The sequence below is a fragment of the Salvia miltiorrhiza genome, chromosome 4 (genome assembly GCF_028751815.1).
Source record: "Salvia miltiorrhiza cultivar Shanhuang (shh) chromosome 4, IMPLAD_Smil_shh, whole genome shotgun sequence".
Taxonomy (NCBI): Eukaryota; Viridiplantae; Streptophyta; class Magnoliopsida; order Lamiales; family Lamiaceae; genus Salvia; species Salvia miltiorrhiza.
In genome coordinates this window covers 42,038,124-42,109,372 of record NC_080390.1, presented here as the reverse complement: position 1 = coordinate 42,109,372, position 71,249 = coordinate 42,038,124, and the positions used below count along the sequence as shown (strand labels likewise).

The 71,249-nt window shown below is 36.8% G+C and overlaps 5 protein-coding genes, 1 long non-coding RNA gene and 1 other non-coding gene across 11 annotated transcripts; 5 read left to right on the top strand and 2 right to left on the bottom strand.

The window, feature by feature from the left end:
- Positions 1-21,862: 21,862 nt before the first annotated feature.
- On the top strand, positions 21,863-23,258 carry LOC131021780 (uncharacterized). Its single transcript, XR_009101067.1, has 2 exons — positions 21,863-22,193; positions 23,055-23,258. It is a non-coding gene; the product is annotated as an uncharacterized LOC131021780 (long non-coding RNA).
- An 11,500-nt stretch (positions 23,259-34,758) lies between these two features.
- On the top strand, positions 34,759-38,875 carry LOC131021779 (TGACG-sequence-specific DNA-binding protein TGA-1A-like). Of its 4 annotated transcripts, XM_057951066.1 has the most exons (11): positions 34,759-35,035; positions 35,141-35,220; positions 35,441-35,547; positions 36,282-36,446; positions 36,543-36,617; positions 37,019-37,078; positions 37,204-37,281; positions 37,360-37,423; positions 37,788-38,062; positions 38,142-38,366; positions 38,450-38,875. In XM_057951066.1, the coding sequence occupies exons 4-11, from the start codon at positions 36,288-36,290 to the stop codon at positions 38,600-38,602; spliced, it is 1,089 nt and encodes a 362-aa protein (XP_057807049.1). In that variant the 5' UTR covers positions 34,759-35,035; positions 35,141-35,220; positions 35,441-35,547; positions 36,282-36,287; the 3' UTR covers positions 38,603-38,875. The 4 variants fall into 4 exon arrangements, with proteins under 4 accessions (XP_057807049.1, XP_057807048.1, XP_057807050.1 ...); XM_057951067.1 differs by lacking the exon at positions 35,441-35,547 and having other exon boundaries at positions 34,761-35,035; XM_057951064.1 differs by having other exon boundaries at positions 34,762-35,220.
- A 2,246-nt stretch (positions 38,876-41,121) lies between these two features.
- On the bottom strand, positions 41,122-44,252 carry LOC131021776 (alanine--glyoxylate aminotransferase 2 homolog 1, mitochondrial-like). 2 transcript variants are annotated; one of them, XM_057951062.1, is made up of 9 exons: positions 43,859-44,252; positions 43,247-43,477; positions 42,856-43,026; positions 42,350-42,493; positions 42,105-42,284; positions 41,784-42,009; positions 41,599-41,712; positions 41,429-41,515; positions 41,122-41,319 (listed from the first exon to the last, which is right to left on the bottom strand). In XM_057951062.1, the coding sequence occupies exons 1-9, from the start codon at positions 44,069-44,071 to the stop codon at positions 41,276-41,278; spliced, it is 1,410 nt and encodes a 469-aa protein (XP_057807045.1). In that variant the 5' UTR covers positions 44,072-44,252; the 3' UTR covers positions 41,122-41,275. The 2 variants fall into 2 exon arrangements, with proteins under 2 accessions (XP_057807045.1, XP_057807044.1); XM_057951061.1 differs by having other exon boundaries at positions 41,122-41,515.
- Positions 44,253-45,113: 861 nt separating this feature from the next.
- On the top strand, positions 45,114-45,185 carry TRNAW-CCA (transfer RNA tryptophan (anticodon CCA)). Its single transcript has one exon. It is a non-coding gene; the product is annotated as a tRNA-Trp (tRNA).
- Positions 45,186-46,081: 896 nt separating this feature from the next.
- LOC131021775 (cytochrome P450 71AU50-like) lies at positions 46,082-48,101 on the top strand. The gene is made up of 2 exons (XM_057951060.1): positions 46,082-47,220; positions 47,293-48,101. Exons 1-2 carry the CDS (start codon positions 46,348-46,350, stop codon positions 47,905-47,907), a joined length of 1,488 nt encoding a protein of 495 aa, XP_057807043.1. The 5' UTR covers positions 46,082-46,347; the 3' UTR covers positions 47,908-48,101.
- Positions 48,102-50,398: 2,297 nt separating this feature from the next.
- LOC131021774 (protein ACTIVITY OF BC1 COMPLEX KINASE 8, chloroplastic-like) lies at positions 50,399-56,808 on the bottom strand. Its single transcript, XM_057951059.1, has 21 exons — positions 55,981-56,808; positions 55,613-55,748; positions 54,790-54,956; positions 54,188-54,308; positions 53,989-54,089; positions 53,787-53,885; positions 53,482-53,592; positions 53,316-53,395; positions 53,149-53,218; positions 52,998-53,071; positions 52,816-52,885; positions 52,617-52,705; positions 52,375-52,499; positions 52,019-52,099; positions 51,871-51,931; positions 51,717-51,771; positions 51,532-51,630; positions 51,367-51,456; positions 51,192-51,251; positions 50,827-50,950; positions 50,399-50,699 (listed from the first exon to the last, which is right to left on the bottom strand). The coding sequence occupies exons 1-20, from the start codon at positions 56,461-56,463 to the stop codon at positions 50,834-50,836; spliced, it is 2,289 nt and encodes a 762-aa protein (XP_057807042.1). The 5' UTR covers positions 56,464-56,808; the 3' UTR covers positions 50,399-50,699; positions 50,827-50,833.
- Positions 56,809-62,917: 6,109 nt separating this feature from the next.
- LOC131021773 (cytochrome P450 71AU50-like) lies at positions 62,918-64,623 on the top strand. Its single transcript, XM_057951058.1, has 2 exons — positions 62,918-63,824; positions 63,898-64,623. Exons 1-2 carry the CDS (start codon positions 62,970-62,972, stop codon positions 64,510-64,512), a joined length of 1,470 nt encoding a protein of 489 aa, XP_057807041.1. The 5' UTR covers positions 62,918-62,969; the 3' UTR covers positions 64,513-64,623.
- Positions 64,624-71,249: the final 6,626 nt, after the last annotated feature.

Below are 71,249 nucleotides of genomic sequence, written 5' to 3'. Positions count from 1 at the left end.
CGGCTTTATTCCGCCGCAGCTTGCCAATCTTCATAATCTGGTGGCTCTTGGTTTGGCCTCTTGACGCCTCACCGGTCCCATTCCGCCGCAGCTAGGTATGCTGCCCAACCTCCAGACCTTGCTTTGCAGCAGAACCAGCTGGAGGGACCCATCCTCCCTCAGCTCGCCAAGGTGCTGCGGATCGGCGTCACATTGGAGAGATCACAGAATCGCCGCTGAGCGTGTTTCCGGCGAGCTTGGCGAAGAAGAAAGGTGTGGGTCCCATAAACAACCGTTAGGGCAGAGGTTGTAATTGAACCAAATTTTAGACTTTAGAGGTTTAGTTGAACCAAAGTCTAGTTTAGGGAGCCAGACGTGAAAATGGTGTCAATGTTAGGGGTGGAATTCGTAGCAGAATAAATTTGCGCTCCCTTCGAAATTCGTAGCAGAATAAATTTTCTCTCTCCAGATAAATATTAGTTATATGATACATTAAATCAAGATCTACAAATCAATTTAAGATCTCATCATATATAAGAGATCTCACTGGAACTATTCCCCATATATATATATGTGTGTGTGTGTGTGTGTGTGTGTGTGTGTGTGTATTCGTGTGCAGTTAATTGCACAACGAATACAATAACTTTACACGCGAGTGCAGTGTTGTCAATTTTTATTTTAAATTACGATTTTCACTAATCCAATCCATATATATATATATATATATATATATATATATATATATGGTTAAGTTCCATAGAGAACTTATAAGTAGATAATGGAGAACCATTGAACATGTCAGTAATGCGGGTTGAACATACCAATAATTTTATTGAACGTTTGGGGTTCGTTCGAACCCTGGATATGTTCAACACAAATTACCATTGAACGTTAACGAACGAACGCTAACCGTTAGATTATATAAGATCAACACATGAGATGGCGCGCTCCACTGAGACCCCTTATTTTTCGTGAGACAATGAGGACAATGAATAAGACAATATACTGATGAACAAGGGCCACAAGGCAGTATATACTGATGAATAACGAAATTTAAAAAATTGGTGAATAAGGCGATATATACCGATGAACAATGCAATATATATTGATGAATAACGGAATTTAAAATATTTCGCTCTCTCCAGGATTCGAACCCTGAGAAAAAAAATTCTCCCTCTAAATACAATATCATCCATAGAATTAATGATTCAACGCACGAGATCGTGTTTCAGGTCTCCCTAAAAATAGGAGGTCTCATTGGAGCGCTCCCATATATATATATATAGGGGGGGGGGGGCGGTTATTCAATAAACCACCCTTATTTTAAGAATTACGAATCAGCAAAAACGCATGAATTTTATGTATAACACGCATGAATAAACTGTATAAAGGCATGAATTGCGAAAAATAATTTTTTGCTACCTTTGGGATTCGAACTCAGGACCATGAATTTATCCAACAAGGTGATGAATCAACCGTAGATCTTGATGATCTAAGGGCTGAAAATGGTTCCTAATTTATATTTTAAGAAGCGTTCTTATTTTAGTCTTCCTATATATATATATTGCAATAAATAGGGGGTAAGCTATGGTGAGTAAGAATATATCTAAAAAGGAAAAAAAAAAAAGAAAAAAAAGAGAGAGAGAAGGGCATGTACCCTCTTCACCTTGCATAGTTGCATCCAAAATCATGGGAAGAATCCAAACAAATGCATTTTCATGTATAATACGGGAATGAATCTTTTCAATTCGTGATCACACTTTCTTTAGCCACCCTTAGTGGGAAAACCACTTTAAAATCATCTCCACTTTGTTTTTTTGTTTATTATTCGATTAATAACACACACATAGGTCAATGCGATGCTACATCTAGCATATATGTATTATATGAAATCTATACAATACTAAAAAAAAATCAAGAATTTAATTTAAAATTAATTTTAAAATTAAATGGTAATCTTGTAGTTATAATAAAATTGAAGGTTTATTACATTCCACTTTTTCTTTTTATTTCCCTTTTCTTTATCTTCTTATTTTTTCTTTATTTCTTTCTAAAATTGTGAAATTTGACTAGTTATAAAATATTTAATATGCACATTAAATTAAAAATCATGATAAAAGCTTTAATTTGATATATTTTATGTAAATATTTGATCTAAAATATAGAATTATATTTTTATTTAAAGATTAAACTTTTTAAAAATTCTATCTCTCCTCTTTTTTTTTTTGTTAATAAATCTATTTTTTTATGTTTTTTTTTTTCTTTTTTAACTTATTTTTTTTAACTTTCATAATATCAATTTTTATTATTGTAAATTCGTCATTGTTTTTTTATTTTTTCACTATTCAACTCAAATGCATTCAATTAAAATTAATTCTTTTTAATATATTTATAAGTATTATAATTTAGTTGGTATCAATTTTATATAAATATAAAACATAAAAAAAAAAATTCTCGTGCATTGCATGGGATGCAAATGCTAGTTTTGATTTAAATATAAAATCAACGATAGATAAAGAGTAGTATACATCGTGAGGAACCACACAATACAAACATGGAAGATACATAGTTAGCAAATTAATGCCACACGTTCAAGTTAAACCTCTGCCATCTTTTATTTTTATTTTACGTTTTAGGTTAAGGTGCAAATGCACCCTTAATGTAGATATCTTTAGAGCGTATATCTTCCTATATTCGACATTGGATCAAATAACACCCTGATATCTCAAATCGGGGCAATCAAACTGTTAGGTCCCGGAAGGTCTCGAATAGATGTATGGGGGGGGGGAGAATACACCTATAGGCTATTTTAAAACTTAAGGCAAATCAACACAACCTTTAACAGTAAAAGAGTTCAGAAAAACTTCGGTTGGTGACTGATACTGATTCTCTCTTCAGTAAAGAGTCATCAGTTAAGTTCAAGACTTTAACTGATATGCGTTAGGCTTCAGTCAGGTTTGTAAAACAGATGAATGTTATGAATCTTACTGACTATCCGAAGATTTATCAGTTAGACTAATAACATTGGCAGTGGAAAAACTTTACTTAAGAAATAGCCTTTGTGATTAAAGACGTTGTCAAGATTTAGTTTCACTTTGCAGTTAATCAGTTTCAGTTGATAAAGAGTTTACGCACAGATAAGAAAGTAAAGACTGAAAGCGAGAAATGACAAAGAGATTTTTACGTGGTTTAGAATCCAATTCCTACATCCACGGTCAGTTGATCACACTGACAAACACTCTGGGCATGTGCTTACGGGTGCACAACAAACTTAGAACTGAAACCACACGTTTCAGCACCAACACACTGGGTTGGATTTCTCAAACACACTTAGCGCGCACTGGGCACTAAGATTTCTCTGGAGTCAAAATATTGGTCTGAACTCCACACAACTTCAAACACTCTTTCACTCAGTTGAAAGGAGGTTCGAAAACTACCAACTAGATCACAGAGAACAAGCTCTCTATAATCAGTAACTTAGGCTTTGGATAAACAATATATGCCTAAGGTTCTAAGAGAATATATGTAATCAACAATGAACTGATTTTGGCTTTGTGATTCTCTTATTCGATTCAAACTTTGAAAAGCTTTGATTGGCTGAGTTGCAAATTCAGCAGCGTTTCAGCTTGTGTATTTGAATCGATGAAGATCAAAGTGATTCTCGAGCTCTATTTATAAGAGAGGTCTTGAATAGATCCGTTGGCGGAGATGGTCTTCAAGAATTCATCCGTTGGAGAATAATTCGAATTTTGCTGAGGCTTCAATTTTCGAGGATCCTTGTTTGGTGAGAAACGACTACTCAGGTACAAGAGGTAAGGCGCATCTGAAAAGGTAATCACCAAAAAGAAATGCTCTGCAGAGAAAGAACAATCCTCTGAATCTCTGCATTTAATGCGGCTATACTTGGGAATGCGCGGCTTCCTTTTAACTTTGGAGCTTCAATCCAAGGAAAAATGTTAACTGATACTTGACTTTAGTATCAGTCCGTTGAATCCACGTGGCCTGCATTAATGAATCAGTCGTAACTGATCTTTTAGTTGAGAACGCGATCAGTCAAACATCAGTGCTTCACTCAGCCTTTATTCGCAATATCAGTCGAGTTCTTTAGTACTTCGTTCTTCATTCTTCATTTCTCCGGTCTTCAGTCTTTAGACTTCAGAACACTAGCTAAACTAGAAAGGAACTCTAACACTTGAGTTCACAAAGTTCTAGTCTATTACAAATAAAACTTATGGATTTTGGTATCATCAAAACTAGGGCTAAGATATTTCATTAAGTTCCCAACATAAACCCTTCCCTCAAAAGCCATTTCTAGGTCGTTAGTTATTTAATTTATTAATTTTTATTCTTCTGAATGTAGGTCTCACATTTTGGAGAGAAGTCCAATAGCAGGAGCCCACGTGTCCCTTCCATCTCCCCCTCCAAACACCTCATCGTTGCCTTCATCAAATGGCAGGTGATATGCAAGATGGTTGCATTGAGCTGCTGCGCCGCCTGCTCTTTCAGCGCCCGCGCCTTCTCGAGCTCCGCCACCGCCTGCTGCCAAATTCTCCTGGCGTTGGCGAATTCATGCTCCGCTGGCTCCCTCTGCCGCTTCGCCTGCTTCCGCGCCTTCTCCGCGTGAGCCCTCTCCGCCATGGCCGCCCAGAGCTATTCATCTACCTCCTCCTTCAGTGATACGCTCAACATGTTGTCCGACGCCATGCAAGAGCTTTTAATTAGACCGAAAACGATAGCCCCTTCATGAACACTTGCCTCGCCAGCAGGAAAATGTGTGCCGCCGCTGCCTTGATTCATTCGTTGTCTCCCTCCACTATTCCATGGAAGATGTAGCCAATCGGGATAAATAAGTCGATCACGGCGCTGACCAGCACGTAGGCCATTAAGATCATGTTCTTCTCCTCGAACACCGGCAGGTCCGGGAGAGCGGAGGTGGGAAAAGGCAACTCTGGAGATGAAGTGCATGTAGAATATGGAGAAGAAAATGAGCCCTAATTTCTCGGCGCTCACCATCTTGCTAGCGGAGATGACGATGATGATAGCAAGGGCGTTGAGCTGCCGGGGAGTGAAGAAGCTCGGACGCGTAAAGGCCTCTGGCACCTAGACTTCTCCTTTGAGGAGAGTTATGTCTCATGTGGGACCAACGCCGCCCGACAATACTGTGTATAAAAATAATGATAATTAAAAAAAATCACTAATAGTCGTGAAACAACGTTTGAGGGCAGGGTTTAATTGCCCCAATTTTGGGACATCGAGGGTTTATTTGATCCAATATCGAGTATGGGGGGGAGGGGGAGAGGTATACGCTCTAACCCTTACTTTTTACTATTAACCCTTACATTAGGGGCATATCGGCAACTTAACCCTTACTTTTTACTATTAACTTTATTGAAATTATCAAAAAAATATCATCAGTCCTTATTGAATCAACGTTGTTGGAGGCCAATTATTGGAGGTCGGAGGACGAGGAAGGACTAAAATTGCAAAAAGAGGAAGAAGAAAAATGATTGCTAAAAGATGATACTCCCTCCGCCCGTTTATTATTTTTTTCGTTCGTTCACAAAGAGTGTGTGTTTTCATTTTTTAGAAACACTACCCTTATATTTTAAACCTCATTCATACTCAATAATCATAAAATACACATCCCTGACTTTTACAGTCTGGTGGTTTCAACCCCAAAATTCTATATTTTGTTGCTAAAATCACGTATTCCAATTATTTTATTAAAACCCGTACCCCCCACTCCACCACACACTCTTTATGGACGGAAGGTATTTAACTAGAGAGAAAGAAGAAAAAGCTAATATTATTAGGATGTTTTTATATGATATAATATTTTTAATATCTATATATATAATGATAAGAAAAATATATAAATAATGAAGCCCCTAATAACATTTTTGGAAGCCCCTATTTGAGAGTGTGATCAAGTGATAATGTGTATAAATTAAAATGAAGAAAGTATTAATCTTAAGAGTTGGCCTCCTATACACTCCAATATATGAAAAAAAAAAAAATAGGTGGGGTCGAGGCAAAGACGCGGGTAAGGGTGGGCTGGGCGCAGGCAGGACGCGAACTTGAAAAATAATTATTGTTATGATGAAAAGTCATAATCAACCTGAAGAAATGTAGTGTTTCGAAATATTACCTTTCTTAATATCATTGATTATTTTTCCGTACGATAATGTATATTTGACAAAATAATGATTATGATGAGCCCATGTTTGTGATCGTTTTTAGTGTCTGTTTAGGTCTAGGTTGTGTTGTTTTTCCTTTATTTTTGTCCGTGTCTTATGCCTGAGAGGGCATATTTCTGGGGAGAGCCCGTTCTTTGGGCACATGGTGTAGGTTGGGCATAATGCTGTTGCATCTCGAGAGAGAGGTATGGATATGAAGCAAAGGAGTTCTAGGGCACAAAGCAATCGGAATTGAAGACTCAAAAGTCTGAAGTGAAGGTGGCCAAGTGGACTGACTCTTTGCCCATAAGTACCGCTTGGGATCCAGCTACATCGAAAGCAGGATGAGGGCAAGACAGCACAACAGACAGACGAGGTAGGATCGACGTGTGGACGCTTGATATAGGCAGTAGGTGTTAACATCCAAGAAGAGGCCGTTAGGGTTAAACCACTACCCTATCCACAAGGAAATAAATCTTCAAGAGATTAGGCCTAGAGATTTGGATGTATCGCGAAGATCTTCTCTCCAGCTGACTCCACCATGGGCTGGACCTTCTCTAGCCCTAATCGCATCTATTAATACCCGACGGCTCTGCGCCCTAGGGTAATCCATTCAGTGTCGATTGCTGTGCTTAGTTTAGATCTGATTGGAGTAAGCATTCTACGCCCGAATGTGGGCTGACTAATTTACTTTTCCGTATATGTTTTGTGCGAAACTGTTGGCGGTAGGTACTATTTTACTTTAAGCAATTTCTATTTCAGTTGTAGTGTGATTTTCTTTATGTCTTTTGCCTTTGTTATTTTGTTTATGTCTAGCTAAATTTATAATTTGATTTGGGCAAGATGAATCAAGCATGAACACTTAAAACTCGAAAAGTCTTAATGGGCTTAAGAACTGCATGAGTATGTTCCTGATACACTAGGTTTTGATTCGATACAATTTAGGCAACTTAGTTAATTAACTTATCACTAATCAATCAAGCGGTTTTGACCACAAGTAACCTTTGGGCACAAGGTGAAAGGAATTTCGACCTCTGAAGTATACAACTGGTGTTGGAGTCCCTCTATAAGTGGATTAATTCTATGTAATGGTCGAATTGGGTCTTTCTAATTCCTAATGCATTTTAGGCGTAACCCTTTCAAGCGAGTGGCCAACGTATGAACAGCTTTTTACCAGAATAGATAAATCCATTAACTAATAATTTCTAGACTTACGCAATGATAGGAAAGATTGGGCATGAGGCTGTAGCGTGCGTGACGCGTGACAATTGGGGGCGTTACTGTCATATGCCTATAACCGATTGATGTACGAATGTGGTTGATGCGTCTTCGACTTTTGGCCCATTTGGCCCTATTTTTCTCTTTCTTTTGTTTTGTTTGAGTCTCTAGGGGAGAAAACAGGTATTCAGGAGGAAGAAGGCTCGGTCAAGGGCATATGCACGAAATGTGGTCAGAATGGGCATTACCGGAGCAAAACTATCCAAACTTCCAGAAGTGAAACTTATCAGGAAGAGAGCTCGGCGAAGTACCCCTCAGAACCATTCGAGGCGCGGGAATCTCCGAAGTGTACCACCTGGTATGAGTCCAACCGAAGAAAGAAGCTAGTATGACCATTCCCGTCTACAGCAGTCAGCAGCTGGAGCTATATATGGAAAGATGTGTGGAGGAGATTGCCCGAAAGATTCTGGCGAATTCTAGCAATGGAAGGATCTGGAATAATGTGGAATCAACCCCAAATCCGCTGGAGATCCATTAACTATCAAATCAAATCAAGGATCAAGCTAAATATGGAAGAAAATAATCTGCCAGATTTGGTCTGCCGGCTAGGGTTTACCGAACTGCTATATAAACCTCAGCATGTGTGGCTGGCAGAGGGCAGTTTTACAGAGAGTTACAGGGCAGTTTTGGGGTCTTACGAATTTTAGAGAGAAAATTTACATTCTAGAGTTTAGGATTACTCTTCTAGACTTAGATTTTAGTTAGTTCACCAAGAAAACAATTTACTTTGTCGTTTTACATTTTTCGCACCAAACACTTTATTTGTTTTTCGTATTTCAATTCCGTTGTGACGAACAAAGCCAAGGTTGTTGCCTTAGGTATTTTTATATCAAGTATTTCAAATTTCCTTTCATTCATGTGTTTATTTTATTTCGCATTTACATTTTTCAATATGTGTGAGTAGTCCCCATGGTGAGGTTTAAGGGGTGGAAATAATTGTTGTCAATATGTAAACATTCGTGAGGTATTTGTTCTTTCGGTTGAGTCTCGTGGTTCCAGACGGATCTGTGCCAAACCATGGACAGTAGGGGCCTAACGGGTGATCTCCGTTCGGTAAAAAGCTGTTCGTGTTAAGCAAAGGCCAGGGCATACCAGGGCGTGACAACTGGTATACCCACGACCGAGTAGCTGAGCAGCGTCAACAAAAGGCGTTGTAGATCCGGAAGGTGAGGAAAGGATTGATGGGATACACTGTCCTTCCTCAGTCTTGGGCTTCTCTAGAGACTATCCATCAACTGTGACGAGGCATAAAGCCATGGTTATCAAACGAGGAAAGCAATCTTGGCGCCGTAGCATGTCTATGACTGGTCGGCTGACAAAGCCGGAAATAGTTGAGTCCAGGAGGCATGTGTCACTAAAAGCGCGGAGTTGGGGACCTCGGGAGAGAAGGTTGGTGAGGGTCATACTTGGTGAGTAACGGGTATGACTACTATCTAAGGAGGAGTGAAGCACTGCCTTGTGACCGGGGATTGTGTGACCTTCGGACCAAGTGATCGCAATGGACTCAACCATCCTAAGTGTGAAGTATAGCCTCTTGAAACGCCCCAATGTCTTTGGGCCACGCCTTGAGTCTATACGGATCATTGATGGATCATCAGTATGCCTATGACCGAAATAAATATTGACAACAGTTATGACCTAACCGTAAACCTTACCCCTGTTATATTTGATCTTTGTTTAAGTTTACTTGTGCAGATAAACAAGTTGAGACCGTGACAACTCAATTTGTGCACCCGAAGAGTAAAGTAGTTCCTCACTCTCCGTGGGATCGACCCTATACTTGCTGCTAAAACTGTTCTTTGGTTGCGAGCAATAGGAGCGTGTACTGTCCGTCTAGGGCATACACAAAGTATTTTGATCGTACCGCACGACGGGTGCGTGTCAGTGGTCAATATATTTGAAGCTATGACCGAGTGAAGTTTATGTTTAAGGAGTCAAGTCCAAGTCAGATTTGTTTTGTCATTTGACCAAGTTACGTTTGTTATTTCAATTCACTTTATTTATGTGTTTTACCCACGAGAGTGTTGAGACCGAGAAACCCAAAAATCAAAACCCTTTTTAGTGACACTTTGACAAAGGAGATTACTTAGTTCCCTGTGGATTCGTCGCTGGACTTAATGCTAGCTAGTATAGCTCAGGGCAGAGGACTTTATTTGCGTGAAGCTAAACGACGACTTCATCAGATTATTTGACAAAATACAAGTTCTCGCAAGTAAAAATTACTTTTCTTCATATTAATAATTAATTTTCTAACAACAATAATTACTTGACCAAATAATTAAAAGTATAAGTTCTCATGAATAAAAATAAAGACTATTGTGAACTGATGTTAATTTTGAAACATTACTTTTCTACGTATCAATAATTACGTTTTATCATACCAATAATTACTTTTTCTCATGACAATAATTACTTGATCAAACAACTAAAAGTACATTTCGCATAAAGAAAAATAACAATTATCATAAACAAATGTAACAATTTTGAAACAAATGTAATTAAGGTCACAAACTCTCTCTGAACTACCATTGACAAGTGCTTACACCCATTCACCAACGATCCCTACTCCATAATCTACTCACCGATGTCAAGCAATGCTAAGGTTGGCGTGTAGGAAGTTTCATAGAAGACTAGATACAAGCCATACACCTCAAGATCCATAACCTCTTCGTTCTCAACATCAATCAAGACCAACTTCTCATCGCCAATTGCAGCCAAAACATCATCATCATTCAAATTCTTCAAGGGGAAGAAAAGTGCTCAAGCACAATAATCTTGTTCCTCATCATAACTCACTTCAACACCACCGGAATCCTTGTCTAAGGCGACCGCAAAACCTACATTAGGAACTCCAACCTCGTTCAGCACATCATCGCCGACAGTGACTACAGCGAGCGAGCCTTCTCCGATATGCCCATTGTCCTAGCAGTAAACAACCTTGTCATCGACGTCGCCATTTTCTCCGCCCAAATCAAAATTCTTAGCTCCAACATCCACTGTTACAACAAGGCCACCAGACCGGGATGATGGGGCGCTTCTGGATCTAGTACGAGGGAGATACTGAGAGTGGGAAATGGTAGGGTTGAGGGAGGGGGAGAGAGAGAGAGAGAGAGAGAAGTGTATGAGGGAGAGGGGGAGGGGGAGAGAGGGAGAAAAAATGGAGAGGCTGAAAATTAGGGTTTAGAGGTGGGGAGGGGTGCAGGTCTGGGTATTGGGTCGGGTCGTGGTGGGTTGACCCGTCTGATACATACATTTGAGTGTACGAGAGAATTTGTTTAATCTTAAATATATATATATATATATGTGTGTGTGTGTGTGTGTGTGTGTGTGTGTGTGTGTGTGAACACATGTATAGGCACACTGACGAAGTTGAACTTCGGGTTTTAATCAAAGTTGTCATTTCAGCTAACGTGCAAATAAATTTATAATACCTTCCCGAAGACATGCGTAGTGCCAGTGATAAGCTAGGGTTGATTCCACAGGGAGTTGGTGTAGTTGCGTCTCTTGTCACGGTCACAAAAAGAGATAGGGAAAGATGGATATATCGTCCTGGTCACGAGAGACTTTACAGAGTCTCAAGGGACAGTATCACGGGCGAGAGGGAAAAGAAAATAAAAACTAAAACACTAAAAGAAATAATCAAATTAAAAGGGGAACCTGGGCAAGGCAATGAATCAATAAATATAAACTCGATCAGTCATCGGCTAAGATATTCACTACTATGTATGTCTACTAGTTATAGCTTACGAATGGCTTGTGCCCCATTCTCACTTGTCACGTGCACTTCCATTGTGCAAGAAAATCTACCCTTACTTGTGTTCAAGGTAAGGGACCCATCTTCATCTAACCATGCATTAGGACATCTCAGAGCAAGCAATCAAACCAAGAAGTATTGAGCCCTAGGATAAACCTGATATTGAACTTAGGCTGACCGTAGTCTATTTCAATCTTCCGTGCCCACAATACTCTCAAGACGCAAAATTATCGTACACACCCTATAACCTTGATTTATTAGTAATCTAATCTACTCAATTAATTAGTGATCAGGTAACTAATCAAGATGAATTAGACCATATTTGAATCAAGCCAAGCACTTCAGAAACATACACAAGCAGATTCTCACGCCCAAGACAACCTCACGATTTATGAGTTTATATTCATATCATCACGGTCAACCCAGATTAATAAACTTAACTAGATGTAAAATAAAGTACAAGCATAAAAGTAAATGAAGACATTAAATAAATAAAATGAAAACTTACTATTGAATGGAAATAAAAACAAGACAAACATCAACGCCGCCGACAACAAACATACGATAAACTAAACTAGCGTCTTGCCCCGAAAGGCTTAACAAAAATGAAAAACTATAGCTAAAGATAGGTGTGGTTCTCCTCTGGTGTGCTTTTTTTGTCTTTTGTGTGTCTCCAAATTCGTGTGTATGCAGCTGGTACTTATAGGAGAGAGTTGGAGTAGGTTGCAAGCTTTGGGCTGTGTAGAGTCCTTTACTTAGTAAACTGTCCAGGTTCATCTGGCCCAGACTCCAGCTTTGCATGAACTCTGCCTGAAGCTTATCTCGCCCAGATCCGTCTTTATCAGAAAAAGTTTCAAGTATATCATCTTCCAGCTCTTAAAGGATAAACGTTCACCCTTATCCATTCTTGATTCGGACTATCTGCCATGTCAGCATCTTCACCAAACACGTCTTTCCCAGAGTCCTTCATTGCGTGGACTTTTGCATGCATATCTTGTCCAGATTCTTCCCTTATCACAAGCGGATCTTATCTTCCATGTCATCATCTTATCCGTCACGTCATCATCTTGGCCAACATCTTGCCTAGAGTACTTCCTTGCGTGGACTCTTCCATGTTTATCTTCTCTATCTGCCACGTCATTATCTTGCCCAAGATGTCAGTCAATCTTCTTGTTCATCTCCCTTCTTTCTGTCTTAACCTTGATGTTTCTCATGATGAAAACTTGATTCTGAACGGTAGTTAGGCTGACTCTTGGTCAACGACAAATAGCCTAAGCTGCGAGAGTCTCCCAGAAATTAGCTCCATCTTGCCCAACACCAGCAAAGCTACTGCTTTGAGCGTTACTGTCTGTTCTGATTTATAACATCTGGTCAAGAGGTTGGCATATGTATGTCTTTACATTGAAGTTTATCCACACCGCGACACTCCAATTAACATGAACATACACCAGCTCATTCCCAGATCCCAAATAAGTGCTTCATTGTGCCCATTCCAGCCTGTTCGAGCCCTGCCTCATCAGTGTGTTCTCCCAGACACAAAACAACACAAAAGAAAGAAAAATGACTCGGTCTAGGCCTAGACACGACACAAAAAAAGCAAAAAAATTAGGCTCGTCAAACACATGTATGATGTATATACATAGAGATTACATGTGACATTAGGAGGACCCATACTATGATACTCCCTCCGTCCCTCAAACATCTTTCTCTCTTTCTATTTTGGACCGTCCCCAAAACATCTTCCTAACCTACTTCTAGAAATAATTGCATTCACTATTACTCTTACAATCTTCACTTTTTGTGGAACACATTCTCCACTCATCAAATACACAATTAACTTTTATTAAAATTCGTGCTACCCTCCCTTAGGAAGATATTTAAGGGACAGAGAGAGTATTTAAAAAAAAAAAGAGCACTTCCGTGAAGAGCCAATTGGCTCAGTAAAGGAATCATATTTTTTTGTTTGAATGGCCATGGCCCAACCTACATCGACTCATCCGATTTCCACATGAAATATGTAAATATGTAAGAAATGAGGGAATATTTTTTACCATCTGCGAACAATAAGGCACTCCCTAAATCGTTAATTTATATTAATTCCAAAAAAAAAAAACAATGGATTGAAAGAACAAAATTAAGACTTTCTGTAGAGTTTGAGGTTTTTAAAGAGTAAACAAAATGTTTAGATTTTTTTCTCAGCATAGCTCCAAAATTTGAAACATAAACTATACTTATTCCCAAATACTATGTGTTAATAGCTCTAAAGAACAATTTTGCTCAAGAAAAAATTAATAGTAGCTATAAAAATGTATTAATTCTAACTACTTTTTATATAGATAGACTAGTTTATATTTAAAGAAATAATAATAAAGGGAATGGTTCCAAAGAGATCCCTCATATATGGTTAGATCTTAGATTGTTTTGTAGGTATTCATTTAATATATCTTATGATTGATATTTATCACCATATACTGACTTATTCATTAATCTCACATCTCACGAAATATAGCAATGTTACTAGAACCTAACTCTAATAATAAAAATACAAATGAAAAATTAGAAAACTAAAACATAAAAAAAAAAAAAATTACCCCTACCAGTCGGATGCACCCTTCTTCTTCAGCTTTGAAAATAACCAAGGATCATTTCACAATCTGCATCGAACCCTTTCCCCACCTACCTTCAAGCTTTCAAATGAGATCCTCTGTCCCATAATTTACTGTGTCTCATTGTGTCTCACTCTCAATTTGTTATAAATTTTAATTACTTTTTCTTCAATATTAATTTATTATATTTTAATATGATTTTAAGATAACTAACAAGGAACACTCATCCAATTAAGGTTTATAATTATTTATTTAAATTAATAATAAGTTATTTCGGTTAATTAATTCAAAATTATGGTATATTTTTTATAAAAAAAAAATCTTTTTTAGTGATAGATATTAATTAGAGTTTATTATATAATAATATTTTTAATTTTTCTATTAAATAATTATAAAATAGAGAAATTAATAGTGGAACACGGTAGGACAATATGGAATAGAGGATCCCATCTGCTAGCTATCACAATCCAAAGAGAAACAAGGCAACATGCTATAACACAAATCAGGCACATATCTAACACGTTTCAAGGTGAAAACATATCCCGAATAAAACTTAAGACGCACATCACTAAGACCAACAACACGACAATTTTCTATATTAGCCATAGACACACAACCATTACTAATATTCTTAAATTTTGAAAACTAAATCTTAAACAATGACATAAATGGAGCAACCAGAATTTACATGTCATTCACTTTAACACAGACAATTAGAATGTACAAGTTTCAACATGTGATTATCACATGCTCCAGTCGCTGTAAATAAATCACACATATTATCACTATAAGAAACCAAGTTAGCATGCCCATTTTTCTTATCACTATCAGACCACAATCTGAACTAGAATTGGAACTAGAACTAGAGCAAGTATAATATTTAGCAAAAGGGTTAATCACCTATAAATACACAAACTATAACCAAATTTTGATGTTTAACCAAATCTATTTTTTGGTCAAAAAATACATAAACTTTTAATTTTTTGGAATATGACTTGACTCCAAAGGTTTATTGCCCAATAACTTGATTGTCTGAAAGCTAATGGGTAATTCAAAGATACCATTGGAAACATCTTGATAATAACTCTTTAATGATACATATATTGTTGGATTTTGGTCACCGAAAGTGGTCGGAAAAAATATAGAGTTTCATGACATCAATTTCCATGTCACTTTTTTTTTTACCACTTTTGGTTATTAAAACACAACAATATAAGTATCATTAGAAATATAATGTCAAGAGCATTCCAACGATACATTCGTATTGCCTATCGGAATTCAGACAATCAAGGGCTCAGATCGAATTCCAAAAAGATAAAAGTTTATACATATTTTTTCATCAAAAAATAAATTTAGTTAAAAACCAAAATTTGGGTATAGTTCATGTTTTTATAGACAATTAACCCTTAGCAAAATGATTAGGTTTACCATAATTATATATAACACTCTTGGCCCCCGACTTATGAGGATTTTTTTTTCCTTTTTCTTCTTGTCATTTTCTTGATTACTAGCATATGATGAGCCCATATTTGTGCTCGTTTTTCTTATCTGTCTAGGTCTAGATCGAGTCATTTTTCTCTGTTTTTGTTAGAGTCTTGTGTCTGGGAGGGCATAGTTTTGGGAAGAGCATGTTCTTTCGGCATAAGGTGCAGGTGAGGCATAATGTTGCTGCATTCTACCGAAAGAGGCACATAAATGATGCGGAGGTGTCCGGGGCACACAACAACCTGATTTGAAGACCAAAAGTCCGAGAAGAAGTCGGTTGGGTAAATCGGTCATTTGCCCAGAAGTACCGTGCGAGATCCAGTATGCATCAGAAGGAGGACGAGGACAGGAAGCGGCGCAACAGACGAACATAGTAGGATCACGGTGTAGACGCTTGATATGGGCAGATGGTGGCAGTACCCAAGAAAAGACCGACAGGGTTAAACCTATACCTTGTCCAGAAAAGGAAAGAAATCTTCAGAGATTAGGTCTAAAGATTTGGGTGCATCTCCACATGTTTAAGATCCAGCCGCCACACCATGGGCTGGGCCTTCTGTAGTCCTAATCGCCTCTATTAATACTCGAAGGGTCTCACGCCTGGAGGGTAATCCATTCAAAGACCGACTGCTGCGTCTTAGTTTTATTATGTGAAGGAAGAAATTGCTGCTTTGCCCAGGTTGTGGGCGTAAATACTCTAGTTTTAGCTTATGTTTTGTGCGGCACTTTTGGCCGTGAGTACTTATTTACTTTAAGTCATTTCAATCCAATTTTCCTTTATGTCTTTTGCTTTGTTTATTTCATTTATATCTATCTAAGTTTATATTTTGATTTGGGCAAGATAAAATGACATAAATACTTAAAACTCGAGAGGTATAAATGGTCATAATAACTGCATGAGTATGTTCCCGATACACTAGGTTTGATTCAAAAGGTTTGTGCGACTTGATTAATTAACTGATCGCTAATCGATTAAGGGCGTCTTGACCGCAAGTAACCTTTGTGCGCAAGGCGAAAGAAATTTCGACCTCCGAAGAGTACAACTGGTGTTGAAGTCGTGACTAGTGGATTAATTTCACGTAAGGGTGAAATTGGGTCTTTCTAAATCTGAATGTATCTTGGGCATAATACTCTCAAGCGAGAGGCCAACGTAGGGAGTGCTTATGACCATAATAGTTAATCTCATTAACTGATAATTTATGGGGGTTATAAACTAAAGGGATAGATTGGGCATAGGGCTGTTGCGTGCCTGACGTGTGACAGTTGGGGGCGTAGCTGTCTTGTACCTATAACCGATTGATGTATGTGTGTAGTAAATATATTTGAACCGAGGACCGAGTGAAACGTTCATGTTTAGTGAGTCAAATCCAAGTTAAAATCATTTTGTTATTTGATCAAGTTACTCTTTTATCTCAGTGCAGTTTGTTTACATGTTTTGCCCACAAGACTGTCGAGACCAAGATAACCAGAAAATCAAACTCTTTTAGTGACATCTTTTGCAGAAGAGATTACACTCGAGTTCCCTGTGGATTCGACCATGGACTTACTGCTAGCTAGTATAGTTGTCAGCACAGGGCTTTATTTGTGCGACGACGGCTTCATCACATACTTTTGAGACCTATATTGGTTTTTATCTCCTTCACGCATAACCCTCATCTCATATTCTCTCCAAACATTATGCCTTAAGTATTGTTCCTTGCTTTTCAACACATTCACAATAATATCATAAGTCACATTATCTCTAACATATCATAGTTACTTGATTTTCATGTATTATCTCTACCACAACCCACATGTTCAGAATCTTTAGGCATGTCATTGTCGACGCACTCGTTAGCCCGAAGCGAACGAGCTCTTCAAGCTCTGAGAGAAGAGAAGCTGCAACAACAGATTCCTGATAACAATTATTTTTCTATGATTTTTAATGGTCTTATAATGTCAATTTTATAGGGAATCGAGTGTATGATAGTTATTTTGTGCTTAAATTATTTTATATTATGAAATGTGATATTTGCTTCTACTTAGGTGAATTTACATAAATATTGAAGTTGAATTAGGAAAAATGGTTTGAATGAAAGTTATATCATCTCAATACAAATTCGTGGGCGCAAATGGATCGTATATCGAATTTTAAACGAGGAAGATATGACTGAAACAAGAAAAACACGCGCAATAGTAAATAGTGGTCTCCGAGTTCAAGAAAAAATAGTAACTCGGCGACCTGTGGGGTTGGTCTCTGAGTTGAGCCGTGTTTTATTCCAGACCATTTTTCTCTGTATTTTCGAGTTTTGTACTATATTTTTTCCTTGTACCTATATATAGATCCCTTTGTATTAGACACCGTTTTCATTCTCTAGTTTTAGAATTTATTGTTTTCTCACTTTTTATAGCTTAGATTTATTTTATGCAATGATTGAAGATTCAAGACCTGTTCATCTTGAATCCTTTTTCGGTTTTATTAGTTTATTTAATTCAATTACTTTTCTTTTAATCTTTTTTTTGTTTATTTAATTATGTATGACTAGTTTTCTTTTCTGATTCTAGAATTTGTATAATTGATTGAATTTGTGTGTTTGATTCATGGATACCAGTTTGCCTTCCATGCTTATGATTCATGGTGCTTATTTTTTTTGTGAATTATTTGACTAATAGTTTGCATGTTTAGCTGTTCAGTTTATGTCTTGAATGTGATCATTGTTTAGCCGATTCAGGAATGCATCATATAATTTTACGTTGAGTCTTGAATGCATTATGTCGGTTATAGGAAGCTATTCTTTATGTGACTTTGAAATTAATTTATTCTCTTGACTCTTAAGTCTTGAATGTGATAGAGAATTTATTGATCCACTTTCTTACTTGATTCGTTAGAAAATATTATGAATATTTATGTAATCTTCATCAGAGTTGGATTAAATTGGTATTTGAATCAATAGGTTAAATATAGGTTTAATTAATGTAATTACATTCCCATGAGTCAGTATTTCATCATTATATTTTATATCTATGATTTTATTTACTTTGTCATGTGTCTAGTTTTAGATTATTCATTATCCTTTATTTATTTTCTTGAATATTGAGTGAATGTTTGTGTTGGATTATTAATTGTATTTTCGTCATATCAGTTCATGTGAATACGATACTCAATTTACTATTTATGCTATAATAGCACCGTGTTAGTTGCGATATTTTATTGTCTTACCATTTTCCGTTGTCTTTTAAAAGCATGCACTTTTCATTTTTGAGCATTGCCTTACCATAATCCCTTTATTTTTTATCCCTACTTCCCATATTTATTTACAAAAAAATTATCATGACCCACCATTATTTTTTGTTAAAGTAACGTAATAAGAACTATATAAAGTAGGACTCATTCGCCACTCACAGTACACCATCTAACATTTTTTTAAATCCATCCACAATTAATGCGGCATGTTTTTTTAGAGATGTAGGGAGTGTATTATTATTTTTGTGACTATAATTAATCTTCCTTAAGTAAAATAATTATTTTAATATTAATCTAAAAAATAATAATAATTTTTAAATATAATTTCCTTAAATTTATTTATTTTTTTGTAGAATTTCAGGAGGGGCCCTGCACTCCCTTCCCTCCGTCCCTGATTGGACCTTGGTATCTTTCACACAAAATTCCATGAGCACCATGAGATTATTAAACTATTCTCATTATCTTATCAACTTATCTTTTTCTACAGTAGACAACCATTAATGTAATATTATACTTATTAAACTTTGATTCTTGGCATTTCTTGAACGAATGTGCACAAGACTTAGGTGCAGATTAATTAATGTGTGTTTTATATGCAGCCATGTTTGTATGCATGCATGCATACGTGAGTTCTTACGTATGAAATCATAACCGTTTATGTTATTTATTTGATTTGAAGGAAGAAACAAAAAGAATTGAAGGCGTGAGGAAGATTCGAGAAATTAAGTCATTAGCAAATAGCAAGCAATGCATCCACTCCGAGCTAATAAAATAGTATTTTATTCAGGGAAATTGTGTAGCTAGTTAGAGCAATTCCACCAGGCACGAGCCGGGTTCTAGTGAGTCGTATAGCACGCCCTTAATAAAAAAGAAAATAAAATATATTTATATATAAAATCTGATCTTAAGATCAACAGTTATTTTTGAAGTTTTCCACTTTTTTAATTAAGAGCCGGTTCAACCAATAGTCCTCTTCCTTTTTCTTTCTCTTCTTTATTTCCTATTTTTTCCTAGTTTATCCTCAATCATTTTAGGGTTAATAGCCGTAAAATACACGAACTATTTTGAGATTTGCATATTGCACATGACCTTCAAAATTAGCCCCAGAATACATGACTTTTCAATTTAATCGCAATTTGCACCCGCGTTGACTAACACTTTGATCGGTGGTGACGTGGCCGTCGGATTTTGTTGACGTGGACGATTTTCCGATATAGTAAAACGACGTCGTTTTGTCAAGCTCTTTTAAATTAAAAAAAATAAAAAAATGGAAAAATCCTTTTGTTCCATTGAAAGGGGAACCGCCAGCCACCTTCTTCCCCAGCCAACCCTGAAAGGCGCGGCCTTAATTTCCGACGCCGAGCAACTCCATCGCCACTACTGCTCCGGCTGCTGTACTACGACCACCGCGCTCCTCCAATCGCGCCGCCAAGATTCACTACCCTCTCTTACTTCACAATTTTAAGATTTTCGGGCTAGGGCACATCAGATCTGTGTTTGCTACTATCACCATCGGACCCCCAAATCCGAATTGCAGGGGGGAGGGAGGGAGGATGCTGCCTCGACGTCGGAGTTGCAGGCGGGGGGGAGAAGGGGTTAGGGTTTCTTCCGATGGAGAGGCAGATGCTCGAAGGGGCGTTGGAGATTTCTTTGATTTTGATGTTTGATTTCTTCGATTCAAAGGGACGGTGGTGGTGGTTATTTGGAGATCTGGAGATCTGTGGCGGTGGTTATGGTGGAGGTGAGGCGGCGCGACATTTCTTCGATTCAAAGGGACGGTGGTGGTGGTTATTTGGAAATCTGGAGATCTGGAGATCTGTGGCGGTGGTTATGGTGGAGGTGAGGCGGCGCGACAACTTCTCCGGCGCCATCCCCCTCTTCCTCTCGCCCCGCCTGGCCGTCGTCGATCTCGCCGCCATCCCCCTCTTCCTGAGGAGGTGAGGCGGCGCGATTTGGTAAGTTTTGGTTTTTGATGGTTATGGTGGAGGTGAGGGAAAACAGTGCTTGCGGTGGTGGTGGTTATGGTGGAGATGGCTCGCCGGATTCTGGAATTGGTGACGACGGCGTGGCGGACCGCCTAGACCAGGAAGAAGGTCGCCGGAAAAGCAAGGATTTTTAAATTTTTTTTTTGAAAATATCAAAACAACGTCATTTTTCCCACGTGGCTTGCCAGCGTGTAAAAAAAAGCCACGTGGCTGTCCATGTCATCGTCGGTCAAACTTAAGAGTTGCCGGAATTTTCGCCGTGTGCAAATTGCGATTAAAAGTCATGTATTCTGGGGCTAATTTTGAAGGTGATGTGCAATATGCAAATCTCAAAATAGTTCGTGTATTTTCCGGGTATTAACCCATCATTTTACACTATAATTCACTCATTTGACATTTTTCTCTTCATTTGTTCCTCTTCTTCATTTTTTTTATAATTTCTTCATCTCTTTTTCATCTTCTAAAAAATAGATCGTGAATGGAACAATTGGTTCAACAAACAAGCATATTCACAAGAGATCCCAACTTCTCTCATGGAATTTTCGCCGTTTTCTCAAGGATCCAACACCTTCAACGCGGCGAATTTTGAGAGCATCAACTTGAACGAAACTTAGTTCGTTCAAGATGATGAAGTGACCAAGATTCCTTTCCTTCCGAAGACGACGAAGCTACACGTCTGCAACATCTCCCCAGAGACCGAGTTTGCTCACTTTAGGTTGAGGCGACGCTCAATGTGGTCAAGGGAGCCAACCAAAACGCAATCGTGCATTGGGGAGAAATCACCAAGAAATACGTTGATTCTGACACTATTCCACGCGACAACAAACATATAAAGTCGCACTTTCAACGTGTCAAAATGACATCAAGATTTGAGAGGCCATCTACAAGAAATGTTGAGCAAATTGGGGAAGCAGCGCATGAGTGATGACCAAATCACTCAACAAGGTCAAGCTCTTTATCAACCCTATAACAAGGCTCAATTCAAACACCTGGGGCTTAGCGTATTCTCTGCCAATCTCAACGATTTGCCTCCATCAGCGACGACATCCATTCTTCAAAGCGCTCAAAGAATTCAGAGGGGGTACACGATGACGTCCTTCTGTTTGATCATCACGACTAGGCCTACAGGCCAAAAGGCAATGAAGCGCTGGAAGTAGGGATGTCAATCCAACCCGAAACCCGTGGGCCGACCCGAATAACCCGACAAAATTAGAGGGTTAGGGCTACAAAATCGCAACCAGATAACAAATCGGGCTAGCCCGTTCGGGCTGGCGGGTTGAAGCGGGCCAGCCCGTCGGGTTGTCGGGCCAGCCCGTCGGGTTACTCGATTTAAAAAAAATAAATCAAAATTAAAAATACTAAAATTTTAGGGTTTGAAATTTTGAATTGCTTTAAAGTTGAAATTGAATTGCTTCAGTTCAGCCTTGACGCGCGCCTCCACTCTTCCATTCTTCCTTCAGCTACCTCCGATCCCGCACCAGTCACCACCTCCAGCCACGCCGCCGCGCCGCGCCTCCCCCCTCCGGCGCATCCAATCCAATCTGTCTCCCACCAGGCAACCACGTCGCTTCCCACCTGAGCCCAGCGCCATCGCGCCCCAACTCCTCTCCATCTCCCACCGCCGCGCCTCTTCCCACCTGAACTGAGCGGCTATCGCCGCCGTCAGCTGCTTCTAGTCCGCCGCAATTGCCTCTCACTCCCTCTACTCCGGTGAGTAATTTTTCAAGTATTTTTAGTTTCATTTTAATATAGTAATTTACTAGTAATTTTTTTCTGCAACTGCCACTCACCCGAACTTGTTGAATGTTGGTTGCTTCATTTTATTTATTTTAAATTTAAAATTTTAAGTTTTTGTTCATAAATTTTGGGCTTGCTGCATTGTTGTATTTATGTTCTTCAATATTGATTGTAGTCTCTGGCGCGGTCGTGTTGGTATTGTGGGTCCATTGTTGAGGAATTGCAGGTGTGGTGTGGAGGTTTGTTGAATGAGGAGAAGAGAGGGAGGAGTTTATGTATATAGGGAAGAACCGAAGAAATATGGGGGTTTGGGGGTTTGTTGAACTTCCTGTTTTCCTTCTTAATCCAAATACAAAAACACATCTCTTTATGCCTCAAAACTTGGACTCGATTGATTTCGCCACATAATCAATCTTCACATTACAAGAAATTTAAATAAATGAAAATTGGTGCACTAATTTCAATAGAATATAGGGATCTTGACACATATACTGAAATGAAGTGTTAATGTGTTGCAAAAGTCGAAGTCATATCCTCACTTACATCATTCTGCAAGATTTCATATTGTATTTATGAAAGATTGTCAATGTTTAGGAAATTTGAAAACTTACCAGATTCAATAGCAAATCTCTTATGTAATCAATATGGATACCATAAAGCTATGTCATGGATTTCTTTAGTGGAGCTTCTGCGTGTCTGCATGTATTTACTATTATTTAGTATATGTATATAAAATTTAGATCACATGAGAACATTTATATAATTTTTCATTATAAATGCTTGTTTTTGTTGCCCAAAATATGTTTTTATGCTTTTTCCAATGTGTTGATATAGGTGTTAAAGATGGAGGACTCATCTCCAAGTGTTGATATGGAGAGTGGTGAAGAAGATGTCAAAATTCTTGAAGATGGAAAGCCTAAGAATATCTTATATTTTTGTATTTCATGCTTTGTTATATAATTTATATCTATGTATATTTTGTACATTATATATTAGATCATTAAGAATAATAAAATACAAATGATAATTTTATTTTTACACCTTTAAAACCTCCAACCCGATGGGCTAGCCCGAAACCCGAATGTTTAGGGTTAGGGTTGAAGATTTACAACCCGAAAAAACCTCCAACCCGATTAGCCCGCACCCGATTAACCCGGAACCCGATAGGGCTAGCCCGAAAACCCGATGGGCTGGCCCGATTGACATCCCTAGCTGGAAGGGGAAAGACAAAAGGGTCAAATCGTCAGTGCAAGGAGAAAAGTGAGAAGAATACTTCAAAGCCATGGATAGAGTTGTGTTGTGTCCAAAAAAATCACGTATAACGGAAAGCAATAAGAACACAGAGATTTACGTGGTTCGATCGTAAGATCTACGTCCACGGGTTTTTGGGGGGTTTTTCACTATGTTTTGGGGAGAGATTACATTGTACAGAGAGAGATCGTTTGGGACCGATCGGATGCCCTAAATAATGAAAATACATGCCTTATTTATAGGCAAAATACTATGAAACCTACTTATAAAATGACTCTATCTAGACTTATAATAGGACTCTAATTCTTCATATTTATCTTGTTCTTCTTTGTGTTGATCTTCTCTTTATTTGATAGCTTTCGAGATAAGGCCAAATCCCGGAAAATAAGGGCTGCATATTTTTGTCCCATCAAGTTGCAAATTCTATCTAAAATTTCAGCCAAACGCAACGCGAACTAACCTACACTCAAATCATTGGAATGGACAAATTAAAAATAGGCCCAGAAGAATTGGCTATGCACAAAGCAATAGTTGCGGAAATTTGCAAATATTGAAGATGAAATTGATAAATTTTTTATTTATTATAATTTTATTTTAATTATTACTTCCTCCATTCTTTAAGAGTGTGCATGCATGATTGTTAGTAAGAGTGAGTATTTAATTTACTTTACTGAGCAGTACTACATATAAGCCATAAATTGATAAAAGGAAAGAAGATACGGCAATATTATTATTTTTTGTTCGTTTGACAAGAAAAATTGTGGCTGCTAAATATTTGACGCAATCTTGATAAATTTTGCTTTTGTTTAAAAGCTCTGTCGGAACAACTAAAATCACAATATATATAGAAATATTTTGTACGATGAGCTTAATCTTAACTTTTTGGGTGAAATTCCTGAGGAGTAAATCAAATAATACTTAAAATCTAGGGAGTGTATATTACTATATAGATTGTTTAGAATGATTTAGCTAGGAAACATAGTGACCTCATTGATTGATCTCCACTTAACAAAAAAGATACACCTAATAACAACAATACTTTTGGGGGTCAATCAAATAATATTTGTTCTCCCAAAAAGATTTTGAGCCTAATATCCATCATTTTAAATCGAAACAAAACAGTGTTAAAAAACAGTGACAAACACTACTAATGTACATTCCATTTGGGGCAAATATGCAATAAGATCTTGTGGATGTCATTCAAGTATCCCAAAAAGCAAATAAAAAGAATGTTGTAAGTCTACAAGAAGTTTCTATCCTTTGGTATCCTCTTTTTACCTAGTGCACAAGTGCGTGTGTGTGCGTACGTGCGAGAGAAAGTGTAAAAGCAAAAAAGGGCAACTTGCTTGAAAATGTTGAGCACTTTGGATGAATTGGTGGACATTTAAACACCATAAAAGAATCCTCTCCACTCATTAAACTTAATCAGATTTTTTTTTTTTAAATTTGATATATCCCATTTCTTTTTAGGATTAATTGCATCAAAATACCTGACTTTTTGGTTTTTTGACAAACTTTTTAATTGTAGCAAAAATTTTAGCTACGTTTCAATTTATTGCAATGTCCGTCCCGCGTATATTTCTGGCCAAATCCATACTGAGGTGGACCTCCGTAAAGCTTAGGTGGCATGTCGTGCCGGGTAATGAAACATTATCGTCTCAAATCCATTGCAATAAATTGAAACGTAGTTAAAATAAATTGGCCGAAAATGAATGGATTTGGCCAGAAATATACGCGGGACGAACATTGCAATAAATTGAAACGTAGCTAAAATTTTTGTTACAATTAAAACGTTTGTCAAAAAACCAAATTTTGGGAAAATATCAGGTATTTTGATGCAATTAACCCTTCTTTTTATACTAATAAACTGAAAAGGAAGCTAGCTAGTCTAGCAAAACCAAGGTCGGACTCGATTAAATTTGCTTTACACAACGATGAAGAAATATACGATTTTACAACCAAATAGTTTTATATATAATTATCATTTTAATCGGGAAAAAAAATTATAGGGGCTGATTTGGATAAGAACACTACCTATATAGTCACTAGCAGGATGGCACATGCGACACATATATAAGTAATGAATTTAAATAATAAAGATGTATGCAAAAAAATAGATAAATATTTAACATAACATTAGTCAAATTGAAAATGCGAAGTAGCTCAAAAATCACAAGAGACACTTCCCCCAATTAAGGAACAAAACACTGCACAATGGTAGATTAGTATAAAGGCGTGTTGTCAAATAGCTTCTCGTTCCTACCCAACCAAAACAGTGTGTGCTTGTTGCACCACTTTAAGCTGCATTTACTTTTAAGAATTAACTTAAATACCTAAAAATAGTAAGTTTAATCCGTATTTATAAGATGGATTGAAATTTTGAGATACCTCAATACTCTTGATAGTTTCTATCATTTAAGCTAGTTTCACTTGATATTTAACATTGAAAGAATAGTATTAAGGATAAAAATACTCAATCGTGTATCTTAATTATCAATTATAGCACTTAATTGCTCGGACTAATTATGGACAAAGGACGCAAACATGGTGAATAGGCAAATAGAAAAATCAGTTGTCTTTAATAGAAAGTTTGTCCCTATAAAAAGGCCATGCAATAATTAAAAAAAAGAAAAAAAGAAAAAAAACTTGGGTGGAATAAAATTCTTCCAAATGAGTCTATTTCATAATATGAGCTCCTCTTGAATCCAGCAAAGCTTTTGCTCTAAGCTTCTTGAGACTGAGTAATGGAGAATGATTGAAGCTAGGTAGGATCCCAACTCCAAACATCTCTCTTTTGAGGAACTCAACATAAATCACCATTGCTTTGACAACGTCTAGGCTAACAAAGGTCTCAAATCTCTCAACCTTCTTCCACGCCCACGCATAAGTCCTTCCAACCAACAATAGATTACTCACTTACCACAACACAGATATCTACTATCAAATCATCATTTGTTGAATGAGTTTATGGCCTGGGTTCGAATCTCCGGGGAAGGGGGCGAGAATTTTATTTCTTTTGAATTCATTATTTTTTACAGCGACATGTTTCACAGAGGGTTCATCACGTATTTATATATAATTCGTAGTTTATATATATTTTAAAATAAATTTGTAACCTAACTCTATTCATTAGTATATATATATATATGGAGAAGATCAAATGACAATGGACAAATATGATGAAAAATGAGAATTACAGTTAAATATGTCATTTTCAAATGAGAATGAATATGCAATGTTAAATTTTCAAATGTATAATATTATAATATAGTAATTTATCTGCTTGAAAAGAATGTGTACTAGTGGGCTAATTTACAAATTACAAACTCGTTGCAACATGCATGCATGTAGTTGGTCGCCGATTGGAATGTTGTGGTCAAGGAGATTAGGGATCGATCTCGTAAAATCTCTGAAAATAAATAAAATTAAATGAATCTTGTAGATTCCAAAGTAGTTCTAAGAAATTCTAACCTATATATGTAATGTATATAAGTAGTATATTATAAGACCATTCACAATAGATCTCTTAAAAGTAATTCTAACTTTAAATTTGAGCTAAAATAATAAAAAGTGAGATAAAATGATCATCCAACAGATCACCTATATTAAGTTGGGCCCAAAAAAAAAATTACACCCCCTCAAATCTAATCTTAAATTTACACCCCCTTAAATCTAATTCTAAATTTATAAAATAGATAATGAAAAATAAGAGAGTTGTTATGTGCAATTGTAAAATAGGGGTTAAAAATAATTTAGGGAAGACTATAGGAGTATTTTTAGGAGTAAAATTTTGAGAAATCTGCTGTGGATGCTCTAAGTAGTTTAATAAATCATTGCTGAAACTAAAGATTAGAAAGTTCGAAAAACCACAGTAGTGATTTAGTTTAAAAGCAATATACAAATTAATCTAAGAGTGTGTTTGCTTTTTATCCCTCTAAATGGAGGGATAATATAACGAGATATAAGTTTATTACTTAAAGTGGAGTATCTTGTTTTTTGGTTTGAACGATAATATATATATATATATATATATATATATATGGGAGGGCTACGGTAAAAACACTTCTTAAAATATAAATATAAACGTTTATTAATGTACGAATTTTATCCAACAGGGTTACGAATTCACCAAACATGGTTACGAATTGTGAAAAATAATTTTTTGCTACCTTTGGGATTCGAACTCAGGACCACAAATTCATCCAACAGGGTTACGAATCAACCGTAGATCTTGATGATCTAAGGGCTGAAAATCATTTATATTTTATACACTTAAGAGTGTTTTTATTCTAGATGGAGAATGCATTAAAAGTTAATATAATTAAAATTGATTGCATTCTACGAGAACACAATATTAGATGGAGAATGGAGTCGCAATTTGGTTCGTCAGATCAATCTTGATCAAAGGCTAAGATTAGAAGTTAATATAATTAAAATTGGTAAGATTCATAATATCCCTTAATTTACTCCTTTCTCTCTCCTCTCTCCTCTCTCTATCTCCCATCACCCCTCACCTCTCTCCTCTCTCTCTCTCTCTCTCTCTCTCTCTCTCTCTCTCTCTCTCTCGTCCCCTCTCTCCTCTCTCTCAAGTTCAACACAAGTTCAGAAGTTCAATACCACAAATTCAAAAGTTCACAGAATTATACGTATAAGTTCAATAAAATTATTTACAAAATCTGCCGCCCCCTTCCTCTTCTCCGGCGAATGTTCAATGCACGAAGAAGGGGGTGGCGGCCGGAGTTCAGAAGGCGGCGGTGGTGGCTGAACTTGAGGGCGTTCGAAGGCGGCGGCGGTGGCTGAACTTGAGGGCGTTCGAATGCGGTGGTGGCTGAACTTGGGCGGCGGTGGCTGAACTTGATGGGGTTCGAAGGCGGCAGTGGCTCTGAACTTGAGGGCGGCGGTGGATCTGAACTTGTGGGTTGAACTTGGGGCGTTCGAAGGCGGCGGTGGTGGCTGAACTTGAGGGCGGCGGTGGCTGAACTTGGGCGGCGGTGGCTGAACTTGAGGGCGTTCGAAGAGGCGGCTTCCGATTGCTGAACTTGGGCGGCGGTGGTGGTGTGAAGAACATAGATCGGACGGAGGGAGGCGGCAGTCGAAGAGGCGGCTTCCGATTGCTGAACTTGGGGGGCGGTGGCTCTGAACTTGAGGGCGTTCGAAGGCAGCGGTGGTGGTGTGAAGAACATAGATCGGACGGAGGGGGGCGGCGGTCGAAGATGCGGCTTCCGATTGCTGAACTTGACAGATGACGGAGGGAGGCGGCGGTGGTGGCGTGGAGAACAGAGAGATGACGGAGGGAGGCGGCGGCCGAAGAGGCGGCGCCACGCTGAGGTCGGAACGCGTTGGAAGAGACGGCGCCGGCGGCGGTGGGCTTGCCTGCCGCTGCGTGGGTTCAGTGTGTCTGTGTTCTGTGTGAGAGACGAGAGAGAGAGAGGGAAAAAGAGACGGGTGAGAGAGAGATGAGAGATGAGAGAGGAGAGAGGAGAGAGGGAAAAAGTGACGGAAGAGAGAGAGGAGAGAGGAGAGAGGGATGTGAGTAATTTAAGGGATACTAATATTAGCTTTTAATCTCAGCCCTTGATTAAAATTGATCTAACGAACGAGATTATGACTCTAGACTTTGCAAATATTTATGTTCTTGTTGAACTCTTCCCTATAAATATATATATATGTGGAGAGGTTCAAGAAAGAACCACTAAATAAAAGAAGAACGGAGAACCATTTTCAACCATTCGATCATCAAGATCTACGGTGGATGCATCATCTTGTTGGATGAATGCAGATCCTGGGTCGAATCCTGAAGGGAGCAATTTTTTTTATTTTTTTGAATGCATTAATTTTAACAGCAAATGCATTATATATATATATATATATATGGAGAGGTTCAAGAAAGAACCACTAAATAAAAGAAGAACGGAGAACCATTTTCAACCATTAGTGAGAACCACACTTATCGTGAGAACATAAGAACCATTAAAATCAATGCATCTACTATATAAATTAATGCATTCGCTATTAAATTTAATGCATCCGAAAATAATAAATTTTTTGTTCCCTTCAGGATTCGAACCCAGGATCTGCATTCATCCACCAAGATGATGCATCCACCGTAGATCTTGATGATCGAATGGCTTAAAATAGTTCTCTGTTCTAATTTTATTTAATGGTTCTTATTTGAACCTCTCTCTCTCTCTCTCTCTCTCTATATATATATATATATATATATATATATATATATGGGAGGGCTAAAATAAGTACACTTAATTCTTAAGATATAAAATAAGAATCATTTTCAGCCCTTGGATCATCAAGATCTACGGTTGATTCATCATCATGTTGGATAAATTCATGGTCCTGATGAGTTCGAATCCCAAAGGTAGCAAAAATTTATTTTTCGCAATTCATACCTTTATACAGCGAATTCATACGTGTTCTACATAAAATTCATACATTTTTCCTAAATCTTATTTTTTATTTTAAGGGGTGGTGAGAGCACCCCTTATATATATATATATATATATATATATATATATTCCCTATATATATATATATATATATATATATATAGGGGACGGTTATTCAATAGACCACCCTTATTTTAAGAATTACGAACCAGCAAAAATGCATGAATTTTATGTATAACACGCATGAATAAACTGTATAAAGGTATGAATTGCGAAAAATATTTTTTTGCTACCTTTGGGATTCGAACTCAGGACCATGAATTTATCCAACGAGGTGAGGAATCAACCGTAGATCTTGATGATCTAAGGGCTGAAAATGGTTCCTAATTTATATTTTAAGAAGCGTTTTTATTTTAGTCTTCCCCTATATATATATATATATATATATATATATATATATATATATATATATATATATATATATATATCCGCTTCACATAAGGTGGTATAAAATTATACCACCCTCCTTTAGGCATAAAATTATTAATTTTTCAAGGAATCGAAAAAGGTGCTGCCCGAAAAACCCATTTGAATTTTTTATTATGTCAATCAAACGAGATATATATATATATATATATATATATATATATATATACTAGATTTGCCATTCGTGCGATGCACGAAAAATATTTTATGTTTTTAAAATTTTAAATTATATTTATATAAAATTATATGAAGAGTGTGTGTAAGGAACTTAAAATTATATGAATAGTATAAATGTGTAATCGTGTAAAAAATCTAAAATTATAAAATTTTTAAATGTTGATAGAAAATATATATATATATGCCAATCAACTTATTAAATCTATTAAAAATTTACCAATCTTTAATTTTATAATTTTTGGCTTATTATAAAATACATGGAAATATGTAAAATGAAGGCTTAGCACATACTAACTTATAGTCACCTATAAAAAAATCAACGGTTTGTGGCCACTAATGAACGGTTATTTGTTTACATAATTAATAATTAATGAATGATATTAATAATAAATTGTAATGTAGTTATTTGAATTTTACATAAATTATAACTATAATTTCTTCATAATTTACAAAATTGCCATCTAAATCAATTTCAAATTGAAAACTCCCTTTTTAATATAGTATAGATTTAAATTTAACTAAATATATTTGAATTTAATATTAAAAAATAAAAAAATAAAATAATTTACAATTATAAAATTTGATATTATGAAAAGAAAAAAAAGTTAAACAATAAAAAATACTAATAAAAAAGAATTAAAAATATTTTTTTAAAAAAAACATGAGAGATGAGAGAGAAATTTATAAGATTTTAATATTTAAACAAATTTTATTTGTATATTTTAAATCAAATATTTACATAAAATATATCAAATTCAAGCTCTTATCGTGATCTTTAATTTGATATGCATATTGAATATTTTATAATTAATCGAATTTCACAATTTTGAAAATAAATTAAAACAACAAATCAGAAGTTAAAAAAATGGAAAATAAAAAGAATGATATAGTTAAAACATAAACCTTCAATTTTATTATAACTACAAAATTGCCATTCAATTTTGAAATTGATTTCCAATTGGAAACTGCTTTTTTAATATAGTATAGATATCTCTTCCTTATACCTCAAAGACCCTTCACAATATCTGATGTATTTCAATAATCCACTAATCTTACACAGAAATTGCAAGTACTGACATTATAATGTTTCAAAAGTTAGATAAAACGCACGAATTAATTTAAAATATTTACCGCCAACTAATCTGAAATTTCATATTGCCAAAATCTCAAAGTTTGTTTTTGTAATTTTTGAAATACCAAGTTGGATAATTTACCACGTGTGTGTAAAAAGCACTCCTATATGAAGTACTCGTATGCATGGTAAACAGTAAATTAACAGTGAAGACAAATTTGTGAGTCCTCTTTCATTCGGAAAGCTTTCCACTTTTGACTTGTAGTATCTCTGATTTAATTATTTTCCATGCAAGGTATGAAAGCAAAGACATCATTGAGTGCAGTAGTAGACCGACACCTATACATATGAGGTTGACTTAAAATACCCAAATTTGCTTTTTGAGGTATATATATAAATGACTTTTTTACCTAGAAAAAGCATTTGTTCCATCACATTGTTTGGCATGTGCGTATGTGCATGCACAAAGTTTACCTTATCGCCCGCATTATTAATTAGTTAGTTAGCTACCTAATCATACTCTAATTAAGATCATATATTCACAATAAGTTCTCCAACTAATCATACTCTAATTAAGATCATTCACGATTCTATATGTTTAGCATGTGGCTTGATCGATGTGATTCCTATTAAAATAGTAAAGAGAAACCAAGAAATTATATATTGTTTCCTACGTGAAGTTGGTTAGTATTTCTAAGAGGGTGTTTGGCTAAGCTCAATCTATTGGATCTTATAAGATACTCCCTCCGTCTACGAAAGAACTTCTATCTTTCCTTTTTGGGACGTCCACAAAAGAACTTCCTACCTATTTTTGGACTATACCCCACCACTTATAATCCTCTTACTTTTCACTTTTCACAACTCTCAATATTAATTATAACACATTTTCACCACTCCCAATACACTCAACTACTTTCTATCCACTCTCAATACACTCAACAATATTTTTTCTTAAAATTCGTGCCACTCCCTCCTAGGAAGTTCTTTCATGGACGGAGGGAGTATTTCAATAACTTATAAGATGTACTTTCTTAAGACCTTATAAGTTGTCAAAGTGTTTAGATATCTTATAAGCTAGAAAGAGAATTTTTAGTTAGAGAGAGAAAATTTTTGTTTGAGAGAGAAAATTGAAAATAAATGAAATTAGAATGATATATAATGAAAATAAAAAATCATTATTTTTGTAAAATAGTTGTTGCTTGTAAGAAAATGAGAAAATAAGTTGGAGTATAAGAACTTATTTTTTGGGGAGCTTATAAACTCTTAGAGCTTAATTTTACAGCTTATAAGCTCTTTAGGAACTTATTTTATAAAACACTTTGAATGAGCTTATAAGCTCCTAAACAACTTATAAGTTGTTTTAAAGAGCTTATAAGCTCAGCCAAACACCGTCTAAATAAGCCGCACCCTTGTTCATACGGCCGCATGGTGTCACCACTCTAATTATTTGATAATTATGGATCACTAAAATCTAATTGTAATTTACTAATCCTAAATGTGAAGTACTAAATCCTATTTCGAACTCTATATATATAATTAAACCCAATTAACTAAGTATGAACTACGAGTGCACGAGATGTGTATTCAAGTCATAGAATGTATTATATATGTATTACCAATTTACCAATAGCAAGGGTGCATGAATTGAAGAAATCGACATTTTTATTGTTCTATACATAAATTCTTTACACTTATAATTATGTAATTGGTTAGAATTTGAACGAAGGAAAGTTAGATGTATGGTAGATTAATTATGGCTTACATTAGGTAGTTGATTTTAGTTATCAAGATTGAGCGGAGAGATACATTTTCACCATTGATTGGAAAATGTTGAAATATAATTGTTACGATAAATTAAACAATAACTTCAGAATGATTTGTGGAGTGAATAGGATAAGGAACCAATATTGCAGTATTATATGATAAAAAATAAAGCGAAGACGTGGTGGCAACAAGATAGACTTGAGTTTACTAATGTCTCTAAAGGATTTGAAGGGTCATTAGGTCAAAAGTTGAGGTTAGGCTGGGAATTAAAGATGTTGCCAAACTTCAAAGAAACCTCATTCATTATTGCCATACTAAATAATAAATTCGTTTCTCTGGAAAATAATTATAAAGGCTAATTTATTGGATAGAATGTGCTTTTTAATGTAGATGAGCTTTTTCCGAGATCATTCTTCTACGGAACTTACATAACTCTTTTATGAACATGTTATAAGTTAAACCAACTCAAAAAAAATTAAAATTATGCTCAATTTATTGCAAGTTGACTGAATTATTTATTAGTGGATATTTAATTATAAAAAATAGAGTTGTGAATAATGAATATTATTTTCTGAGAGAGTGAATCAATTAAATTTAGTATAAAGCGAAGAGCGAAATTAGGGTTTTCATGTATTTTTGATGTAAGAAGGAGCGTGACGACACGCCCCGGCAACAATTTGCTTCCGTCACTTCACTTCGCGCTAAAAGGACACCAATCATTTAAAAATCAAGAATTGGTACACGCTCTTCTGCGGGCGGTGCTATGCACTCTCCTTCACAACATATCCTTTTTCTTACTAAACCATTAGATTTTCAAGAAATGCCAAAATATCATTATTATTGTTTATTAATTTTCTGATGCTTAGATTTGCTTCTATCTACTTGATCACTTTAGCTGACTTGCTTTTATTATTTAAAATTGAATTTCTTATTTTAGTATGAAAACATTAATTCTTATAAATTATGCTTCATTTCGATAAAACGTTGCATGAATATTTAATTACATATATCTACTTAACAATATCATAGTTTCCATTATTTATTATTAACCGTCCAATGGCGAAAAAGAAAAATAAAATTGAACTATTCTCTTTATAATCGAATATTTCATCTTAACTAGTAAATAAATTCAATACCTTGAAAACTTTTCTTTTATGATAGAAAAAGACAAGATAGGCCTTAATTAGCTTGAAATAACTCCAAAACTCAACAAAAATCCCGGGAGTATTCAGTTATTTTAAATAAAATTAATTAATAATTTGTTGTAGGTGGTGGGGTAGGGATGAGGTCAAGGGGCGAGTAAGCATAGGCTAGTGAGGGTGACCTGGTGCGCATATTCAAAGTGTAAGCATAACACTACAAATACACACACTGTTGCTTGCTTGCTTGCTTGTTTCATTCTTAGTGGAAATCACACCAATTAAATTTTCATTCTCCAACTCTCCTTTCATTCATCTCACTGTAGCTCACGATAAACACACATACACACAACACACACTAACTACAAATTAGTATAATATCCTTTCACATTGTCTCCCCCACACTCACACTTGGACATATAATAATATACTCTATATGCCAGTATTGTCATAAGTCTTTTTCTTCTAATAGAATAGTTTATTTCCCATTTAAATATAAATATAATTTGAAAAAAAAAAGAGAAGGTATTGCGTTCACAATCATATTCATATTCGCTTCTTTCTTTCTTTTTCTGCTCCTCCTTCAGCATGGAAAAAAATGGAGTCTTGATTTAGTTTTACTTGCTTTAGTTCTTGAAGAGAGCTCAACTGCTGCTTGTTGAGCAGAAGCTTATTCTGATAGTGGGGCTCTTTCTCCTCTCCAATAAAAGGTCAGTCTTTTTTTATTTATTAATTTCTTGCATTTTCAAGAATATAAAATTTGATAAATGGGCTGGGAGGAATATAGTCTGGAACCTGTTATTAGTTTATCGTATTGCTTGCAGCTTTCAATACCAGATTCTTGATATTTGTTCTCCTTTTTCAAGTTTACATTCTCTGATAAGATCCTTTCTATTCTTGATTTATTTGATTCTTTTTTTCTCACGATAGAGAGGATTTTAAGCTATGGTTTTAATCAAGATCGAGAATTTCTCCTATCGTTGACGAAATTTGATGTTGAATAGCTCGTTTTGACCTGCACACAGACGCTAATACAAGTATGCTTCTGTGTGTGTTTTGCTTGTTTGGTTTATGCATGTTTTGTGTTTGTTATCTGGTTTTTATATATTGAGCTTTGTAGTTATAGAAAATTCTATTGCTCTTCTTGCCTTGATGTTTGATTTAATTTGGACATGAATTCTTAGCCATCAATTTTGAGGGTATCTTTAGCATTGGCTGGAAATTTAGATGCTGAATTTAACCAGCAGAAGTTGAATTTAAATTATCGAGTTCTATAAAAAGTCTGGATCAGATGCTGTTTGTGATTTTGTGAATGAGATTGTTGAGATCATTTGACTTGGAATAGATTAGATATTTGATATCTGAGTTTAATTTCTACCTTGTACATTTTGATGAAGTAGTTACATGTGCTATTCCACTGTAGATTAACCTCTTTACTTGAACTTAGGGTATGATTTTACCACCCTGACTATGTAAATTTATTCTAACACTCAATTATGGAGTAATCTTCATCGGTGTTCTTGTGAAGCCAGGGATTTCTGCCCTCATAATGTACTGAATGTGAATGCTTGACTACATGTTTTGTGCTGATGAGAAAGTTCCATTCTTTTGTGCTGTTCAATTCATTATTTAATCTCTCAATTCTGTTTGAGAAGTCTTTGATAGCTTCCTGCATGAATCATAATAGTTCATGGACTAATCAAACGAAACAGACATCTAATATTGGACTTGAGTGGTTGATTCTGTTCTGTTTCTTGGTTCCATTAAACAGCCAACAATGATGAATTCCACATCCACACAATTTGTTCCCTCAAGACGGATGGGCATATATGAGCCGATCCATCAGATGGGCATGTGGGGAGATTTCAAAGGTAACAATTGTCTGGATGCATCTCCACCGATGATTCTGGAGGTTGACCCTAAACTAGATAATCAGGTAAAATTATCAGATATTTTAAATCGTGTCTATAAACTCGTTTTCTGGAGTTATTTCCGTCCATCTTATTGTTGACTTGTTTTTGTATGCCTCTAGTCAGAGGATACTTCACATGGAACTGTTGGACCTTCAAATAAATACGACCAAGAAGCAAGTAAACCACCTGATAAGGTAAATTTCTGTTGGCCTCGTTCGTTTGGTTAACAATGTCTTCAACTCTACACAAATGTATTGATCAACAAAAGAACTTAGATGTGTTGCTGGCATTGATTGTCGTATATGATATCTTATGTTGCTCCGTTAGTGTGTATCACATTGATGTACTGTACAGTCGTGCAAGAAGATTTTTATGATGGTCTGTAGTAGCTCATGGCTATAGTGGATTGCAAATGAACGAAATTGTCGATGTTAATTTGTCAATGTGGATATTATACATGTCTTTGATAAATGACAGTTTTCTTGTGCATCTCCCGTTCCAGAATCTCGATATCTCTATTCCTCATTTCTTTCAGCTAATATTGGAACCGTTAAATGTTCTATATGGTGATGACAAACTGGAGCGTACATTGTAGGTTTTAAGGCGTCTAGCACAGAACCGTGAGGCTGCTCGTAAAAGTCGTCTAAGGAAAAAGGTATGATGAGTCTATGGAACATATTACTCTTATATCACATCTAGAAAAACTGTTAATATATCTAAAAGTCGTGTCTGTGCATTGTTATATCTTGATTTTGGAGCTAACCTAAACTTTTGTTGCAGGCCTATGTTCAGCAATTAGAAAGCAGTAAACTAAGGCTTATTCAGTTAGAGCAAGAGCTCGGCCGTGCTCGGCAACAGGTAAACAGAAAATCAGTACCATTATTTACTTCATAATTTTCCAAACAAACTCATAATAGAAGGTACTTACTGCTGCAGGGTTTGTACTCTGGAAGCGCTTTAGATGCTAGTCCACTAGGTTATGCTGGGAGTATGAACCCAGGTTCGTATAGTCATATGCGATTGATCGATCTTTCAAACATCTACTCATTATAGAAAACTTATTAAGATTGTGCAGTTCTTATTTTCCGAATTATCTTCAATATAAGACCGAGGTGCAAAGTTAGATAACAAACTGCACCACTTATAGTGCAGTTACTGTGATGTAAATTACCAGTTTGCTTAAACAATTTGCTTGTTTCAAACTTACTATGGAGATCATAATCAATTTATGCTTGATCAATCCATTACACTAAATGAACAAAAAGACACGATTTGAAGACTGATTGCCACAAATATTTGCCTGTTATAAGTTCTTCGCTTTTATTTTGTTTTGATTTTTGTGTTAATAATAAGCTTCATCACAGGTATTGCTACATTTGAACTGGAGTACGGACACTGGGTGGAAGAACAAGATAGACAATTATCTGATCTGAGGAATGCTTTGCATTCATCAGAAACGGGAGATGTGGAACTGCGAATATTCGTTGATGGTGGACTTGCACATTATTTTGATCTTTTCACAATGAAAGCTATAGCTGCAAAGACAGATGTATTCTTTCTGATGTCTGGCATGTGGAAAACTTCGGCTGAGCGTTTTTTCTTCTGGATTGGCGGTTTTCGGCCTTCAGAACTTCTAAAGGTAATCCAAATTCGAGAGATTTCATTTGTATGATATTCCGTTTTTGAGGTACAATACGTTTGGCATGCAACTGCAACAGGTTCTCTTACCACATCTGGAGCCATTGTCAGAACAACAACGTTTGGATCTTGGCAATCTCACACAATCGTGTCAGCAAGCAGAAGACGCGTTATCACAGGGGATGGAGAGACTCCACCAAATTCTCGGGGAGGCCATAGCCAAACAACTCGGTGAAGGGAACTATCTCCCACAGGTTGGTGCTGCCATCGAGAAGTTGGATGATCTGGTGAGGTTCGTCGGTCAGGTAATGTGTAGGACTGACTCCTTGTCGATTTCAAACCTAGCTTGATGAAAGATTCATATTTGAGTTGTTGATGATGGAAACAGGCAGACCATCTGAGGCAAGAAACTCTGCAGCAGATTTCGCGGATCCTCACCACCCGGCAGGCAGCTCGAGGGCTTCTTGCTTTGGGTGAGTACTTTCAACGTCTCCGAGCATTGAGTTCCCTTTGGTCGTCACGGCCTCGTCAATCCTCCTAGCTCTCCTCTCTCGTCTTTCTTCATCGCCTTAGTTAGCTACCATAATGTCTGTTTGCACATTTTTGATCTGCTTCCTGTGATTGAAGATTTGTAAATATAATTAGCTGATTTATCAGGAGGAAGTGCATGTGTGGATACATTTTCTTTTCTTTTCTTATCATTACAAGCTATATTTATGTCTAGATTCAGTAATGTAAATTTTCAGGCATGTATGGCTGTCTCCTTATATTTTCAACGTCTTTAGTGTGTAAAATAAAACAGCTTCATTTTGCATTTTCTTTTTGTTTCCATTTTCGTTGCTGTTTGTAAATTCTTACTCTTTGATGCTCAACAGAATGTGACTACACTATTTCTCCTGCTGAAAATACATTAGAGACCACAGTTTCGATTAAGTGGACATTTGTCATACAAAAAACCGATTAGTAGGTTAAATTAACCGCTAAAAATTAAAAGTTAGTTATCAACCTAAAATTCGAATGGCCTAATTAGAAAAAGTTAACAATTTTTGTAAGTTTAAGCACGAAAAATTTCATATCTTAAGATATAAATACAAAGCATACAATTTAGAGAAGCATGGATCATATAGTTATCTCCTTCGTCTCTTTTAGAGCACATCCAGTGGGGGGAAGCGGAGCCGCACTGGTGCGGCACGCTGGCGCACCCCGTGGATCGACGCGGGACAATGGGGTGTGCCGGTGCTTTGGGGAGGGTGTGGCGCTTGTTTTACACATGTCCCCTTAAAAGAAAGAAAATTGAAAATTTGAAATCTTGACTGTTTGATGCATTTTTCTTATTTTTTTAAAATTTCGATCGTTTGAGCAAACGGTTCTTTTATTTAAATTATTTTTATTCCTTTCATCCTCTATAAATATCATTTCTCCAATTCATTTTTTACATTCAACACAACAATTCTCTCTTGTTCTCTCAAATTTACTACAATAAATAGAAGGCCAATTCAACGACTAAATGAAAAATATAGCTCAAGGCTCGGGTGTTCCTCCTTCTACGGGGTTTCCTAGTTCTACCCTCGATGATGAAGTTCGCGTCTTTCTCGCAAGCCTCGAATATCTTCTCCCCGGGCTCTCTTCCAACCACGACGATCCCAACTCGTGCCGTTGAAGACGACATCGTCAAAGTGCTGAAGCTAAAGACGTCGAAACCCTGCAACGGGTACACCTCGGCGAAGAAGGAGCTCATTTGTATGTTGTGGGCGGAGGCTATCCACAACCCAATTACGAGAACGGACCAAAATGCAACCCAATATTGGGGATATAACACCCGGAGATACAACGATGATCAGAGGGGGACTCCTGCTCGTGACAACAAGCAGATCAAATTTAACTTTCAACACGTCCAAAAGGACGTCTAGGTGTGGGAGGCAATCTACGAGAAATGTAAAGCCAATTGGGCTAGTGGAATGAGTGATGAGCAAATCACTGAACATGTGCAGGAGATCTACGAGGCCAACAATTCAATGAGATTTAAGCATTTCAAAACTTCGATGATTTTGATCGAATATCAGCGATTCGCGTCCCAGGGGAAGATGTGCACTCGTCAAAGAAGTAGAAGGGCTCGGAAGGGCGGGCCACGACAACATCTTCTGAGCCAAGTATCACAACGAGGCCCCAAGGTCAGAAAGTGGCAAAACGCGACAAGGGCAAGGGGAAGAAAGTTGAGTCATCAACAGATAATGTTCAATACTACAAAGCAATAGAACGCGTCGCCAAAAAAATCGAGGTATTTAGCACTTAAACCAATTCTCTCGTCGAAGCAAAAATTTAATCTGCCGATGTGAAAAGGGAAGCACTCGATTACAAAATCCTCCATACGGACACTTCGAATATGTCGGCAACACATTTGACATTGCAAAAGAGCATGCTCGAAGAAGTACTCAAGCGAAGAGGATTGATGTAGTCTAAATTTAAATTATTGTATTTTTTTTATTAATGTAACCTCGAATTTTAATTATTTAAATTATTGTAATTTTTATTTTAATCAATGTAATGTTTAAATTTTATTTTAATGAAATATTGAATTTTAAAATTAAAAAATATATATGAGATAAAATAGAAATAAGGATTATAGAGCTCCTTATAGAGCTAATGCACTAAAAAGGAGGACTCTAAGATGCAGATCACCTTATAGAGCCCCATTGGAGATACTCTTAAGTGAAAAGGATAATACTTTGATGCATAACACCAGTGAAATGAACCTAGTAAATACAGTAGTAGTATATAATTTTTTATAAGCATTGGTAAGATCAATTAACCGCCAATTTTTATTCATAACAAAAAACTTAACCAAAACCTTGAGTTTTTTAGTATTAGAAAATTAAACCAATCATTTTGGTTAACTAGATGATTTTAAATTTTTGATACTATTTGTTGGTCTTCGGTCTTATCTTATTTGCTGAACCTTAGTTTAAATGATATAGACTCTACAAAATAAAGTTAAGATGAAGTTGAATCAAAAGATTCAAAACTGTATCTGTTTGTTTTTGTTTTTGTGATTATAGAAAGTTGAGCATAAGTTGAATGAATTACTAAAAGACAACATTCGTACATATCTTATCTGATAAAAAATTCAAACAGCTTCAACCAATCACAAACAACTAATATCTATATGCACTTGATGCCCAAGAAGCATATTTTTCAGAAAAGTGAGATGGTAGTTTCAGAGCTTGGACATGGCATAGTCCAGTGCATCAACCAGAAAATCTGCATCAAGTAGTCGAGCAACTCAAATAAATAGAGAGAGAGAGAGGGAGAGAGAGAGAGAGAGAGAGAGAGAAAGAAAGGATAAATAAAGAGAGGAAGTGTAGCCAACCTGCATCATCTTTGCCAAAACACATTGGTGGTTTTATTCTGAAAACATTCCCATGAAGCCCGCCTTTCCCGACCAACACGCCGAGTTCTACAACCACCAAAAAAACTCGTTTCATTTCCACGAATAACCTAACTCATGGCTTCATATCTATCAACTTTATTGTTACCAACCTCTGAGGCTTTCAAATAGAACTGCAGTCTCTGCCTTGGCGGGTGTCTTCTGTTTCCGGTCAGTCACGAGTTCTATCCCTACCATTAAGCCGCTCCCTCTCACGTCCCCAATTACTACAAAAACAGCATCACTGATATGGCATGCCAGCACATGGGAAATCTTACCAAAGAGTGCGGAAACTTACTGTCATGCTTTTTTTGAAGATCTCTAAGGCGCCCGATCATGTGAGACCCAACCTCCGCGCAATGCTGCTGCCGTTTCTCCTTTTCAAGAACTCGAAGCACTGCAAGTCCACCAGCCGAGCAGACCGGGTTGCCCCCAAATGTATTAAACTGTATTTTCTGAGACAATACACTGGCTATTTCGGGTGTTGTTACCACTGCTCCAAGTGGCAAACCATTACCTATACCCTGCATTTTTTATTTTTTTTCAAATTGCAATAGTCAGTCGAATAAAAAGGAGCTACAATGAAACTAGAGATGAGGTTGTTTCGAGTTACAGAGACCTTAGCCATTGTAACTATATCAGGAACGACTCCCTGCGTCTCAAAACCCCAATAATGGCTTCCTGTCCGACCAAAGCCAGTTTGCACCTCATCCGCAATGCATACGCCACCAGCTTTACGAACAATGTCATAAACCAATTTCAAGTATCCAGGGGCTAACTCGACTGCTCCACCAACTCCCTGTTATCAGCAACTAACTAGTTAGAATCGAGGCTCTAAAGCAGGGTTGATGCTAAGTAACAAACCTGAATTGTCTCTGCAATGAACCCAGCGACTTTTCCTGATGTTCCGTGATCAATGTGGTCCTGTACATCTTCAGCATAGCGCTTGGCATCAGGGCCAAAAATTCCGCGATATGGATTTGGGTTCAGAACATGATGAATCTCACCCTACCAAGTTTGTCAAAACAATGAATTTCATTAATCCAGACAACTAATGTAATGTATAATGTATTATGATAGAGAGGCAAAGAAGGATGCATATATGAGCACTTTTCCAGCACTGGCTTTTGAACAGCCAAAAAGTCCTCAAGGTGCATAACTGCTTAAGTTATGAAATACAGATTGGATTTTACAAGCGTAGCATATTTAATAGAATTCGATTACACAACAAGACATCAGTTAACTGCATTGATGGATAGATAGCCTATTAGCCAATAAAGGGCCCTAATTTGTAATGAAACATAGGAAAAGTATTAAGATGTATAACGGGCGCAGTGACAATAGAGAGTTAGCTGGAATGGAGGACAAACCTGAGGAATGGGGTACTTCCATGTGTTGAGAGCTGTCAATCCTATTGTATTAGAACTTCCACCATGATATGCATTCCTCAAAGCAATCATGCCAAGGTTTCTGCTGTACAGTCGAGCCATCAACATAGCAAGCTCGTTGGCTTCAGTCCCTGAATTTACAAAATACACAACCTGCAATACGATGAAGAATTCAATCAATAAACATATGCATGGCACAAGTGAGCATGGCAAGGATAACACAGATTACTGATACATACCACACACAAGAGTGGTAGAATTGAGGGAGAAAGCTATTCCTTCTCCTATAGTGATTTACACACCTTTGTACCACGACAAGTATAAAGTGAGTGTGATTCTGCAGTGCAACGCGAAACCTAGATGATGGGATTACCTTCAGATTTCCGGGCATTTTGGATGCTAGAGCCTCCGCAAAATCAGCTATGGCATGGTGTAGGTATATAGTGGTGGTGTGTTGAAGAAGTTTGCTCTGTTCCACGATTGCGTTGAGGATGTCGGGATGGCAATGGCCACAAGAGACGGTCACGATTCCTGCAAATGCATCAAGATAGCGCCTTCCATTTTCATCGTACAAGTACTGCATTTTCCCTTCAACTATATTCAGCTGAAGATACAACACCACCCATCACTATAACAAATCTTGCACTTACACAAACAATCTTACAAAGGATATCATTTCAGAGAACACAAAAAGAACTAGATGATGCTTAAAATCTTTAGGCCAAACTGGAGAAAGGGAAATGAAGTCAAAATTCATAATCCAGCACAAAAATAACATCAACTTTTAAACCGCAACCTATCCATATTGATATTGGTACAATCAAGAAATCTCAATTTCGCTGCCACAAACAAAAAGAGAGAAAGGAAACAGATAGCAATTTCAATGCTCAAAATCCTTATTCCAATCCTAGCTAAAAAAATCGAATATTCGACAGCTTCATGTCATCTGCAGCTAAATAAACATGAGAGTGAATAATAGGCTTACGGGGTTGTGATAGTAGTGAAAAAGTGAGGGGCCCAAATATCTCTTGCGCTTCTCCATAACCTCATCAGCCCGAGGGCCATCATACGGCTTCGGATCGTAGTCGAAAGGCGGCAGAAGCGGCGGAGAGGCGGCGGAGGAGCTGCGCTGCAGTCCCACATTAGAGGTGCAAAGCCACCGCCGTGCCCCACTAAAAAGCTTCCTTTCCATCCCCATCAAAGATGATATTCACACACAGTGGTAAGAATTTTTTTGTTCTTTTGAGAATGACAGAGTTTAAGAATTAATTATAGGGATTGGGGAAATGATGAGGGAGGCTGAGGTGGAGATTAGGGAGGTGGATTACAGTCAGCTCAACCATAAAGATTCCTTCCACACTCCCAACTGGGGTTTGCCCATAGATTTAATCGGCTTGAAAATTTATTTAAAAATAAATATATTTTTTTTATAATATTATACTCTCTTCATCTATAAAAAAAATAAAGTAGTATTTTTTTGTTATTTTAAAATATTTACAAAAATTAGTCTTTTTTATTTTTAGAAACTACTATCAATCACATGATTTGGTATTTATTCTCCACTAACAATACAATTAATTATCATTATATATATTACTTTTAAAATAAGACTGTTTCTCTATTTACAATACAATAACTATTTTTATTAAAACTTGTGTCGTCCCTTATTAGGACTATTTTTTATGGACTGAAAAAATATTTGTAATAAATGAATACATGCATGAATAAGTGACATTTCAACGTCGACTTACATGATAACCAATATGCAACTCGTAGAGATATAAAGATGCAGCATTTTTGTTAAATAATTATCAATTCTTAATTGTTACATCTAGATAGTATTATGTTAAGTATTGAATTAAAATACAAATAAGTGAGAATTAAAATATATTTCATAAATTTTTGAAGAAATATCATATCATATTAATTTTTAGAAGCAAAGTAATGAATTTGGAAATCAAATAATGTGAAAATTTTCATATAATCAGGTGAACACATTATTTTCAGATCAATCTTATAGGATTTCGAGCTATTTTCGAGTCAATCCTATCAGGTTCAGATCAACACTAACTTATTATATAATTATAATTATAATTACTTACTTCCGTAACGTAACTGCAACCAATCAACAATCACTACATAATTTTGACAGGACAAGAAAAGCAACGAAGCATATCGTCTAATGATTCATATTACATATATAATATAAATATTACTTTACAGAACATATATTAATATATGGATTCGTGGCGCAATGGTAGCGCGTCTGACTCCAGATCAGAAGGTTGCGTGTTCGATTCACGTCGAGTTCATTTTTTTTTTGTTTTTGTTTTATCTATTTTTACATTTATCATTTTTGGTTTTAGTTTTCTTTGTTTTTATCTATTTTCACATTTCCCCGTTCATTTTTTTTTCGTTTTTGTTTTCTTTGTTTTATCTATTTTTACATTTATCATTTTTGGTTTTTGTTTTCTTTGTTTTTATCTATTTTCACATTTCCCCCTTTCTAATTACGTCTATTTATTTACCCTTTCCAAATATCTCAATCTTTTGCCCACAATTTTTGGTTTTTATTTTTTTTTGTTTTATTTATTTTCACATTTCCCCCTTTTTAATTACGTCTATTTCCTAATATCTCAATCTTTTGCCCACAATTTTTGGTTTATGTCCATTTCCTAAAATTGAGGAAATGGGTATATGGCAGAAAAGTAGGAAATAGAGTAACCGCTAATTTTGCCGGAAAAAGAAATCATAGAAAACTGTGTTTTCATATATTAATAGATAATTTCTAACTCAATTTTGTTAAAGATATTAAATTCAATAGTGTCGTCAGCACAGAATAAATCTATGTAATCGTTTGTTCCCTTTTTTGAGAGATTACTAGGAAACAGAATAAACTAGGCACGTATATAAGCTAACAAGCAAACAAATTCATAAAATCAAATTATAATTGAACAACAATAAACAGAAGTACAGAACCAATGTTTCCAATAAATAATTAGTCGAGGACTTCCAAAAAAAAAAGTCAAAGAAAAAAATACTAAATCGTATACTGTATATTCCACTTGTAATGAGTTGTTTGTGTTAAACATCAAAATGCTGGTTGGCATAATGGTAGGTAACAATAATTATATGTACGTAGAAGTTAATGGGTTAGTACACATAAAACGTTAAAAGGCTGGTTGCCATTAATGCTACGTAACAATGCGTAGAAGTTGATGGATTAGTACACATTAAATGCAGACAAAAGCTGCATACACAAGGAGAGTTGAGCTGTGGAAGATTCACATCCAAACAAACAAGCTGATTGTAAGCACCACTAAGAATCCTCGAGCTCTCCACCACTTCACATTTGTCCGTTTCATCCTTTGAAATTTACACAAATATTATCTTTTCACAAACTAAAGTAGACATCAGGTGTTGCTATGCAATTTTAATAACACAGATATCTATAAGAGAAATTAAGCAAGAGAAATGGAACTGGGTTGGTTTTGGCTTACAGTAATGGTGGTAGTAGCTGGCTCATTGGTTTCTTTGGCAAGGAGGAAGAAGAAGAGACTGCCTCCAGGTCCAAAAGGGGTCCCTATTCTGGGTCATCTGCACATGCTGGGGAAGAATCCTCACCAAGATCTGCACAGGATCGCCAAAGATCACGGCCCGATTATGTACATGCAATTCGGGTTCGTTCCAAACATCGTCGTTTCATCTCCTGAGGCAGCTGAGCTATTCCTGAAGACGCATGACCTTGTATTTGCCAGCAGACCACCTCATCAGGCTGCCAAGTACATCTCATGGGACCAGAGGAACCTCTCCTTTGGGGCGTACGGTCCATACTGGCGGAACATGCGCAAGTTATGCACCTTGGAGCTGCTCAGCACCCTCAAGATCAATTCTTTCCAGCCTATGAGAAGGGAAGAGCTTCGCCTTTTTGTTGAATCCCTCAAGGGAGCAGCTGGGGGACGTGTTGCTGTCGATCTTAGTGACAAGGTCGCATCCCTGACCGCAGAGATGAGCTGCAGAATGGTGTTTGGTAAGAAATATGATGACCAAGACATAGATGAGAGAGGCTTCAAGAAAGTGATCCAGGAAGGGATGAAACTAGCAGCAGTTCCTAATTTGGGTGATTACTTTCCTTTCCTTGGAGTCTTGGATCTCCAAGGGCTCACAAGGAAGATGAAGGCACTCGCAAAAGTTTTTGATGATTTTTTTGAGAAAGTTATAGAAGACCATGTTGGAGCAGGGGATCATGGGGAGACAAAAGACATTGTTGATACCATGATGTCCATAATGCAAAGTGGAGAGTGTGAATTTCAGTTCGATCGCCGTCACGTCAAGGCCATTATGCTGGTAGGCTGAATAACTCAAATTTCTTGTTTGATAGGCATTTAATAGTGAGTTAAAGAAGAATTACATGCGCAGGATATGCTCGCAGCTTCAATGGACACAGCAGCAGCATCAGTTGATTGGATACTCTCAGAACTGTTGAGAAATCCAGCAGTTATGGAGAAAGTAAAGAAAGAGTTGGAACAAGTAGTGGGACTGAAGAGGATGGTTGAGGAGTCTGACCTGGACCGACTCGAATATCTCAACATGGTTGTGAAGGAAACCTACAGGCTGCATCCAGTGGCTCCATTGTTGATTCCTCACTATGCTAGGGAAGAAAGCACCGTTGATGGGTACAACATACCAAAAGAATCAAGAATAATCGTCAACACATATGCAATTGGGCGCGATCCAAATGCATGGACTGATCCGGAGAAGTTCCTTCCGGAGAGGTTCGTTGGCAGTGACATTGATGTTAGGGGACAACATTTCCAGCTCCTCCCTTTTGGCTCCGGGAGGAGAGGTTGCCCCGGAATCCAACTGGGGCTCATCCAAGTTCGACTGATCGTATCACAATTAGTTCACTGCTTCGATTGGCAGCTGCCAAATGATATGCCGCCAAAGGAGCTGAACATGGATGAGGACTTTAGCCTTGTTGTTACAAGGGCCAATCCTCTCATGGCAATCCCTTCCTTTCGGTTGCAGAACTAGCTTAGTAAGAATTTGCTTCCTCAAAATAATCTATGCAAAAGAAAAATAAGACGGTCTAAATATGTACTCATAGCCAGGTGCATGTATCACAAGGCCATGAGCTATCAAAATTATTTTAAGGTCAAGTTTAATATCCTATTGTTGAGCTTAAATGTGAAATCATGCATTTCAACAATATATGCATTCTTCTCCAACTATGTTCAGCACAAGCAGTTTATCCCAATAATGTGCAAAACCAATTTAGAGTAAGTTTGATTATGGCAAAACTATAAAGTACACAAAGTAGCCAGAGCCAATTTCAAACCCCTCCACTTCTTTAAGGGCAAAAGGAGAATCGTTTTCATATACATTCTTACAACTTGAACAAGGAAAGTTAAGGATTGGCTAGCTGAACAAAAATCAATCCTCCGCCCAAACTAGGCAGATTTCCACTTTGACCTACTAAATATACATTCGCAAATTTAAGATTCTTACTTTCTTGGAACCAAGTCTCCGCGCCTACGATTTATCATGGCTGCCAAGAAATTTTAAGGGCGTTACAGAATGCACGAGTCTTGCAGTAACTCCATAAGAGTTGGACTGGCAATAATGAATCACTTTACCAGTCGTGTTCTCAATTCCGCTGAACCTGCAAAACCACAGTGTATAATAATTAAGCACGTGAAACTGAATCATTCTAAATAAATCAAGAACAGAGAATTCTTGGACTGAAGCAATGTGAGAAGCTTGCCTAATTCACAGCAGTAGAATTGAGAACAAACTCTTTGTGCAGAAGCAACAATCTTTCTTGGCAAGTAACATTTTCTTGAGTATCTAACATGTTCTGGAGATTTCTTGAATATTTTCGTATCAACAAAGTTCTATTTCTTGGTACGGCCATATAATGTGCCATTCAGATATTGTGAAGGAAAAACTTCCAGAATAAGACAAGGCAAAAATCACATACCATTTAGTTAAGCAGTACAGTGATTAGTCTCTCACTATTAATTTGGTCAAATTTCTTAACCTTCACAGTGCCAATCAAAACCTTCAAGCTGAAAATGCACAGACGTCTGAGGACGTATGCAATCGTAGCAGGCTTCTGTAGACGGAAATGTAAAAATTGTAGCCAAGTTATCAAACTTCCAGCAGCAACAACCTGTCAGTTCACTCATAAAAATAAGGAATATGACATTAAAAAAAAATGTTTACATTTTTGTATTTGATATAGATGTCATATTCAACTATCAGTTTTTCATATTTATGCTTGATATGCTATGTCATGTCAAAGATCGGGTTTGTTGTATTGGAAAACCACTTCTTATTGCCTAAAAAAATCAGTTGAACTGAAATATATTATACAAATGTAATTCTACTATATTAATGAGTCGGGTAAACTATTCTATGCCAACTTAGATACTTTTGCTGATTAGGAAATTGAAATCTGATGGCTTGTGCTTTTAACAGGTGAAGATTTGTTGGCCATTGCAGCAGATCAACCACTCCGCTTTCCGGCCACTTTTACCTCTGTTGTTAGATCCTTTTCGGGTAATAGTTCTTAGTACATTACTGACATATTTTAGTGCTGGTAGATACTAAAGTTCATTTATCTGCTTAGTGTTGGATGGTATTGGGAAGGGACTGTATACTCGATTTGACATCACTGAGATTGATAAACTGTAAGCATTTTGAGATTTCTGAAGTTGAAACAATAGTTTTAAATATCATACGCCATTAGGCCTATATTATCTTTGTTTTGACTAACGTATATCTCATGATCAACAACAGCTATGCTCTGGAATTGTTAAGGTTCCGTGAAGCTGGCATTCAAATTATTATAAAGGCAAGTTTTTTCAGGCTCTTTTCGCGTTATATAAATCTCAAACGAAATCTAAAACAAAAAAGTTGCTAAAATTAGATCTTTCTTGTTTCCAGGACTTGAGGAAAAATGGGATAGGCAAGCATGTGCATTATACAATCTATTTAGGCAGGCTGATAGAGTTATACAACGATTTGTAGGCATCGATGATCTGTAGGTTAACAAAGCATAAATTATTTTCTTGATCGTTTTTTTATCTCTTTTTTATTAAGAGCAACGCGTTTTAAAGCTTTGCGTACGAGCTTTGGAATTTAATGTCCCGAGGTAACTTGCACTCGCCATGGCGTTGATCTCCGCAGCTTCCTTGTTCTTGTTGTGGGATTTTGGTTTCTTTTAGGAGGCATTTTGATATTGAGAAGGCAACTGGAGAAGGGTTTTGGGTGGGTTTTAGGAGAGACTTTGGAATGATAAAAAATTAAAAACAAGTTGCCAAAAATTAATAACTGGATCTTTAAGTGGAAGTCACAGATTTGCAGCAGAAAAAAATAGGAGAGAGGAAAGCAGATTTGCAGGAAATGAAGGGAAAGGCACCGAGAGACGACAATGGAATTTTGCAGGGCGCTATTGGAAAAACTAATAGCCTAAAAAATTGATTTATTCATTCATTCATTTGTTGAAAATATAACAGAATACTACACAATTCAATACTAGTGTTATATATATTTATATAAGTCCAAATAATAACAACAAAGTCGAATAAGCTCCAATTGAATGAGCATATACAATAAATTTATTGGACTATTCACTTTGATTTCATTTCCTTGCTTTGCTTCTCCCCATAATGATAATACAACAACATTTCATCAAACTAAACCATTTTCATATACATTGAGCAGGGGAAATTAAGGATTAGGTAGCTGCACAAAAAATCTGAGGGCTCCATAAGCAATAATGAATCACTTTACAAATATTCGTAATCTTCATTCTGCTGAACCTGCAAACCAATAAGCATTTAATAATTAAGCAACTCTTTGACTGATGCAATGCACATAGGCTGTGCAATTCAAATAAACGATTTCTTCACTATTCCTTCAATATTTGACAAGGCAAAAATCACTTACCATTTACTTAAGCAGTACCAGTGATTAGCCTCTCTCTTTGGTCAAATTTCTTAACCTTCACAATGCCGATTAAAACCTTCAACCCGAAGAATGCACAAAGGATGTATGCAATTGTAGCAGGCATCTGGACGCCAAAATTTTGTGTTATTAACAGATGTGCTTGAATGTACAACTTAAAACTCGTAGATCTGTTGCAGGTGTTGAACAATATCGACTGCGTTACTTTTATTTGATTTGAATGATATCGCCATATTTTAAATCATAAAAGAACATGTATGGCGATGTTATTCAATTTAAATAACAGTAACAGATATTGCCCCACGCCGTGTCAAATCTTCCCTTAATACGTAAATTTGAAGACTCACATGGATGGAGTTCACATATAAAATTGTAGCCAAATTGATCAGACTTCCAGCAGCAACAACCTGTCGGTCCACTCATAATGTTTAGAGAAAATAAGGAATATGAGGTAAACAAAAAAATGTTTCATATTTTTGTAATTTATCAGTCATCCACGTTTCAATTAAATTAAGGACTTACACTCCCAATTGTGTCTTGAACAGTTGCAACACGTTGGAAGGCTCTCTCAGATTCCAAAGCTCGTACGCGTAGCTTTAAATCGCCTTGCTCCTAATAAACAAGAGATAGAAAATGATCAGGAAAATAATTTATGCTTTGTTAAACCTACAGATCAAGGATGCCTACCAATCGTTGTATAACTTCGGCCAGCTTTTCAACTCTATCAGCCTGCCTAAATAGATTGTAAAATGCACGAGCTTGTCTATCCCATCTTTTCCTCAAGTCCTGGAAACAGGAAAGATCCAATTTCAGCAAATTTTTCGTCTTTCAGTCCTTTTAATATAACACCAAAAGAGACTGTAAAAACTTGCCTTTATAATAACTTCAATGCCAGCTTCACGGAACCTTAACAATTCCAGAGCATAGCTGTGGTTGTACATGAAATATAAGTTAGCTTAAACAAAGATAATATAGGCCTATGATATTTAATACTGTTGTTAACTTCAGAAATCTCAAAATGCTTACGGTTTAGCAATCTCAGTGATGTCAAATCGAGGATCGAGTCCCTTCCCAATACCATCCAACACTATGAAGATAAATGAACTTTAGTATCTACTAGCACTAGAATATGTCAGTAATGTGCTAAGAAGTACTTAGAACTATCGTAAATTACCCGAAAAGGATCTAACAACAAAAGTAAAAGTGGCCGGAAAGCGGAAGGGTTGATCTGCTGCAATGGCCAACAAATCTTCACCTGTTAAAAGCACAAACCATCAGATTTCAATTTCCTAATCAGCAAAAGTAGCTAAGTTGGCATAGAATAATTAACCTGACTCATTAATATAATAGAATTATATTTGTATAATACATTTCAGTTCAACTGATTTCTCTAGGCAATTAGAAGTGGCTTTCAAATACAACCAACCCGATCTTTGACATGACATAACATACCAAACATTAAGAGATTAGTTTAGCTATGACAACAAGCACACTAGTTGTTTAACAAATTAATCTGCAATAGCAATTTACCAATTGCAGCAAGACGTTGTTTCTTTTTCTCGATCTTTTCCTCCTTAGTCAATGGCTTCTTGAATCCAAGCTCCACTGTTGTCGCTTCTCTCTCTCTTCTTTGTGCTGCGAGGCGCTCTTCAAAGCTACAGTATTTCAATTTTACCTTAGTGCTTAAGTTGGGAGGCACAAGCAAATTGAAGCCTATATCTTATTTAAGATAGTCTGGCCAAAGAAAGCATTAACTAGTGAGAAACGAAAACCTGTTAAGGAAGAACTTTGCAGTTCGTCTGACAGCAGTCAAATCTCCAGTTGGTACCAGAACACCCATTTGAAACATTGCTTGAAGAACCTGCATTGAAATTAAGTGTTTTCTTCAGTGAAACATAACATATTGAATTGAAAATCAAACGTATAAGGCCTGCTTATGAGCATAAGATAGCCAAATTTATAGAAAATGACCTTATCAGCATCTTTCTCGTAAACTCCATAAAATACTTCTAGCAACCCTTCTCTGATGTTGGGACTTATACTGCAAAATTTTACAGCCGAATGTTATGTTGTAATAAAGATAATCAAGACTTAAAATAAACCATAAGCAAGAACACAGGTATTTTCTACAGGACTGCAGATAGAAAATACACCTTCCCATCATCCCAAAGTCATAGAAGATCAATCTTCCACCATTAACATCATCCACAGCAATATTTCCGGGATGCTGTACAAGAAATTAAAGTATGCGTGTAAGTCAATGAGCAAACAGTTCCAGAACAACAAGCACTGAGGATTACTCACTGGGTCAGCATGGAAGAAGCCATGAGATAATATCTGCTCCAGGTAAGACTCGACAGTATATCGACTCAATCTAATGTGAATTAACAAGACCAATAACTATAAGTGTTCCAGATACGTGCAAGTTGAAAAGACAATTTGAAATAAAGTTGGTAAACTTAGACTGATACCTCTTGCGGTCAACACCCAACTGATCGAGAGCTTGTATCCGGTTTATTTTGATCCCCGGAACATACTCCATAACTAGAACCTATCACACATGGAACTAGTCAAATTAACATAAGATATCTAAGACTTAAAAAAATTTCAACTTTGACAGTTTCTAGAAGTTCAAACCTGTGGGGTTGTGTACTCCCAATATATAGATGGAACTTTCACATAATCCATGTTTTTAAAATTATCTGCAAACTTCTCTGCATTAGCAGCTTCTTTAGTGTAGTCAATCTCCTGAACAATGTTGCATCATAACTATTTTAGATACAAATTCTATTAATAGATTCAGAAAATCACTACAGAATGTTGGATTCAAAAAATATTTTGTGCATGCATAAGTAGATGTGATGCCAGTGCCACATAAAGTACCTGCTTAAACATTCTAATGCATGAACATCATAACTCTAGCATCGTCGGAAACTTCTTACCTGGTATAAGACACTTGCACATTCATCATAAATGGCGACCCAGTCCCTTTTTGCACCATCTGATTTTGGATCTATCTTCTGGAGATATTCGGCTATCACCTGAGGAGGTAAGAAAATCAGAGTAATTCCAACTTCTTTGTTCTTGTTTCAGAAGAATGAGCATAAGGAACTGAGCGCAAGGAACAATCAAAATCAAACTAACCCTCAAATTCTTAAGGTCTATGTCAAAAAGATCCTTCAACCCAGGTCTTTGTACTTTAATAACAACTTCCTGTCCCTTCAATTTTGCTCGGTGGACCTGACCTACAAATTGGAATTATTAGTCTGATAAATAAAACCTTCTTTAAGTAATAGAATATGTATTCGCCTATCACATTGTGTCAAGGGTGAATAAGAAATACCAAGACTTGCTGCAGCAATTGGCTCTCGGTCAAATCTGTCAAATATATTATCCACTGGAGATCCAAGCTCTTCCTCCACTATTAATACAGCAGTTTTTGATGGAAAAGGAGGAACTTGATCCTGTATGAAGTGGCTAAGTAGATTACTTTCATCGGCCTCATTTTATAATAGGTAAACTACTTCTCAAAAAATATTTTCTTGAAACATTAATGCAGGTAGTTGTGAAGGAAGAAGTCGGATAGAGCCAAAAAGAGTATGCAAACATGGCCGATGCAACTAAAAGGAATGATGCTATAATTGTATTTGCCTTGACTATCTTTGCAGTGAAAATAGTATTTTAACTAAAAAGAATATGAGAAATTTCTTTGGCAAGCATGAAGTTACACAAAAGTTATCTCTTATCGTATTACTATAGCAAATCTGTTTGAAATATGTTTAAATAGTAGCTCCAACCAACAGACTTCAATTGGGTAGATGATCATGACAAGCAAGATAGGAATGTACAAGTTCTCAGTTTAATTTCTGTAATAAGAAAGCACTAATTATTCAAGGGGTAGAAAACCAAGAAGTTGGACTCAATTTTCAGATATATGAGTTTTACCTGGAGCTCTGACAATTGATCAACATATTCTTGAGGAAGTATGTCTACTCTTGTAGAGAACTGCTGACCAATTTTGATGAAAGTAGGACCCAGTCTCAAAATATTTTCCTTTAACCACTTGGCCAGTACCTTCCGCCTCTGAGATTTCTTTTCCTCCGTCATTCCTCCTGCACATGGATGGGGCATCCCTTATGTAACATATAAGACGAGTTGGGGTGGGGGGTGTTATCGCGTCCAAATTGTAGGTGAATTAATTATCAGAGAATCACATAAAAAGACGAAAGACGTTCATCCCGCAAATCAAAAGGAAGAAGCATCCTAATTTGAGACAGTGGTGCTTAAGGAATAGAAAATAGTAGTAAAAGCATGTAAGTCCGTGAAATGTTGCTTATAGCGGCATATTGAGAAAGCTTGTCAAAAAAGTCTATTTTCGAATTATTTACATAAAGTAAAACAAACATGCGTTATGTTGGTGAAACAGTAAGTTGGTAAAGAATAGAAACAAGACTCCTCATACTGAGAAATGTCTCGAGATGACAGGGTTTACTAGAAGAATTATGATTAGACAAAAGAGGGAGAAAAAAGCATAAGCACAGTTGACACATTGCAATAATGTGACAATTTTGCTAAAGAGATGTATTTCTCTAAGAAAATGGGTACTGCTCAATAGAGCTGGCACCAGATATAATGATCAGGAAACTACATTTTCCGCGATCAAGTCTCTTCAGCTTCCAAGTAAGCCTCATACTCTCATACAACACAAGTATATATTATTACTCTATTAAAATTTGTGATCAAAATGACATTAGCCGAAGAAGCTAACCTCTGTATGAGAACTTTTGATTGCTTAACCAAGCCTTGAATATAAAACTAACAACAAATCCCCATATTTCCAAAGTCCTCTGAATTGTCGAATAAGTTTTAAATCTGTTCCATCGGCCACCAGGGGCAACAGAGACCTGTAAAAAAATCATGTACAAATAAAATTGGCACATACAGCCAGATTTTCGCATTCCTACTACATATGCATCCAACTTCATAGGAGAAGAACATAAAACTCAAATCACTTAAATAACAAACTCCCACATACAGTTTTATTAGTTTTATGCCACCAAGTTTCAGCATCACATCACATTTGAGCATATGAACAAAAGCATTTCAAGGTGGAATATCACAACATTAACGATATACCTCAACTCGGTCTTGTCCTTTTTGCTTAAACCAAGCATCCTCTTGCCCAATCTGTTCAACAGTCTTCTTCTTCTTTTCACTAATCACCTCATCCGCTTTCACTGCTTCCACACCTCTTTTAGTAGCCGCATTCCCATTTGAATTTCCATTTACATACTTCACCAAATTCCCATTTTCTTGCTCAATTTTCGCACTTCCATTAGCATAACTCCCAACTGAACCTTTACTGTAGGCATAGTTCCCACTACCATTCCCATTCACATTACCATTTAGCCTACTCTTCAATTCTCTGTCTCTCTCATCAAGGACAGTACTTTCCTCTCTCCTAACAGCCCTAATTCTAGTTCCTGAAATTTTGATACTGCATCGAGGTTCAAAGCTATGGATTCTAGAAGGAGAAACCTTGAGAATTTTAGAGGGGTTTTGAGGAGAAAGAAAGACGGGCTCGCGCAAAACTGTGACACTTGTTGATAAAGAAGCCATATTTTGAATTCTTGAACCTCAATAAAACTCAAAAAGGTCCATTCTTTATTAGATTGCAGAATCTGCAAAATAGAGAGGGAGAATGGTGGTGGAGAATTGAAGTTGGTATTTTCTTATTTTCATTTTTTGTTTATTTTTTTAGGGAAACAGACATTTTACAGAACGTGAGGCTGAGGATGAACAAGTGCCACGACGCGGGAGCAGAGGTTGTGGAAAATGGAGGGCTGTTATTGGCTGAGAATAGTGGGGCTGTATTTGGCTGTTTGTTCTACTCCATGTTTCTACTGTTTCGTTAGAATCTATGTAAGAATCTACACTCGCGGTCGCGGTAGGACTAGGCGCTAAAATCCTTTGGTGTGTCCAAATATTGTATTTAGTGGCATGGATTTGTAATCGTAATAAAATACATCCGTCCTATGTATAAGAGCATCGGCAATTACCCCCTGGGAAGTTTCTTGGGGAGCATGCGAGTGAGAACAAAACACGCTAGAAAAGACTCGTATTGGTCCGTGGGGACAGCCGTCAAGTCTGAAGCCGGGCTGTTACAGGTGGTATCAGAGCCGAACCTCTCCCAATACGGTGTGGTTCGGGGACGAACCAAGCGGAAGCTGGTGGGCCTGTGACGCCCGGGGACAAAGTACGGAGTGATCGCCGGTGCAAAGAGGCACGGACAAGGAGTGGCTCAGGTTAAGACTTCCAAGCGGAGGGGCGCAGGGATGAACCGGAACACACCCAAACGAGAGGGATTCCGAAAATATGCAGGTATGGGACTGCATATTCGAGGAGAGCTTAAAGGATTTGATTGGGCTACTCATATCAATAAGATGCGTCTTCTTTTCTGGTGCCCACGTGGAAGAAACTCCAAGGTTAAGCGTGCTTGGCTTTGAGCAATTTCAGGATGGTGACCCCCTGGGAAGTTTCTTGGGGAGCGTGCGAGTGAGGACAAAACACGCTAGAAAAGACTCGTATTGGTCTGTGGGGACAGCCGTGGTGCGGTTATAGTGAGAACCATAATTATCGTGAGAACATAAGAACCATTAAAATTAATGCATCTGCTATATAAATTAATGCATTCATTGTTAAATTTAATGCATCCGAAAAAAATAAATTTTTTGCTGCCTTCAGGATTCGAACCCAGGATCTGCATTCATCCACCAAGATGATGCATCCACCGTAGATCTTGATGATCGAATGGCTTAAAATGGTTCTCCGTTCTAATTTTAATTAGTGGTTCTTATTTGAATCTCTCCCTATATATATATATATATATATATATATATATTCATGTTCATGTGCATTCATTTGGTCAAGCATATTTTAATTATGATTTCATAATTCATTTTAGGAACGGTGCATGAGACTTAATTATTTAATTGTTAGTTTTATTCAAGAAAGATTAAGGTGGAGTTATAACGTTGCATTTAACATTTATCCTTATTATACGTTTTACTCAAATTATATGTGTGAGATGCAGGCAGAGCCTACGGGCTATATGAGACGGAAAGTTAACTTATAGCCTACGGGCTATATGAGACAGAAAGTTAAAGCCTTCGAACTAAGATACAGAAAGTTATATAGCCTTCGGGCTAAGAGACAGAAAGTTAAAGCCTTTGGGCTAAGAGGCAGAAATTTATAGCCTTCAGGCAACACAAAAAAACAGACAATTTTTATCGCACTTATATTTGTTGTGATTCTTATAATTCGGATAAATGTACCCCCACTGAGTTATTAGTACTCACCCCAAATCTATTACATCTTCTCAGGTTAAAGCTCGGACGATGGCGGCGGGGTAGCGAGATGATGGTCAATGGTTATGGAATGAGAAAAATAAAAGCTTAATTTAAGTTGCTAGAACATGATTTTATTAAGCCATATTTATGTAGACATTTATTATATTTTCCACTGTTATTTCGTTCGAGACAACTTTTGTATCAAGATTTGTAATAATAATGCTCATTTTTATTTAAATAAATTTTGGGGCGTCACACTTTGTCAAAGTAGGAATGTTGGTTAATTTGCTTAACCAACACACAAACTTTAGCTTAAAGAAAGCTCCAACAGCCACATCCATAATCCACGATTTTCTTGCCCATCAAGCATATATTGGATCTATAAATAGGGGAAAAGCTCATTGCATTCGACACCAGTCCATACAAGAACATATACAAGTGCAGAAGCTCATAAGCTATTGTTCCAACACCTTACCGGACATCTAATTCAAAACATACCTTGAGTGGGAGACTCGTGTGCCTAACATTCCTCGAGGGGGAGACTCGTTTGTTAGGGCTAGTTGATAGGTTTGTATGTTTGGTTTTTCATAGAATAGCTTCATTAAAGTCTAGTTGTTGCTAGCATTATTGATAGGATTAGAAAGGATTTTTGAGTGGTTTTCACGTATTTGCATTGTAAAAGGAATTTTTATAGTGAATATACAACTGCAATTAATTAATAATGCAGTATAAAATCATTCTATTATACGTACTTTACATTTTCGCTGCTTACTACTTTTCTATAGATTGTTGTGTATATTGTTTAAACATTCTACTCAACAATTCTGTATTTGCGAGAGCAACAGAACTTTCAGCTTATAGTATGGAGATAGCCCAGGGTCAATCCAAGTCTACAATCCACAATCATTCCACTACATGAACATTTCAAGACAAGTGTTACAGAAATACATACGAACATTATAAACATTAATAAAAATCGAAAAATTACCAAAGCACGAGGGCATGTATAAAATTGATGTTCTGGATTCTTCTCAGTGTGCGAAATACGCATTGAAGCTGGGAGCCCATGGCCACATACTACTCGAGCGTGGGGTGACAATTTCCGCGCGATGATGATTATGAGAAAGACATGACAATTTTTCATCATCAATGGCTGACAGTGGTTTGGAGATTTTTTTTAGTGAATAGCCCTAATTTTAAGAGGGATTTCGGTTTGATTTCATTTAATCCCCAAACAAAATATAAAACGACAACGTTTAATGTGGTCACTTAAACACAATCGTTCGATTTGCCGAAAAATTAAGCCTGCGTGAATTTCCAATAACCATGTTAGCATAAGTTTGTAGTGAAATTAATTTTATGGGAAAATTATAAATCAACATCAAAGTCATAAATTTTAAAGCAAGATTTTTAGGTTAAGGAAAAAATAAAAATCGTGTCACATTTATAAATTTCGACGCTATTTGCCATAAGAAAAATATAAGAATGAATTGAGTCATACTTGCCATTGAATAGCAATATCAAATACTCCCTTCGTCCCATTGGGCTTGTCCCATTTGGCTTTAGCACGGTTTTTAGCACGGTTAGTAAGGAGAATATTATTAGTGTTTTAAGTGGGTAGGTAATAAAAATATAGAATTGATAAAGTAGGAGATGAAATGTGATAAAGTAGGAGATAGAATGTAATAAAGTAATAAAGTAGGAGAGAGAAGATGATAAAATAGGAAAAAGAATGTGAAAAAGTGATAAAGTATGGGAGTGAAGATAATTAAAAAAATTTATTGTTTAGTTAATTATTATCATTTATAGAAATGAGACAAGATCGTGAGACAAACAAAAAAAGAATACAGGACAAGATCAATGGGACGGATGTAGTAGTATTCAAATACATAAAAACGATTATTTATTTGGAAATAAGAAAAGGATAAAAGTGAATTAAACATTGAGAATTGAGCTACGGAAAAAGTTAGTATAACTAGAAAATCAGAATCAAATCAAATAAAATAACATTTCTAGAAAATCGGATTCAAATCAAATCAAATCAAATACTCCCTCCGTCCCGTTAAAAGCGGCCACGTTCTTTTCGGCACGGAGATTAAGAAGAAGATTGTTATGTGTTAATTAAGTGTGGTCCACCAAAATTAAAGAATTAATTAAGAAATCAAATCCCACTTTCTTTCCTGGCAGACGGCGTCGGCGATGGTGACTGCGACGCCGGTGTTGGATTCAGACGAGGGATTCAGACGGGGATCTTACAAACCGCAAACCAGATCTGAAATTGCAAACCAGATCGCAAACCACAAAAATGTTCAAACCAAATCTGAAATTGCAAACCAGATCTGAAATTGCAAACCAAATTGCAAACCAGATCCCACAAAAGGGCGCCGGATTCAGACGGGATCTTACAGAGAGGCAAGGGCTCGCTCTCTTGCCGGAATTACAGAGACCAAACGGCAGCGCGACTCCAGAATTACAGAGAGAGGAAGAAGGAACGCGAGGGAGAGATGCCAGGCTAAGGCGGAGCAACGCCGGCCTTGAGGCGACAACGACGCCGGAGGTTGCAGGGCGGTGGCGATTTCGATTTCAGATGAGAAAATTAGGGCTATCTTGATGTTTCACAAATTGAGAAACTGAGAGAGAAAACTGAGAAAGCAACGGCGTCCTCGGCCGGAGGCAGCCTCACCGGCGGCTGAGACGGCCGGAGAAGAAGAAGGCGAACTCCTTGGTGAGAAGACCGAGCGAGCTTCAGTGAGGAATAGAGGAAAGGTCGGGGGCGGCGACCGACGGGCGAGGGAGAGAGAGCAGAGGCCAGGGAGAGGGAGGTCGGGGGCGGCGACCGACGCCGGCGTTGGTGTCGTCTGCTTCTCGCCGGAGAAGAAGAGAGATGGGCGAGGGGAGGGGCTGTGGCGGGGGGGGGGAGTAGAGAGAGAAGATGAATGTGTGTGTTTTGTGTGTGTGTGTGTTTGTTAAGTTAATGAGGGTTTAAGTTTAATTAGAAATTTAATTAAATTGATTAATTAAACTTAATTAAATACTAAATATTTCCATTTTAGGAAAGTGGCCACTTTTAATGGGACAAACCAAAATGAAAATGTGGCCACTTTTAGTGGGACGGAGGGAGTACTAATCCTTCTTGTACGAAGTCCAAGCCAACCAATATCACATGGTCACGATCTTAGAATACCTTTACCTTTACTCATGACCTCACAACCTGTCAACTAATAAGACAAAGCATTAAATATTAAAAAATGCAATTAAATGTTTTTTTTAATTATAACCGACTGTAAAAAAATGAAGACCAACTTATTGAATAACTTATTTTATTATATGGTGATCCGCTACTTGGTACTTTTTAATTAAAAAATAGTATAATAAATAAATAATAGAAGAAGATATATGTTTAAGTTGGTGTGAGTTATTGATAAAGTATAAATTAAATTGAATTATAGGTTGTGTACGTGAAAAAAAAATTATTAAAAAATTGAGTTGGTGAAGGTTATTGATAAATATAGATGATATTAATAAGATTTGAGTGCCATACTTTATGGATAAGTTCTACGCACTAAGAACTAAAAAAGAGGCATTTGACTGAGTTTATAAATTTTAAAAAATAATTTATAAATTATTTATGAGTTTATAATTTAAATTTTAAGAAGTATTTGATAAAGTGATTTATTAAATAATTTATAAGTTATAAAAATAAGTTTCAACGATTTATATTTAAAAAATATGTTTTTTCAATCCCAATTACTTTGTCATAATTTTATAAATATCAATCAATTTTTACAAATATAATTTTATTATACTTTGTTATTTCAATCATAATTTTAATTTAATACTATAATTTGAATTTTCTCTCACACTCACTCACAATTTTCGTTATAACTTAAAAAAATTGTAACTTGTAATTAATTCAATTATTTAAAACATTTGACAACTTCCTTCTTCAGTATCGATTTGTGATCACTTTTTTTTTTTGATAAATAATATAGACAAATAAAAAAAATTAAAAAATTGCACAATCAATTTGAATTTAAAACTTCAGGCTTTGAACATTAACCACTTACGACTATAATTAAATAGTTGGGCTGACTTTAAGTATTAAATTTAGGAATCAGTGTATTCAATTTGACTTGGTTGGTAAAATTAGTTAAAAGTTTGAACACGCAGAGAAAGTCGAGTAGCTTACTCAAGACTATGGTTATCAACAACCTACAGCAATCCAACTTTTAATAAAAGTTGTCATATTTTTTTATTATTAGTTAAAAGTTAAAAGTTAAATACTTTTATTTTTTTATTATTTGTTGTCATATTTTTTAACTATAAAATGTCACATGTCAAACCAAGGGCGAAGGTTGTTTTACTTTTAGTCGGTCTGCAATCCAAATTGACAATCAGTTGTGCATTTCTTTTTATTTTAATATTTTGTTATTATTTAGTACTCCCTCCGTCCACGAAATGAGTACCCATTTGTGGACGGCACGGGTTTTAAGAAATGTATGGAGTGTAGTGTGAATAGTTTAAGGGTCCTACTTTTTGAGTGTATTAATTAAAGAGATGTGTGGGGTACACTTGTCAAAAAAGAAAATGGGTACTCATTTCGTGGACGGACGAGAAAGGAAATATGGGTACTCATTTCGTGGACGGAGGGAGTATTTTGTTTGTCTTTAGCTATGACCGATTTTTGCTGGAGATTGATAAAACTAGCCTACTTACTGGGAAGTTGATAGGTACATTACATTACGAATCCGCGAGAAAGTGTTGTTCTAGCCTAGAATGATGGCTTGGATATGGGCGGTTTTATCAGCGATCCTACTTGTTTATCTCCTCCAACAACTACTCGGCCCGAACAGACTGCCTCCCGGCCCGATAGGGCTTCCCATACTAGGCCATTTTCACCTGCTGGGCAAGAATCCTCACGTAGATCTGTGCCGTCTAGCCCGAAAACATGGCCCCATCATGGGCCTTCGCTTGGGCTTCGTGCGCGCAGTGGTGGTGTCGTCTCCGGCAGCCGCCGAGCTCGTTCTCAAGACCCACGACCTCGTCTTCGCCAGCAGGCCTCGCAGCGATGCGTCCCGCCAGCTGAGCTACGGCCAGAGGAATCTGGCTTTCGGGCCCTACGGCCCGTACTGGCGCAACATGCGTAAACTCTGCACCTTGCAGCTGCTCAGCGCTTCCAAGATGAAGCAATTCGAGCCCATGAGAAAGGCCGAGGTCGGGCTGCTGGTTGCGTCGCTCAAGCAGAGCAGGGACACCGTGGATCTCAGCGCCAGAATCTCCGCCGTCAACGGTGATATGAATTGCTTGATGATTCTCGGGAGGAAGTATTCCGACAGGGATCTCGACGAGCAGGATGGGTTCCAAGCTCTGTTCAGCGAGGCGCTCGAGATCACCGCGCAGTTCAATCTCGCAGACTATTTCCCCTACATTGGGGGACTTGATCTCCAAGGCCTGAATCGCAGAATGAAGCGGTTGAGCAACGTGTTTGATGGATTCTTGGAGAAGATCATGGAAGATCACCTTCAGAAGAAGCAGCAGAGCCACGACTTTGTTGATACCATGATGGCGATCATGGACTCCGGAGAAGCTGGATTCGAATTCGACCGTACCCACATCAAGGCCGTGCTCCTGGTTCGTATCTTCATTTTTCTTTCTCAATTTTTTGGGGGGTCAATAATAACAAGGAAATGAAAAATTGGTGTAGGATTTACTGATAGCAGGAATGGATACCTCTGCAACTGCAACGGAGTGGACAATGTCAGAACTATTGCGGCATCCCGCCGTAATGAAGAAACTCCAGGAAGAATTGGAATCAATGGTGGGATTGGAATCCATGGTTGAAGAATCGCATCTCGACAAACTCGAATACTTGGAGTGTGTGGTGAAGGAAGCGATGCGCCTCCATCCCGTGGCGCCCCTCTTAATCCCTCACGAATCCATGGAAGACTGTGAGCTGCAAGGTTTCCACATACCCAAAAAATCAAGAGTGATGGTGAACGTGTGGGCTATCGGGAGGGATCCCGATGTTTGGGCTAACCCCGACTCTTTTACACCGGAGAGGTTCGTTGGTAGCGATATAGACATGAGGGGCCGGCATTTCGAGCTTATACCATTTAGCTCGGGCAGGCGAGGATGCCCGGGGATGCAACTAGGCTTGGCGCTGGTCAAACTGCTGGTGGCGCAATTGGTGCATTGCTTTCATTGGGAGCTTCCAAATGGTATGAAGCCTCACCACATAGATATGTCTGAGCACTTTGGTTTGGTTACTGCTAGAGCTAAGCATCTCATGGCGGTTCCTACTTATCGACTACACATTTGACTTAGGCTTTTTTTTTTTCAATTCGCATCGAATGTTATTTTAGTTTATTGGTAAAATATTTTATGTACCTTAGGCATGTATGAATGAAATAAATTATTGTGTTAAAATAAACAGTGTGGAACAAGTGGTTAATTGTATCGTATAAAAAATGTGTTTAGTATATTCATATAATTTAATCACTAAGATAACAACTTTTAACCAAGCATATTAATAATCAAAACAAATCTTAAGTCATAAGGAAATATTATCAAAGAGAAAAAAATTTAAAAATAAAAATCTTGATCTCCAATTATGTGGTCTCGATGAACTTATTTTCAAGTCTCCTTCTTCTCTTAGTTAATGTTTTATTCCTTTTTTGAGGGTCAGTTAATGTTTTATTTGGAGAGAAATGAAAGAAAGAAAAAATAGTAGTACAAATTAAAAAGAAGAAGATAGATGGTGTGTTGAGGAAGGACAATAGAGGCTAAGGTTCTTAAATGATCCAACTGCTCTTTTAGAAATTGTTCAAGGAGGTGTTTATAGTGTGGGGCTAGTAAATTAATGAGAGGTGGGGCTGGTAATTTTAGACACCCTATGAAATTGTACAAAATTAATGAATTAATGTCAAGCCTTATCGGGTTCGTATCCTTATCATGCCGATTTGATAAGGATACGATAATTTTGTGTCGGGTTCGAGTAACTTGTTAGAATTAATATTATTATTTTAATTAAATTTTTATTTTAATTATTATTTTAGAGTTAAGGTATTTTACATTTTGGTGACTTTTTTTCTCTAATTACATCATTTGTTCTGCCGCCAAGCAACATAAAATTCATGCTCTTCCTTATTCATTATAATTTTTTACTTTTTGTATTGCTATCGAGTCGTGTTTAATCAGGGTTTGTACTAAATCATGTCGTGTCAACATGATTCAAATCGTATCGTTATCCTTTTCGTGTCGTATCTAGGGATGGCAGTGGATCTTGGACCCGGTCCAGATCCGTGGATCCAGATCCGTTTTTATGGATCTGGATCTCAATTTTTTGGACCCGACGGATCTGGATCTGGATCTGGATCTCAATTTTGAAAACGGATCTGGATCTGGATCTTGAAATTTTAGATCCGGATCCGGCCCAAATCCGACCCGTGGATCCGTTTTATTTTATATTTTATATTTAGTTTACTAATAATGTTAATTAAATTAAAAATAATAAATAAATTTATTCAAAAGAATAAAAACTAAAAGTAATTAGATAAAAGTATTTTGTGTTATATTTTTCATGATGGAAATTAGATATTGTTGATTTTGTGAATTTTTTTTAATTTAATTTAAAAATAGTAGATCCATGGATCTGGACCCGTGGACCCGCGGATCTGACGGATCTGGATCTGGATCCAAAATTTTCAGATCCACGGATCTGGATCTGGATCTGGATCTGGTATATGAAAACGGATCTGGATCTGGTATTGGCCAGACCCGGTCCAGATCCGGCCCGTTGCCATCCCTAGTCGTATCTGTACCGTGTTTGTTTGGATCGTGTCGTGTGAGTATTAGTGTCGAGCAATTTCTTAACAGGCCGTGTTCATATTGTTGGATTTGTATACTGAAAGCAAGAACTTTTATACTTGTATACAATGATTTCTAAGTTCACTATCTTATCTCCGATCTGAATTGTCCATAATTGCATATGAATGTCCCATTATCTCTATATAAGTAGATTATATGGTGTGTTGTAGATCACAGAAGACCATATAATTGGAATAACCTTATGAAATATAAAATTGATCACAGCTGAGACGACTCTAGGACGAGTTGTTGTTTTAGGCTGCAGTATAGATGAAAGTAGTTTGTCTTGACTACTTGTCTATACTGGTGTGTGTAAACGTATTGATAGGATCACAGTGAGATGTATTTTTCTGTTTGACCTAAGTGAAGAATCAAGATCTCGGTGACTTAATGATACCTAAATCCTAATAAGATTTCAGGTGTATATATGAATTTGTGTATCACTTTGACTTACTATGGGTGAGAGTTACATATTAACTTGAGTACTCTGTATCTTTGGTGATAGCAATTTATATATAACATTTGGTAATCTGTATTAGGTGACCGTATCCCGGTATAGAATGATAACATCCCCTTAAGGAGCACAAAAGGTTTATTGCACTAAACCCTGCATGTTGATTAAGTTCAGGTGCAATAATAAGGTTGAGTGGTACTACTTAAGGATTAATAAGAAATTAATTAATATAAGTTGTCAGAAGCTTTAATTAATTAATGGATGTTGGATATCTTAAATACGGGGGTTGGATAAGTCTAAATACAAGTCTCGACTCATCATCGACAATAAAGGGGTAAGTCAATATTGATTCTCTAGTGGAATGAATTAATATTTATGATTTAATTGTGATCTGGGCTGATGATAAGAATTAATTCATTTGAGACCCATCTTTATTCCTTGTATTTGATCCTGGGTTGGCCCAAAGACTCCTGAGCCCAGTAGGAGAAAATAACCTAACTCATAAGTTTGGCCCATATCCTGTATTTATAATTATAAATACAGTTCAGCTCTCTAAACAGACCAGACCAGACGTAATATGTAATTTCAGATTACAAAATTAGGTTTACTGTGAGAGTTGAGCGGCACCTGTTGAGTGGATATTTTCTCCGACGAATCCTCGAAGATTGTCAGATGGCGACGTAGGGGATTGAGCGGGATACAGTCCAAAAGATCAAAGCTGGAGTCAGATTTTCGCAGGAAATCAAGTTCTGACAATCTCCGAAGAATGGACATAACTTTTTCTACAGAACTCCGATTGAGGTAAAACAGGCGTCCACGGAAATCTCTCTCGAATACGAAGAAGTCGTATTTCTGGGAAAAATACTATTGGAGGACGTTTGAGGCTTCAAACGAAGGGTTGAAGTTGACTGACATGTTCAGTGACGAATTGATGAATTCTTAGGAATTATTCAGGTATTTCTGAACTCCTTGGCGCAATATTTAAATTAATAGGAGCATGTTAGGTTTAATCGATGTATCTTGAATTAAGATAATCCAGACGATCATCGGGCAAATCGAGTATTAATTAAGTTTAATATTCCTACAATTGGTAGAGCCTGGATTAGTGTTCTTGGCTCTGTCTGATAATTCGCGTTCGATTAATATGTGTGTGTTTTAATTTATTTATCTGTGTTCGTTCTTCGTGGCTTGTTGATTCGTGGGATATGTCGTTTTGACGTTGCAATCGTTTTTCTAGCACGAGAAAATTCGTGGTTAGATTAAATTTTCGGATTGTATTCGTTTTTTTGTTGTAATCTGTAATCTGGAAAATGAGAAGTGAAACGGACGCATCAAACGAAGAACGAGGATGAATTGCTGTGTTCGACACCTTCTGGGCGACTAGCGGGAGCCCGACACGGGATTCCGGTACGCACTTACTGCATGGAGGCTGAACTGCCTTTTTGGCGTTAAGGGTTGCCTAATAATTTGACAACCCTAATAATTTGTCGCCTAATAATTTTGCCAGTGATAATGGTCAATTTGAAATGACAACACTGACAATTGGTAGTAAAAAAAAAATGCTAAGGCAACATCCTCAAAATTTCGAGACTTCGGCAACCAAAGATTTGTCAACCGCCGAAAATAGGCGCCGAACGAAAAAGAGACTTCGGCGAACGAATTGGACGAATGAAATTTATTCGGCAAATAATGAAAGTATTAAGCGCTAGTAGGCCTAAAAAAAATTATATAACATAGGCAAAATAAAAATATAGATCAAATAAAAAACAAAAAAGACGGAATATTTGACATCTGCCGAAACTATTCGCCGAACAAGGAAGACACTTGGGCGAAAAAGCTGCCGGAGTTTAACTGTTTTCGGCAACTATAAAAAGCATTAAACAGAGCTTTAAATATATTGGCAATTTTTTCCCGAACAAGTACCTTCTAATGATATGTACACTTATAGATTCAAAAACAAAAAAAGTTCAAGACATTTGCTATATTCAACAATTTAAACACAATCGCCGAAAAAGTTTAGAGCTACCATATTTCCATGTTTTAAGGCTTTAGTGACAAAAATATATATCACCACCCAATAGTATCTCTAGATAAAACTCCTCAAATTCTTGAAAGCCTAAAGTTCAAGTCCAAGTCCAAGTCCTGCATCATTACAAACCCAATTTTGTTTAATACATTACTAATAATTAAAAAAAGAGAAAATGATTATAGATGTAATACATAATCAGTTCAAACCTCATAGTCGTCATCCAGATTGGGTATTACTGGTTCTTCATTATCAATAATATTTACATATGTCTACAATTATGTGAAATGTAAATTAGTATAGAAATTAATTTACAATATATATAACTAGTATTAACTAAAAAATTCAATATCAGAAAGTATAAGAAACATACCCTAGCATCAGCACGAATACAACCAAAATTTTCATCCCAAGTGTCATATGGGTCATCATTATCATGACAAGCCGATGGCATAGCAAAGGGTGCACAGTTACTAACATCGTCGGAGTGGTGCGACTTACGTTTGTGAGATGGACGAGTTTGGCAACCTGTCAAAATACAATTGATGATATAAAGATGAGAATAATAGTACAATATATTCTTATGACACAAAACATGTAAAATATATTTAACCCCACATGCTTTCTTGCGGGGTATTTGTTAGTTAGCCTTGCCTTTAGAGTCGTCAGTTGGAGTGGCATTTACAGGTTCTTCATTATCAATAATTTTGGCATATGCCTACAATTATATCAAATATAAATTAGGTAAAAAATTACACAAAAATATATAAGTAGTAATAAATAAGTACTTGAATATCACAAAGTACATGAAAAATACCACAGAATCAGAATGAGTCCATGGAGAAGTAGGTGTGCCATTATGATTAGCAGTAGCCTGAGAACCACATGGCATATCAAACGATGTACAGTTCCCAACATAGGTTTGAGCCAAATTTTGTTCCTTCTCAGCCTAGGAACAACAACAACGTCAGGCCTTCCTCTGGAAACCAACACAACCTCCCACCAAACTCTCACCAACATCATTTCACTCAACAACCAGGTGTGAATATGGCTCAGCTTCCCACTTCTTCTCTGTCTGATCTCAACTTTGACAGTGGGAGTGTCTCCACTTGGTATCCTGATTCTGGTGCAACAAATCATGTGTCACATGATTACAACTCATTTCATTCGGCCTCAGAGTATCATGGAGGTAAGCATCTGCAAATGGGAAATGGTTCACTTGTTAATATTGATCATATAGGTGATTCTGTTCTCACATCTTCCCCCCACACCAAAAATTTCTTTCTAAAAAATCTTCTGCATGTTCCTAACATAACTAAGAACTTACTCAGTGTTTCTCAGTTTGCTCGTGACAATTATGTTTTCTTTGAATTTCACCCTTCATTTTGTGTTCTTAAGGACCAGGAAACCAAGGCCATACTCCTCAAGGGCACCCTTAAAGATGGTTTATACCAGTTCTCATTTCACAAGACTCCACATGCTGTTTTCCCCACTCTCAGTCTCCTTCAATCAAGAGCCTTCCTGCTCATTCTGCTGACTCTAGCCCTGCTGTTTTATCTGTTTCCAGTAGTAGTTATTCCAGTTTAGAATCTTGTTTAGACATTTGGCATATGAGATTGGGCCACTGTGCTTATGATATTGTTAAGAAAGCCCTTAATAGTTGTAATATTCCCTTTTCATCAATGAAAACTCCAAGCATTTGTCATTCATGTTCTGTCTCCAAGATTCACAGATTACCTTACATTAACTCTTCATCTCTTCATAATGAACCTCTTGCACTAATTCATAGTGATCTTTGGGGGCCTTCACCTGTGACTTCTAGAAATGGTTTCAGCTATTATGTTTCTTTTATTGATCATCACAGCCGCTTCACTTGGATTTACCTTCTCAAACACAAGTCTGAAATCAGTACCATTTTTCAAAACTTCAAAGCCATGGTAGAAAACCTGTTTTCCAAGCGCATCAAAATGATATAAACCGATTGGGGTGGTGAGTATCAAGGTTTAACTTCATTTCTTCAAAACACTGGGATATTGCATCGTATTTCTTGCCCATATACTCCTCAACAAAATGGCTTAGCTGAGAGAAAACATAGGCATATTGTTGAGATGGGACTGTCTCTCTTAGCTCAAGCTAACCTTCCTACCAAATTTTGGGATGATGCTTTTATCTCCTCTGTTTTTATCATCAACAGAACACCCACCAAGGCTTTACATTTTTCCACTCCTTATGAACAGCTCTTTCATAAGAAACCAGACTACTCTCTGCTCAAGGTTTTTGGTTGTCTATGCTACCCTTATCTCAGACCCTCTAACACTCACAAGCTTCAATACAGATCTTCACCTGGTACCTTCATAGGTTATAGTACTCAATACAAAGGCTATAAGATTCTTCTCAAGACCGGTAGTTAGTCATCAGCAGAGATGTCATTTTTGATGAAAGTGTTTTTCCTTACCAGTCTACTTCATCTTCCACATCTCCTCCTCCCCCTACTACCCCTATTGTTCTAAATTTTTCACTCACTCATCCACCTGCTATTGTCCCTGACTTCACTCCACCACCATCACCCCATCAATCCTCCTCTGATTCCTCCCCTCCTAATTCTCCACATCACTCTTCTGCTCAATCTTCATCTTCTTCCACGTCTGTCCCTAATCAATCACCTGCTCACTCTAATCCCTCTATGAACAATACTACTAACAATGAACCA

Bases quoted from the DNA above. Each gene is read 5' to 3' on its own strand.
- LOC131021779 (XM_057951066.1), top strand. From the start codon at position 36,288: ATGATGAATTCCACATCCACACAATTTGTTCCCTCAAGACGGATGGGC. The intron at 37,079-37,203 runs GTATGATGAGTC...CTTTTGTTGCAG, and splicing joins AAAGTCGTCTAAGGAAAAAG to GCCTATGTTCAGCAATTAGA. The intron at 38,063-38,141 runs GTAATCCAAATT...CAACTGCAACAG, and splicing joins GGCCTTCAGAACTTCTAAAG to GTTCTCTTACCACATCTGGA.
- LOC131021776 (XM_057951061.1), bottom strand. From the start codon at position 44,071: ATGGGGATGGAAAGGAAGCTTTTTAGTGGGGCACGGCGGTGGCTTTGC. The intron at 42,494-42,855 runs GTTTGTCCTCCA...CAAACTTGGTAG, and splicing joins GGAAGTACCCCATTCCTCAG to GGTGAGATTCATCATGTTCT. The intron at 41,516-41,598 runs GTTGGTAACAAT...TGGTGGTTGTAG, and splicing joins TCTATTTGAAAGCCTCAGAG to AACTCGGCGTGTTGGTCGGG.
- LOC131021775 (XM_057951060.1), top strand. From the start codon at position 46,348: ATGGAACTGGGTTGGTTTTGGCTTACAGTAATGGTGGTAGTAGCTGGC. The intron at 47,221-47,292 runs GTAGGCTGAATA...TTACATGCGCAG, and splicing joins ACGTCAAGGCCATTATGCTG to GATATGCTCGCAGCTTCAAT.
- LOC131021774 (XM_057951059.1), bottom strand. From the start codon at position 56,463: ATGGCTTCTTTATCAACAAGTGTCACAGTTTTGCGCGAGCCCGTCTTT. The intron at 54,957-55,612 runs GTTAGCTTCTTC...ATCCATGTGCAG, and splicing joins TCAAAAGTTCTCATACAGAG to GAGGAATGACGGAGGAAAAG. The intron at 53,886-53,988 runs GTTAGTTTGATT...TTACCTCCTCAG, and splicing joins TAGACCTTAAGAATTTGAGG to GTGATAGCCGAATATCTCCA.
- LOC131021773 (XM_057951058.1), top strand. From the start codon at position 62,970: ATGATGGCTTGGATATGGGCGGTTTTATCAGCGATCCTACTTGTTTAT. The intron at 63,825-63,897 runs GTTCGTATCTTC...AAATTGGTGTAG, and splicing joins ACATCAAGGCCGTGCTCCTG to GATTTACTGATAGCAGGAAT.